The sequence below is a fragment of the Kryptolebias marmoratus genome, linkage group LG11, assembly GCF_001649575.2.
Source record: "Kryptolebias marmoratus isolate JLee-2015 linkage group LG11, ASM164957v2, whole genome shotgun sequence".
Lineage (NCBI taxonomy): Eukaryota > Metazoa > Chordata > Actinopteri > Cyprinodontiformes > Rivulidae > Kryptolebias > Kryptolebias marmoratus.
The window spans coordinates 3934976-3996296 of NC_051440.1; the positions used below are offsets into that span (position 1 = coordinate 3934976).

General features: G+C 40.9%; 2 protein-coding genes across 4 annotated transcripts in view; both read right to left on the bottom strand.

The window, feature by feature from the left end:
• The window catches only part of alx1 (ALX homeobox 1), an 8177-nt gene extending 3872 nt beyond the window's left edge, over positions 1 to 4305 (bottom strand). Inside the window, exons 1-3 of the mRNA XM_017430198.3 lie at positions 3959 to 4305; positions 3018 to 3322; positions 2036 to 2164 (exon numbers count right to left, since the gene is read on the bottom strand). Of these exons, the coding sequence (XP_017285687.1) occupies positions 2036 to 2164; positions 3018 to 3322; positions 3959 to 4124 (600 nt within the window). The 5' untranslated portion in view covers positions 4125 to 4305. The remainder of the gene's footprint in view (positions 1 to 2035; positions 2165 to 3017; positions 3323 to 3958) is intronic.
• A 4582-nt stretch (positions 4306 to 8887) lies between these two features.
• lrriq1 (leucine-rich repeats and IQ motif containing 1) lies at positions 8888 to 48587 on the bottom strand. 3 transcript variants are annotated; one of them, XM_017430202.3, is made up of 24 exons: positions 47886 to 48584; positions 47373 to 47469; positions 46753 to 46913; positions 46483 to 46557; positions 43705 to 45291; positions 42971 to 43123; positions 42739 to 42889; positions 42305 to 42498; positions 40380 to 40507; positions 40083 to 40156; positions 36527 to 36620; positions 32611 to 32790; positions 27693 to 28154; positions 27074 to 27257; positions 25503 to 25628; positions 23452 to 23541; positions 22396 to 22529; positions 21452 to 21523; positions 21252 to 21340; positions 20371 to 20472; positions 14055 to 14151; positions 12967 to 13027; positions 12702 to 12807; positions 8888 to 9887 (listed from the first exon to the last, which is right to left on the bottom strand). In XM_017430202.3, the coding sequence occupies exons 1-24, from the start codon at positions 47991 to 47993 to the stop codon at positions 9742 to 9744; spliced, it is 4671 nt and encodes a 1556-aa protein (XP_017285691.2). In that variant the 5' UTR covers positions 47994 to 48584; the 3' UTR covers positions 8888 to 9741. The 3 variants fall into 3 exon arrangements, with proteins under 3 accessions (XP_017285691.2, XP_017285693.1, XP_017285690.2); XM_017430204.3 differs by lacking the exons at positions 8888 to 9887; positions 12702 to 12807; positions 12967 to 13027; ... (2 more) ...; positions 21252 to 21340; positions 21452 to 21523 and having other exon boundaries at positions 22402 to 23087; positions 47886 to 48587; XM_017430201.3 differs by lacking the exons at positions 8888 to 9887; positions 12702 to 12807; positions 12967 to 13027; ... (3 more) ...; positions 21452 to 21523; positions 22396 to 22529 and having other exon boundaries at positions 23094 to 23538; positions 47886 to 48587.
• Between the last annotated feature and the right edge of the window lie 12734 nt (positions 48588 to 61321).

Consider the following 61321-nt stretch of genomic DNA (forward strand, 5'->3'; position numbering starts at 1 on the left):
GTGGGGGGGGGGGTGCCTGCACTGGAACATCATGCCAGCTGGACAAACTGCTGGTGAAGTTGTTGGGATAAAATAAAATTATTAGTCAAAAAAAAATCCCTTAATTAAAAGGTGATGCTGGACTGTATTAGTATTGTAAAACAGCTTAGGGTTAGAAATCAGCCAAACAGGTGGGTGAAAACACACACACACACACACACTAAGGCCAGCCTCCGCACGATTTGAGACAAGTTTTAACTTTAACATTTTTTTTTTAACTGAACAACAGTGAGCGATTTGTAGAGCAACTGCACTTTAATGCGACTTTTCCATGTTTCTGATTTGAATTTTTTAAATATATGTATCATCTGTGATAAAAAAGAATCACCAAATACTCATCATTCGCTGTTAAAGGTCTACAGCCTAATTTGTAATAAATGAGCGAAATCAACAGAGTCGTGTTTTGTAGCCAACAATTACGAGTCGTTTGTTTACACTCGAACACTGACGGATCCACTTCGGATGGTCTCGGAGCGTGACGGAAAATGAGTGGGTAAAATAATCCGCTGATGTAAACAGAGTCAGAGGGAGAGCAGTGGAGTCAGAGACGCCAAGTGGAAAGAGAAAAGGTAAAGTTCGTCTTCTCTTTCTGAAAAGAAACGGCGACTGAAAGCTGCGAGGACTAGAGTCGACAGAAGTAGAGTCATTTTGGGGGGAGGAAATAGAGCGATGGAGAGCGTTAAAGCAAAAGTTGGGGCTAAGAGTTTAGGCTCATTCTCGGATGAGAATGAGCCGTGCCGAGATATTCTGAACTACTGATCACCAGAATCTGTTGTAAACAAAGGCGAGGAATATTTGCAGTTTTCTAACCCAAATGTTTTTACAAAAACACTGATAGCTCTTAGTTAAATTAACCCCAAACAATCATTTATTGATGAGGAAATTGTGTTAGAAGCATAAAAAGCCAATTCATAAATGCTGAAAACTGTGTATTTTGACAGCTATTAATGTTTTAAGTGTTGTAAACATATAGAACTGTACCAAGAAAGAGTTCTTTTAACAGACCACATCCGCTGTGTACAATACTGCAAAGTCTGGTATCAATCAGATACAAAGTCAATACAGGGCTAGCTATATATATATATCTATATCTATATCTATATCTATATCTAGATATAGATATAGATAAATATATAGATAGACACTTTTAACTTCTAAACTTCTAACGGGAAATGAGGGAGAGCAGTGTGTGATAGTTTATCATCAATAAACTAAATTCAAATATATTGTCATGATTTTTGAATGACAGATTTTTCCTTTCCACTATCAGCTCGCTGATTATTTGCATTTTAAACCCCAGGACTGATTTATGGCACAGTTTTTAGGTAAATAAATATATATATAAATATATATATATATATATATTACTGCAATAAAATCTGAATTTGTGAAAATTAAATGCAGTACAAAGTGGAAAGTGAATGTTTTCAAATTGAGCCTTCCTGGTTTTTGTTTTTGCTCAGAAATAAAAACATAAAACATATTTTCTCCGTGCTGAAATTCAAGGAGGGAAATAGACCTGATTCCCGACCCATGTTGGGATCAATAATACTAATACTTGAACTGAGCCTCACTCCCCGAGGCCACATTAGTTGTATGGATTTGGACATTTAGGTTCAACTTTACTCTGCTTTAAATCAACAAGTTCTTTAAATATCTCCTAAATAAGTGGACACCTTGAAATCAGCTTATATATGTTCCCTGATGGACCCAAAGCAGCTCACGTAAAGAAATAATCCTCCCTGAAACAAAACAGTTACACAACTTTTAATTAAGATGAATGTTTTTGAAGTTCTAATATCTGCCTGGAGGAGTTCAATCAAGTATCCACAGTTTTACGCAACAAGAATTTTAATTGTTAAAAATAAAGCTTTTTTTTATTTTTTACCTCAAGTATTATTTTAAGGGTGGCAGTGTTTTGAAGCTGAGACGACATGTTAGGTTTTACAGTGCACGGCCGCCAGAGAATAAACAGCTTCTCTGTCACAGAGGTTACCTGCGTGTAGCTGTCGCTCCGAGGTAACACCGATAAATCGTAGGTGGCTGCGAAGTGACTCTTGGCCTGCTGGATCTGCCCGTAGCGCTCCCTCTTCCTCCACTTCGCTCGTCGGTTTTGAAACCACACCTGGTCGGAGGGAAAAGAGCAGGAAAAATAATTTTTTTAAAAAAACTACATTACTTCAGGTGGAATTGCTCAAATGACATCTGCAAACAAATTTAGAAAAAAAAAATTAGCAAAAAGCATTTAGATCATGTGTCAAACTCAAGGCCCACAGGCCAAATCTGGCCCCTTTTGGAACATTCCATCTGGTCCCTGAGATAAAAGCTTTTTTAAATGTTTCAGATCTGGCCCAACAGTTTCTGAAGCCAAGAAAAAGAAAAACAAGTTCAGGTTATGCCTTAAGCTTTGACTCTGAGGTGGAAACAAAACGTCAGACGGGGCCACTCGAGCTCATGAAGTCGCAGCCGAAAAAACGAGCCGATGTGCCTCAGACCAACAGAGATCTGATCTCAGGGTCGTTTTCTGGGTTCTCTGGATTTAGTTTCAAAGTCAAGGGTTGTTCGGTTTTTGGAGATGGACTTTTTTTTTCCTCATTGTGATAAAATGTATTTTTAGGAAATAATACATGGTTACGTATTATTTCCCCCATTCAAATGTGTCTTTAAAGTGGAGCTTTTATTTACTTTTTTATTTTTGGGTCTTTTATTACATAAAAATATCTAAGGAAAAGATTATTTGACTTCTGCATGATTTATTTGGTATCTAAAAATCAAGGTTGTTATTATTTTTTTATTTTATTCAGGAAATATGGGCTGGCTTGGACCAGGTTTATTAATTTGTGTAACTGAGTTTTAACAGCCCTGGTTTATATAATTATTTTGTTTTATGAGAATAAATTTAGATTTCTTTTTTTTACGCACAGCAGCGTCTCCGGTTTTATTTTATGTAAAATTAGGAGCCCAAAGTCGGCGCCTACCTGCACGCGGGCCTCCGTCAGCTCCGTCCTCATGGCCAGCTGTTCCCTCACGTACACATCTGGGTAGTGAGTCTTCTGAAACACCTTCTCCAGCTCCTCCAGCTGCGCGCTGGTGAAGGTCGTCCTGTGCCGCCGTTTCTTGCTGCTGGACACATTGCTGTCGCACTTGTCCCCCAGCTCGTCCAGGTCCGTCTTGTCCCCGCCGCCGGTCACCACCGGGGAGGCGCGCAGGGAGCAGCAGCTGTCCAGGGACCTGCCCAGGTCCGCGCGCACGGACTCCTCCTCGGGTTTGGGTACGCCGAAACCTTCCGTACCCGGAGGAGACAAAAGCCGGCATCGCGTCAGAGGGTAACAGGTTAAAGGAGGGGACTTTAGCTTTGAGTGGATTTTGGTTTAAAAAACAAACAAACAAGCGTCGGGATGTGTGCGTCATGACGCGACGGCTCGGCTCGGGCCTGTTTGAGAAATTCTGTTCCACACAGTAAATGGTGACATTCAGGCATCAGGGTGTTTCCTTTAGTTACAGTGGACAAAAAGAGGTCAGATATTTTTGTTCTTTAAGCTTTTTTTTTTTTAAAAAAATTAAACAACAAAATTACAATTAAAATTAAAGGGAAAGAAAAATAACAGAGCAAAGCTGCTGTGGGGATACGGATTTCGAAACAACACCGCCACCACTTTCTGCGTCACGGACTACAATTTAAAAACCTAAGAGTGCGATTTTATTCCGTTTTATTTTATTTTATATAAAAATAAAACGGAATAAAACAAGAAAGTGGGTTGGAGATTTAAAAAAAAAACAAAAACATTTTTACTCCCAAAAAAATATTTTCTGAAAAAAAAAATAAAATAAATAACATCCGATCAAAATTTTGCTCGTTTAACAAACAGACTCAAGAACTAAATGTTAGATTTTGGGTGAAGCCTAAAACGCCTCTCACCGGCGGGCTCGGCGCTCTGCAGCCCGAAGGCCGGCGCGCACTTCGGGCCCGGCTTGGAGAAGAACTGCGCGCCGTCCAGGCTCTCCATGACCTGCTCCATGTAGTAGTCGCTGGCCTTCATAGTTTGGCTCTTCAGGGCGAACTTTTCCTCCATGTACTCCATCATAATCACATCAATCCGCGCGCTCTAATCGGCATTGAATAATAATAATAATAATAATAATAATAATAATAATAATAATAATAATAATAATAATAATAATAATAATAATAAATAAAAAGGACAGAAGGCGGAGAGGTGTCCTGCGATGCAATGACGCGACGAAGGAGCTCATCTGCGCCGCCGTGAACGTCTTTATAGCCCCCAAAACTCCGATCCTGAAAGTTTCCCCCAGAACCTCCTCCCTCCTCCTCCTTTCTCCTTGGAGGATTGTCGAATGAGCCAACTCCGCCCAGAACGCGACCCAAACAGGCTGAAAAGTGAGCGCAGGGGAAGCAATCCGAAGTGACTCTAATTTACAGCCTGTTTACACAGTCCAAACGAGGCGGTGAGTCCGGGTTCGGGTCGGGGCTCAGATGGGCCTCCTCGGACACCAGGAGCTCCCCCGAGCCTCCGGGCGGGTGGAGGTGGATGAAGGCAGCCACTTACATCCAGTTCCAGCAGTTTGAAATGTCTAATTTATTGCTGAAAAGAGGCAGGAAGGTTAACAATATGTTTGAATTCCAAAGGTGTGATCTTCTGTGTATCTGTTTAATAAAGACATGTGATTTTTTTATTTTATTTTTGTTCCTACAAAAAATGGCATTTCAAAATAAGATTTTAGTTTGGGATTTTAGATTTTTTTTTTTTTTTTTTTTAGTTTTTTGAAAACTATTATTATTATTATTATTATTATTATTATTATTATTATTATTATTATTATTATTATTATTATTATTATTATTATTATGTCTGTGTGAGTAATTTTTAAATTTTTTATTTGTTAGCAAAATATCCCAGAAACCACTGCCACAAGATGCTCAGACAGCTGGATGCACTTCTACAACTGATTAACCTCTGAGGTCAAACCGAATCAAGATGGCAGCCACAATAATTCAGACAGTTTTTTCAGACAGTAGCTGAGAGTCTTTGACAGTATACACGCTGCCCCGAGAGCTACTTCTTGTGCAAGATCTTTGCTTGAAACTTCACTCACTACCGGCTGGAGTCAACCCTGTGTGTCTGTTAGCAAAATATCCAACACACTAGAAGATGGATTGTAGTGAAACTTTCAGCAAATAGTCATTGGATGTGCGTGGACAAAATTCACTTTTGGAGTCGGTACAATTCAAGATGACAGTTACAACTAATTGACATTAGGAAACATAAAAACAGCTCTAAGTCAGCCAGTTGCACAGATGTTGTGCTCAGATTGGATGTGGTAGTAGCTGAGAGTCCTTCTCAACATACGCAGGTTGTGCGTAAACGTGCTTTCAGGTTTTAATCAAATCAGCAACAAATGTGGTTACTTTGTGTGCAAATGCAAAACAATAATGACCAGTTTATAATTTAAAATAACAGCACTGTGAATGTTTGACAGTTGTACACATCTGTCCATCATTTGGGTTTCTCTTTAAAAACAAACACTGCATTTTGAGTCAAATGTCTGAAACATTAAACAGAAAGGACAACATTCGCGTCAAATTTGGGTTCGAAATCCGGTGCTGAACGAGCTCCCGTGAATAAAAGAGAGCGGAGGACGCAAAAGGTTTCCCTGCAGGAGCACGCACCCTGGGCTCTGCAGGGGTGGGGGGGGGTTCTTCGAATTGTGTTTCCACTGGCCAAAGCCCGTCTCCACCCTCGAGCTGCACCACCTGTGACGCCCCTCGGTTCGCCCTGGGGTCAGCGGCCGTTACCTGGGGCCGCACGGTGCCGCAGGAGGGAAAACCTAAATAAATAGAGGCGTTCTTAGGGGTAGCAGGAGTCAGAGGTGTGTGTGTGTGTGTGGGGGGGGGGGGGATCGTCGTTGTGTTGGGCTTCTAAGGTGACCTGGCGCGCTCGCCCATGCTGAGGAGAAAATGTGAAAAGTTCACCGTGGTTCTGGCGGGCTCGTGTGTGCAGATCCCAGCCATAATAACAGGGGTCTTCATCAGTCAGACGGCTTCTCCAACGTGTCAGGAGGGGCACCTGGACAGACACACACATGTGCTAAAAAACAACAGAAACAAGGTGACACTCACTCTGCCAGCATGTGGCATCAGTGCTTTAAATATTAGTGGGTCCTGATTATTATATTAGGCTTAATGTAACTAAACCCGACGCAAACGAAGCGAAACCCGGAGACCGACGAGGGCCCAAACCCAGCGCCTCAGCAGGCCGAAACATGACATCACAATGCCCCAAGCCACACTTCAGCTTTAATTCAATCTGCTGAAAATGTCTTTAAATTCTGGCTCCCAGGCCACAAATACACAAAGGGATCCGGAGTTTGTTTTCCCCAAAATGAGCCGAGCTTTAATGTCGCTCGAGCCCTGCAGAACATTTGGCCCTGAGAATAATGGATTTAAAAATAAATAAATTAAAAAAAAAGTGAAAGCAGCACTTTTGCTGCTTTCCGAGCTTGTTTACATTTTGTTTCTTCCAGGAATCGAGCATTCCTGAGCTCTGACGGAACTGCAACTCCCGAGTCGTTTGGGTTCGCGTTAACACGCTTGCCGCACGGGTCACAAACAACCCAAACCCGGGCAAGCCAACCCAATATACAACCAGGGTTAGGTGTTTATGGTGATTTACAGCTCCGTCTAAAACCTTTTCTTCCAGGTAACGCAGCAAATTGTGAATTTCCTCATTCAGTCTCAAAATGATGGATCGCTCTCATCTTAAATAACAGATTAGCTGCGTGTAAAGGTAAATGTTAGTGGTGCAGTTTATTATAAGATGAGCGCACGCACGCACTCTTACTGGCCTTCAGTTTCTCATCACACAAACCTTGATCTCGTTACAAACGTGTGAAAAAAAAAAAAAAAAACATGCTGCTTTTCATTTTGTGGAAATAAATTAGCTGCACTGTTTCAGTCCTCGGCCCCTCGGCAAATCGCAGGCCATGTTTCCAGGAAAGCTTGCACATTCCTCATAGTTTATGTCCTTTGTTTTGTTTTGGTCCTCCCCCCAGGCTAAAAGACGCAGCTTTTTCTGTCATAAAACACAAACGTGTAAATGTGAGAGCTGTGCTTTTTAAAGAGTTGTCCTCTTTTGAGTATCTCTGCAATGTTCGTCTATCAATGGAAAACAGCTTCATTTATAAGGTTCCTCTCCAGGATTTGTTGTTGTTTTTTAAAATTTATCTAATATATCTGTTGGTCTTTGCCTTCATTCATCCTTCAGGACTGGGGTTGTTTCACACTCAAAGGAACCCCATAAAACAAGTTGTTAAATATTACTGCTAATCGTTCCAAAGGTCACACTTTAGAGCGAAATTACCTTTTGACTCATTAAAGACAGGTTAGCATGAAGTGAGTCAGCATGCTGGACGGACGTTTGGCAGATTTGTGAAGTTTTAAAAGAGGAACAGAACAGAGAGGATTTTTTTTTTTTTTTTTTTTTACCCAAACTGAATGTGGAACATATAATGTGGAGCTAAACGCAGAACCACAATAAATAGTGTTTTAATGTGTTTACAGGCAATATGAAGGGGGAGGCTGTGGCTCAGTTGGGGGTTTGATTCCTGGCAGCAGCCCCATGTTGAAGTGTCCCTGGGCAAGATGTGTGCGATGTGCCCTGGTTGGTGTGTGAATGTGATCTAAAGCACTAATTATTCTCTGTAGAATGATTTATTCAGGTTAGCTTTGTAGAGATGTAGCGGAGTGCTGGATGATGGGAAAATGAGGGCACAGATTGGGTTGTAAAGCGCTTTGAGTGGCCTGGTTGGCTAAAAAGGCGCTGTATAAGTACACTTTACTATTTACTTTTAAGGGGCCGCCTGCATTACTCTGGGTATTTTTACATTTCCTACTGCATTTGGACCCACTGTCCCCACGCGAACAGAGCTTTTGGTGAGAAGTACAAATATTTAGCAGACTAGTTTTTCACATGCCCTTTATTAATTTGTTCCCTAGAAACACAAACACATACGAATCCAATTTTTTTTCTCTCTCTTTTTTTTCTCTTCTGCGTCTGCCTCACTTCAACTCGATCCTGTCATTAATAAAGTTTGATCGGGTGTTGAAACGGTTAATAACCGAGAGGAAACCGTAAACAGCGTCAACAATGGGAGCCACAACTCTTAAGCGAGAATCCTTAGCTGAGCTAAGACTGCTCTTTGTCTGCATTTTCAAATGTTGTTAATGTGCGAGTTCGCCACCTGGTGGCACGACATGGGTATTTTAGGGGTTTTTGCTGGAATAATGTGAAGAGATTTTTTTTTTTTTTTACTTAAAAAAAAAATCTGGAAAAAATACCAACTTAAAAAATATCTGGAGTAGCGCAGATGGAGCCTGGGAAACAGAGGAGCTTGAGCTGAGAGGAACATTCCTCTTTTAATCTACAGTAAAAACATTACAAAGAGTGGTGAGCAGTGATTTCACAATAAAACTCCAGCAACAATGTGTCAAGAAAGATGTGGATGTCATTGCCCACTTTTATGGGTCTGGTTTATTAAATAAAAACATTTTATCTGAAGTGTGATTTTAGCTCGGGAAGTCTGAAAAATGACCTTCCACCTAAAAGAAGACTCTGCTCTTAGGTTATGAAACAGGACCACCTTGACCCCGGCGTGTGCTGTTCTCCTAAACACACACAAAAAAAAATCCCCGTCGGCTCACAGTCCAAACCCACCCTCCAGACGTGAATAAGGATGGAGGAAAAATAAGCAGGCAGGAGTGCATTTCCTGCCAGGGAGCCTCTCCGACGCGGGCCCGCCGTTTGTTTTCACGTTCATTGGCGCGCGATTTTTCAGACAGCGGGTCAGCGTGCAGACCCCAGGAGCCCGAGGAAAACCGGCTCGGTTACGGGAGCGCGGGCGGGCGCCACAGCTCTCCAGATCCCAAACACAAACACACAGATGGTTCTTGTAGTCTACGGCTGCAAAAACAAAGACAACAACGTTCTAATTCTAACGTCAATCTTTGTGCTCAGTTTAGAAAAGCAAACTTAATGCTAACGTTTGGCGGGCGGAGAGCGAAACCGAACAACTGAGTCAGAACCCTGCACTTCATTCCTGAGTTTTATTAATGTTCGCTCTTACAGGACAAGCAGGGGGAAGGTGCAGTAATCTGTCCCAAGGCTCTCTATTTATAAATAACAACAGGAAGAAAATTTTTTGATATTTTGAAAAACGAGCCCACAGCGTCTACTGGTCCTGGTTCTTATTTCCTGCCATCATTGGATCTGAAGCGTGTAATTCTAAAGTTTGGGGGCCCTGTTGCACGAGCTTTGATGCTGGTCGGACGCGGTGGAGTTCAGGTGGTGGAACCTTTGGACGCGCCTCCAGTTTTACGGGTGGCGGGGGGGTACAGGTCCTTGTTTTGGTTTTAGAGTTTAGAAAGGGCTCTGTCTCTGTGCGCAGCACTGTCAACAAATAAATCAGGATTTGAACCAAAGTTACAATTTCATACCACTTTATTCTGATATTTAACTATCTTTAAACAGTTTTACAAGAAATGTTGTTAACGCCATGAAAATGAGAAGGCTTTCTTCATTTAACTGCATCCTAATGGATAATAAAATCACTTTTAAAAAACTTAAAATCTAAAAAAAAAGGAAGTCCATTGCTGAATCAGGGGTATATATATATATTTTTTTTTTTTTACTTGTGTGAGTAACTTTTACTTCTGTCCCTCTTCTTGCCTCCTCCCCAGCCGCCGCTCAGCTGGACGGGGTTGTCTCTGAAAGAGATGCGCTCCTTTTTGGATGCAGCAGACGTGACTCGCCAAGGGGATGGAGTTTCTTCATCTGGGGACAAACGGAGAAGAAACGCATTTATGTCTCACATGTAGGCTTGTGACAGCTCTTTAAATGAGAATCTATTGTTGAAGGAGATATTGAAGGATAAAAACTTGAGTTTTTTTTTTTAATTTGCTTTATTTATCTTGGCTCGTTAGAGAACATCTGCGTCAAATAATTAGATTGTATTTATAGCTAGCACTGTTAGTAATATGAAGTTTTATTAAATGACATAAGTATTTATTTATTGGTTTGAAGACGTCTTGTGTGACAACAGTGTCTGACAGCTGTGGGTTAAAGCCCAAACCTAAGACTTAATTGAACGCAGGTACGTTTTCTGTTGTTGTTCTCAGTTTCTTAAGAGCACCGTAAGCTGTACGAGAGGGGCCTTTTTTTCATTTCACTGCAGGATCAGGCAAGGCTTTTTCTCCACGCAGAACAAAAGCAGCACTTCTGCCCGGTATGATGTGTTCCACGTGTAGAGCTCAGGGCTGCCTTGTCCACACGGGGAGCCAAGCAGCAGGGGGGGTGGGGGTGGGGGTGGCCTAAAGGTGAGGGGTCTATAACGTACCACGACTAAAAGCTGAAATAATATATAGAATATCCAAGCGCTCACGAGTCAAACCCAGCCGCACCTCTTGTTTAATGATAATGCTCCCCGTGCTTTGTTTCAATAAAGTTTCAGGTTTACCCTCACATCGTGAGGGCTGAAACTTGGCAGCAACTTTGTTGATGAAACACACTTTACTGAAGACACTCTGTGTGTGAGATGACTGGTCTTATTTGCTCACAACTTAAAAAGAAACAAATCTGTGTGCACGGTGCCATTTTCGGTGCGAGTTGTTTTATGAAGGCGCATACATAAAACCAACTATTGTGAACAAAATTTAAGAAAGCTAATTTGCAATCTAACCACTTTCCTCTGCACGAGCACTGAAGAATATGTTGTGAGCTCGGAAACGCACTTTATGGTGCTGCCCGGTCAGCGTCGCGTATTAAGTTGCAGCAGGTAACAGAGTAGGTTACAGAGTATTTACTGTATGTTGACTTTGCTGCTTGGGCAAATTAAGGCCCCTTCCCAAAGGATGATGACCCCACCGTACTCTCCGTGACCGGCATGACCTGGTAGAACAGGGCTGGATTGCCTTTCGAAGGCAATCATGACGTTGCTACACTTTCTGTGCTTCCCGAATAGGTTAGCCCTGTTATTATTGACCCTGACCACGCTCCGCTCACCAAGCAGCGCGTTCCCACAACAAGACCAATCTACTGCTAGAACATTGCACCATTCTAACACAAAGCTACCGCCATGTACGTCACATCCGCGTAAGCTCCTTATCAACGCCACGAATATGCCGCCACCATGCTCCATCCAGGATACAAATGTAAAGATAAGTTGTAGCCATGATGATAAACCACCACAGCGTCACCACCTATGGAAGTTTTCTTCAACAACTGTGTTCTCAATATCTATCTGAAGACCTCACCAAGACCCTGCAAAGACCATCCAGGGTTCAGTTGATTTTTTTACATCACAGAGGAAATGTCATTCATTGTGAAGGGGCCTTAAGGGAACCTTCAAAGTTCTATCAGTCATCACGTGTTGATGCATGTATACCACTTTAGAGAAAAAAGCCATGCAACCTTTTTCTAACTTGAGCTTATTTACTTGGTTTAAGTGACTCATGTAGCTCTAATATGTTTATTCATGCTAAGGAAGCAGCATTTCTTCATTATAATGCTGTGAATTCCTTAAAATAACTCATTTCCCCAGACTTGCTACTACTGAGTCCATTAAGCCTTTTCAATGGTTGTTTAAAAAAAAACTAATTTGTTTTTTGAGAAGTGCTATTGCCTTACACATGCATTCATATTTCAGTTTACCCTGGACATTTTTAAGTTGTGTTTGCATCAGCCCAGAGACAAAGACCCTTTCTTTCCCCTGCAGGGAACAACAACCCTGCCTGCTTAGCGCAAACAAACTCAGTGACGCACCTCGTGGATATCATTCTGAAATTATCACCAGAATCCAATTTGGTTTCATTAGCGAGAACAGGAGTGCTCCTTCTCTCGAATTCCTGGGCTTGTTTAACGTGATCATCTGCTGTGTGTTTGTCAGTAGCATCTTTGTCACTCAAACTCCTGAGCTCTTGCTTGTCTCCGCAGAAACACCAGTCGTTCTTCAGTGAAAGGACTGGGTTTTTTTTCCCCCTTTCACTCTCTGTCTTTCTGCTCACTTCCTGTCAGACAGCAGCCTGTCCCCAGACCAACCCAGAGCCTCTCCCTCCTCTTTTAGAACAACCAACCAATGAGGTCAGTCGAGGCTGAAAAAGCCTGCTTCCCGGCTCTGTGCACCTCAGATCTGTGTGACCTAAGACTCAGGAGTGCAAAAATATCAAAACGAGAGAAGATTTTTAAAAGCTTAGTTTTTATTGCCTCTGTACAGATCTGACACATGGAGATTTAGAGAAATGACAACATGGCAGCCTACTTGGTGCTTGCTTTCTGGTCAGTAAACTACAACAACAATGGACCCATTTTTACTTGTTCTTACATATTTCTGTTTGTCCTGACTCTGTCAATATTAAAACTTCACATATGTGCTGAAAAAATGGTAAACTGTGTCAAAAATCAAATGAGAATATTTAGCCATGCTTCGACTGTTCCTCTTTTACATGCCCAACATATCATTAGGGGTGATGTTATCGCCCCCTAGTGGCTGGTGGAGTCTTTCAGTGTTTTCGTTGCTTGTGTGGACAGAGATTTGTTTCCAAACAGAGAAAAAAAAGCTTGAAATAATAGGAAAATATCAGATCTACTTACTTGTATGAGGCAAGGCATTTCTGTAAGGATATCTGTTCCCTTTGCAAGCCGTGCTGTCAGCACACAGTCTGGCGCTGTGAGGACGATCTATGTTCGCCGTATCAGCCTGCACGCGAACAAAAAGACACACAAATGACATGCCTTGTGCAAAAAAAAAAAACCTTTTGTAAACCATGAAACAACAACAATGCTCGGAATATGTTCAGACTGCATATCTGAAGAGGAGAAAGAGGCTGGCCTCATCTCAGGGGGCCACCATACTCACCACAAGTTGCACTCTTCCTCTACCCAGAATGGATGAGTTAATCTCCGGTAGGAAATGTTCACTGAAGGTAAAATGGAAAAAAAAAAGTGTATCAATGCTTTTATTGCTACATGGGTTTCACATTAGTCCAGTGCATTCTCTCTAGTTCCAATTGTAATCAAGTCTGATATAAAAATAAGGAGAGACATTTAACTGGTTCTCTTTCAGCCAGCTGTGTGTTTAGACTCAAATCTATGGAAGACTCTAGCAGGTTTCCCTCCACATATTTTGTGTTATTTTCAAACAGTCTGCCGTATTTTTTTCTTTAAGCAAAGTCTTTTCCACGAAGCCCAGTTCTGTGCAGCCTGCAGTGCTCCTATGGACAGATCCTCCCATCTCTGCAGAAGAGCTGCCCAGCTCCATCAGGGTTATCTTTGTCCTCTTGGGTGTTTCTCTGGTCAATGCCCTCCTTACACGGTCCATGAGTTTTAGTGAATGAGCCTCTCTTTGGGGGATTCGCTGTGACATAATCTTAAATGGTGCTTTGTAGATGTTCAAAGTTTGGGACTTTTGTTTTTCTTTCAGAACCCAACCCTGATCTGTACCTCTCCGCAACTTTTTCTCTGACCTGTGTGGAGAGTTCCTTGGCCTTCATGATGGCTCTTACATGGTGGTAGCTCTTACTACTTACTTAGAGGTGTTGACCTGCTGTTGATTCTGGGGCCTATCAGACCCTCCAGAAGCCAGTGTTCAGGGCCAATGCATGCACTACTTTTCAGTTTTATACGTTTTAGAATTAAAACAACCCTCACCCCCAATTTATTGTAATTATTATAGAGTATTTTGTTTAGGTTGCATTACTTATAAAAATAACAAAAGTCCATTGAAATTCTGGGATGTAAGGCAACAAAACAGAAACACTATCAGAGGTGAGTAACACTTTTACAACTCACTGTATAAGCCTATAGGAATCCCAAATTCAGTCGCCCGCATGTACTATACATATTTTGCTGTACATACTGTTTATGTCTCTCGATTTCTTTTATGTCATTTTGACGCAATCTTAGTCACCAAACACGTGATGTGTTGTGACAAATGAAGTGTCTCACCTTTTTGAGTGTCGGTCAGCCTGAGCAGCTCCTCCACTTTGCCAACTCATTCGCTCCGTCCTGTCTGCCTGCTGAAGACCCAGCTCAGCCTCACCAACTGCAATCAACAAAAGAAAAAAGTCACACACCACGATTTCATGTTTCTTGTTTGATTACAGTAATTCACATTCTTGAAGACAATGGTAACAAAAACAAAGCATGCGGGCTGATTGGCAGGCAGTGGAAAAAAGACGTTTAAAGATGACAGCAGGTGTAGTGAAATTGCTGAGTAAACAGTTGCTCACCGGAATACAAACTTTTACAAAACAACAGGTCGAGGGCTTAATTTGTGGACAGGTTTGTCATGTTTCACTGTAACTACACTCGACCAGGCTTCTCTGCACAGAGGCAGATCAGCGGTCAAAGCTTTCAGTGGTTGTGACGGGGTGATTTATTTAATTTGGAGAACTCAGATTCAAAGGGCTTCGCCTTTTCCAGCCGTTTTGTAAGGACTTGTGGTTCTTTGGGAAGCTGAATCAAATCAGTGTTCTACAAGTCTGTTACAAAGTGAAATCTGAAAGGCTGCTGATTTACGAGTCGTGCTTAAATCCCACAATAAGGCTGTATTTCAAAGTAAACATTTACGCTGCAGTGACAGTAAAGCTGCTGTGGATGGGTGTAAACTGATAATGAATCCTGACAGCCTAGCACTGGAACTAATGACGCATTTATTTAAGCCATTTACTTGCTTTTGCTGAGTTGTAAAAAAAAAACAAGAGAGAGAGAGAGAGAAAAGCTTTACAGCTTTCATGGCTTAATTGAAAAGCTCCACTAAAAATGTCAAGTGATGGATGTTTCCCCCCGGGGCAGCAAAGGCCAGGAAATAGCTACATGCACTTCCTAAAGCTGAGAGAGACAGTGAGAGCATGTGCAGTCTAAATACCTCCAGTGAAATATTTTTTAAACAGCTGCTTTCTCTTACGCTGTGCTACTTAAAGCACTGAATGAGCCAAACATTGGCTTTAAATTGTTTTTAAATGTGTCAGTCAGATCACAGGGACAGAAGAAAAGTTGCTAATGGTAATTTATAATCACTGCATGGCCACGGTCATTCATAATGACTTCCATTGAAAAAGACCACATTTATGACGTGTTCCGGCAACAGAAAGAGACCCCCACACCCCCACCACCACCCTTTTCTTCCTTCCCCCAGAAGCCCCAAGTATAAGCTTCTTCCTGACCTCCTTCAACCTCCTAAATCCCCCTCTAGTACTCCTCCAGGACATCAAGATGGGGCCTGTAGGAGTCACGCTTATTAAGGGGGCTCTTAAGCACATTAACTGATCTCGTCCTCACTGAAGAGCCGAGACCTCTGCATCAGAAAGCTGAGGAGGAAGAGGAAGGTAGGGATTTGGTCCCCAGCTAACTAGAGACAAACAAGAGGCCAAAGTGGGCACAGGCTCACAGCAGAAACAAACACTGGGTTGAAAAGTGGATCAAAACTAATTTACACAGCAATAAGAAACTAATGCCACAAATGACACCAAGCTGTTTCAGGTGAGGACCAAACTACTGTCGAGAACATGCTTATCATTTGGAAATAACATGAAAAGACTCAACCTCTGGAGCTGTTGATAGTCAGGAGGTCTAAAAGTGAGCAGCAGGAGAAGATGGAAGCAAAATCAGAAAACAGTCCTGCAGAAGGCTCAACCATCAGACTTACAGCATAAGCGACTGATTTTATCTCTCATAGCAATGCTCCGGCAACTGTTGGCAACAAAGTTTAGATTGTGCTGAACGCTTTTTAATTTTAAAGTAGCATAAGCGCAGCACCACAAGTCAGACAAAAAAAAATGGTTATAACTCAGTCATTGTTTTAACAAAATAATAACAATGACTGGAAGCCATTCAGGGGTTCATCCAGTAACTGGAGGGTTGCCGGTTCGAGCCCTTGCTACCTCCATCTCAGCCATTGTGTCCTGGGGCAAGACACTTCACCCGCCTTGCCTACTGGTGGTCAAAGGGCTCGGTGGCGCCGGTGTGATGGCAGCCTCACTTCTGTCAGTCTGCCCCAGGGCAGCTGTGGCTACAAGGTAGCTCACCATCATCAGTGTGTGGATGGGTGAATGACTGTAGTGTGAAGAGCTTTACAAGTGCAATCCATTTACCATTTGTAAACCCTCATTATTGTGAAGGGCCTCTTTAACACTGCCTTGGACACAGGAAGAGCAGTGATGTCATTAGGTAGCACCATGGTTTTGCTCCATTGGTTAGACCAGTGTAGTAAAACATGGATGTTAACCAGACTCTTTGTCAAGTAAAGTAATATTACAAGTTGTTTTTAGACTTTGTTTTACTCATGTATAATAAGACAGGGGGCATCCAACCAAATGTTGTAAGATTTAATATTTAATTTAATTATTTCAGGACCACGCAAACTTTTTGTCAAAAAATTCCATACATGGAAAAGAAAATCCATAGGAAATAATTCAACTATTTGATTCTTATGCTTCTAGCTAGCATGCTAGTTGTAAACATTTACCATTACTGTTTTATTGTTTTGATAATTGCAGTTTCTTATTAACACTTTCGGTCAAACATTTATTTGGCTAAGTTAAAAAATACTCTCCCAGTATAGCATCCTTTGATGGTTATTTTGTGTGTAATTTGGGTCTAATGCTGCATTTGCTGCCAAACTGTTCCAGTGACGTGCTTTTCTGGAGAGGACGGCCAAAACAAGGCTGAGAAGGGAGTTTCTCTTTGAATGACCACAATGTATAATATGCATTTTATGAAATCCAGAAATTGTGAACAACGTAAAGGGAAAAAGGGCAGCACACACGGAAAATTTGGTTCTACCAAAACTGAATTCTGAAATCAAGTAATAGGATGGGATCAAACTCATGAAAAGAACAACTTAAAAAACAGTTTAATTAAATGAGGGCTGTAAATCACACAAAAATGTTGCCCTAGTACTGGCTCTAATTGTGGTTATTGTAACGATAGAGAGCGTCTTGTTACTGATAATTCTCATTAACATACAAAAACCTGTGCTTGTGTTTTAACTCAAGAACACAGTTAAAGTGGTTGTGAAAAGCACTTCCTGTAGATGAAGTCTTTTGTCTTATCTAAGAAAATGTATTATTACTGAGGCTTAAATGAGGTTCAACATAGAGCTGCAAGACTCAGTAAGTCAACACAATCTCCACATGTCTTATTTTTCCTTTCATTTCGAATACAAGCACAGTTATAAATGTTCAATGATGTTTCTGCCAACAAGTCGCTCCAAATCTTAGACTGAAGTGGCGTTGGGTCAAAGACCTGTTTACAAAACCTCGTTTTATTTTTAGAATGACTGAAACAAACAAGTATTATGTACAGCTGTTACAGACTTTTAAAACAAGGCGTACACAAGAATTGTAGAGAAGCATCCTGACCACCATTTAAATATTGTTTTTATCGTTTTTATGGCATTCATAAACTGGAAGACGAATCAGAAGATGTCTACGTTTTGACTGATGTGTTTGTAGTTGGATGTCTGTCTTTGTTAGTGGCTATAGGCTCTGCGTGTCTCTTCAAGTGCCAGTGCTCCTCGAACGTATCCCAATAGCAGAGCGCTTTCCACTGCCTGAGATACTGTAAATAGATCAGAAATTGAAGGCACATGAGCGATGGTAAATGCTCTAAGACTGAGATATTTTGGAAGGTCTGCGATAAACACAGAGATTGTGTTTCAGTTTGACTTTGTTGATGACATGAAAGTGTGAAATCGAGTTAAGTACTCAGGAGGTAGGGGTTCCAGGGTGAAATAAAAATACATCTCCTTGTGTCCCTGTGACTTCGGCGCGGATGTTTAGTGGGGTTTGAGTTTGGATGGAAGAGTGCAAGAGTGTGTGCCTGCGGCGTTGGTGGAAGGTGCTGAAAGAAGGAGCAAAGATTCGGAGAAAACGCTTGGAGGGACGCAACATCTTCACCAGATGAAGAACTCAAACTCTAAAAGATGTAAATCCAATAACGTCGAGAAATGTGCATTTATATTTTTTTGCCTTTAAAAGAAGATTCCACATGGCTTTGGACCATTCTCTCTCTGACTCCCTCTTGGCGTATGTAAGCTGATACTCATTTCAAGTGGGTTACTCATGTCCAGCACATCCACACAAAGAGCCCGGATAAAATAAACATGCCACGTCAGATATCTTGGGAAGAATCTGTCATGGGTTTGGGGCTAATCACCTCCAGAAGGGGCTTGACTCAAAGCCTGAAACGTTAGCCCCTGTCGGGGAGCGCTGGATGGGCCAGGCTGGGGTTGGGCTGGCCAGGCCTCTGGAACCGGCGATGGATCCGGAGGAGGGGGTGCCTTCCACAGGTCAGGACCGGAGGAGCATGAGCGCAGCACCACAAGTCAGATAGAGACACGCCACCTCGAGCACCACTGTCGCCACAGCCTCACAGTCATCTTGTAAAAAGACAGCAGGAGTCGTCTCCGTCCAGAATTAGGCTGGTTAAGAGTTACACGGTTTACAGGATTCCACTGAGTAGGGTCAGACATGACCGAGGACGCAAAATTTAAAAGCAAAATGAAGGCGCCCTAATCAGAGACCGCTTGTTGAATTATCAGCTCATGTAGCTGTTTGAATTCATGGTTTGAGAACTCCAGTAGTGATAAATTAATTATTAGGATAAGTCTAGATACCAAACTGAGCTGGAAAAATCAGAGTGGCGAACACTGTTGTAATGTAACAAGTCATTCCAACAGAAACCCTGCCAAGTGGCTGTGAGCTTATCCACAGAAACACTGCGCTCAGACATGATTCCTGTGTCAGTAAAAGCAGCTGACATGACACACCTGCAGTTTCAACAAACAAAAAAGCACGATGAAGCTTTAACAGTCAAACACAAATCACATAAATGATCTGGTTTGTTTTTTTGGGGTTTTTTTGCAATTTGTTGCTTCGAAAACAGATATACATAAAGTTTGTAGTCTTTCACTTATAGGTGTAACATAAAATGCTCCAAGCTCATTTGGGGTACTTAAAGGTTATAGCAGCATTATACTTGGATGAGCTGCTTCCCAGTACTGCCAGGTGACCATAACTGGTGACCTTGACGGGTTAGATGAGCCCTCGTGATAAAAGGAGACTCGCTCTCATCCTCCCTCCTGCTCTCTCATTAGCAATCCCTTTCTTTTTAGGTCTGGTTGTGCGTGTCACGATGCCAGACCATCTTTGCTCCTCAGGGCTGGGCATCCCAACATAGAATCTGTTTGTAGACTCTTGTGACACTGCATGCTATATGTAATGGGATGAAACTGACAAGCTATTTGATTTCACAAAGATAAAATAGGTTCTCAGAAAGTTTAATCAGATTGGCTTTGTAGCGGAGAGCTGCTTGTTAAGAGTTACGTGCAGATTTGTATGGTCTGTTTTTTGGTGGTTTTTTGGTGGTTAATTAGTTTAAACTTCTTTTTTTTTAGTTAGGTATGTTGTGTTATTTCGACTCTTGAAGATTAAATGCCTTTCTGCGTTTTGAAAAGTAAACAAAGAGGGGGAGAAAGACAGAAAATAAACAATTTAACCGCCAACTTGTCTCCTTGTTTTCTGTCCAGAATGATGTTGGCCTCTTCTACCTCTGAGACTAGCCTGAGGATGTGAGAGTTTGGCTGTCTGTTAGCAGAACATTTCGTAAACCGGTGCATGGATTTTAATAAAAGTCTAAGAAAGCGATTGTTGGATGTACATCTACAACTAATTAACCTTTGAAGTCAACCTGATTCTAGGTGGCTGTCACAGCTGATCGATCTTGGTAGACAAAAAAATGGTCATAACTGAATCATATTTACAGATAATGAGCTCAAATTTGGTGTGGTAGTAGCTGAGAGTCATCCCCATCACATACTTTGGCACGTAAGGCTGTGAGCATTATGATCCTTGCCACTTTTTTTTTTTTAAACTGAGCAGTTTTGAGAAATACAATCATACTACATTGTACCTGAAGAAGATAATTTCCCAGAGAAACAAGAAAATGAGCTCCACACTGTGATCTCAAAAAAAAAGACAGCTGCAAATAGCTGCTGACAATTTCTTACCAATTGAGGAAAATGCTCCTGTAAATGAAAGGTCAATGTAAGTCCTTCAGATAAAAACACGTTGTTTTGATCTCTTTTTTTTTCTGTCTCAGAATCATCAGACTAAGAAACCATTTAATACTGTAAAGCAACTTAATGACACAGACTGGTGTGTTTAATCCTCACTTTTGCAAAGAAAGACTCAAAACTAAAACAAATCCTTCGACGTTACAGTGACAGAAACGCCGTGCTGCTGCATATCTCAGGTTTTACCTTTGAAACAGTATCTGCTGTGCTGTGCAGGCCTGTTCCTTGCCTCCACTGGGCTGAGCTGGTAACTGGAGTTTCTTACCAAGGCAGCGTGGACAGAGGGATCTAAGGGGGGAAAGAAAGAGAGCATCAAGGATGGATAAAGCTGGCTTAAAACAAGAAGTTAAAAGAAAAGATCAAACATTCGGAAAATGTTAGAGCAGAGCTCTGGTTCCACTGAGGCAGATGCCATCAGGAGTTACAGTCGACATAGACCTGTGTATTGGTGGCGCGAGATGACAGGAGTACTGCAACTGCTGTCATGCATTCGCAATCATGATCAAAAGGCTGGGCTGCCCCCTTTCACTTGAAAAAAAACCCAAAAAAAACATACATGATGGCCATGTCAGGACCTGTGCTTCTTGGAGCAGAGGTGAGGTCACCTTTCACTGCAGCTACCCTCAGCCACTACACTGTAGTGGAACGAAAGTTAGCACGAGACAAGTTGTCAAGCGGGTTTCTTGGCAATCATCGGCTCCTCCGCAGGCTTTTTAAAGAAGGCCCAATAGGAGGCGACAGGCCCTGGTTTCTGCTGTCTGTTATGGCTTGTTAACATACATGGAGTGGAAAGGTTCGCTGCTGCTAAGGCACGATTTGAAAAATAATGAGAACGAAAGAAGACAAAAATCTGCGAAGTTGTTTTAATTTTAGAAAACAGTAACGATGTTTAAACATCTCTTTCCATAGCGTGAGGACAGAATGTAAGGACGTTAGTTAACGACAGATATTTTTTTAACAAACATAATTCTATTAAATTTGAGATATTCCACAGACAAACAGAAAACAAAAGAGGAATTTAATACAGAGCTCAAACCCATATTCCATGCGGTTCTGAGCAGACTCACTTCTGTGTTTCTTCTGCTTTTGTTTAGCCGACTTCATCTTCTGGGCTCTCTTGAGCATAAGAAGAGCTGTGCGGCTGTCGGTAAAGCCCCTGGAGACAATAAGGGACACAAAAATCCAGCTGAAAATCCCTCTAAGTAAACACAAATACAAACTCAAGACACGGCGAAGGCAAAACATGTGGGACATGATGAGGAATTACCATTCCTCCAGAATCTTTTCTGATCTTTCTGACAGACCACGGAGGGCTGAGGCCGAAGCAGGAGACTGGCTTCTGAAATCAGAAAGAATGATTTTAAAAGATTTCCAATATACAAAAACAAATCAATGCTGTCGCTCCACATCCTGCTTGTATTGACCACTACATTTATGTAACCTGTGCTGAAATGAACTCTAATTCTATGGTCCAAGTGTGTTATTTTGATTTTAAGAACTAAAAATATGCACATAATACTGAAATGAGCTAAAATGATTCACTATATACTCATTTATATACTCTGTATTTATAGTATTTTGTATTCAATTGAATATAAACATTTTTTATTAAAGGTAAGTGACAATGTTTTGCCTGTGCGTGTTTGTGTGTGCACATGTCTGTCTGTTCACAAGATATCTCATGAACCAATGGACGTATTTTAATAAAATGAATGAATGGTTATTTGTCTCTGTGTGTCTCTGTGATGGACTTGTGACCTGTCCAGGGTGTCCCCCGCCTCCCGTACAGTGACTGCTGGAGATAAACACCAGCTCCCTGTGACCCAGAATGGAGAAGCGGGTAAAGAAAATGGATGGATGGATGGATGGTGCAGGACAGGTGCAAGTGTACTAAAAAAGGCTGAAATCCTCTTAAAGGAATTTGTGGACTACTTGCATGTTCTACACAAAACGTTAGTTTGCACAGGTGTAGGAGCAGATTAAAGGTTATCTGTGTTTATCCTCAATCAAATGAAAATGTCTGACTTGTGTCCAGAGTATAAATGGAAAACACTGATCTATCTTTCATTCATTTGAAACCTAATTTCATACACTTGGTGACTATTTAAATGCTGTTCTGACAGTTCTTACTACTTTATATGAGCTTTATTTGATATTTATTCTACTGTATGACTTAGAGAAAACTAATAGATGGCTGTGACTGTTTCCTACCTGTTGGACTTCAGTGCTGACATTCTTTGTAGCCCTGACTCGTCTTGTTGTTCAGCCGTCCAGGCCTGCTTTGGGCTCCAAACCAGTGGTGGCTGCAGCTCACGCTGGGAGTCAACATGAGAGGTCACGAGAGGCTGAAATACAAATATAAACCAGTGCAACAAGAGTTTTCTGCTTTTCTGGAAAAGATTTAAGAGCGATCTTTTAACGCACATGATAATAAAACAGCCACTATTTGTATTTGAAAGAAAAAAATGAATTCTCATAATATATATGCTCTTTTTTAATACATCTTCAAGCATTATTTGAGGTGTGCTCAGAAGGCTGGTATATTGGAGATTAAAATGGAAATATTAATTCTAACTTCTGTCCAGAAAACTATTCTTCTACAGATATCTTAGGGAAATGAAATATACTGTAATATCAAGTAACATTAAACTCAAAAGTATATTTATATTTTTGGCATTTGGAAGATACTTGTCACCAAAGTAAGTTTTCACACTCGTAGAATGCTCATGTCCAAATCAGTGTAACAGCTTAATTGCTCTCCAGATTCCATTTTCTCTTCGTCCAGTGCTGAATTGTTCATCCCCCACCTTTGATGTGCACCTCAGTCTCAACACGCTGGGGCCGACTACACCAGCAGCTGCCGCACATCATCTGGCCCAAACTGGCTACCATGATGTACAGTGCTGAGCCCGGTCCAAAAAAAAGATCCAGTGAGAGGTAGATGAAGCGGGAGGGAGGGAGGGAAAAAAACAGGACGACAATTCAGCCGGCGTGATAAACGACATTTGCCTGGGCCGAGAAACCTTCAGCCCTGCAGGAAATAATCTTGTTTTTCGAGTGAATACATTTGAAGATCAATCAGGGAAAGGGTTGAAGCCTGGAGGGGCGTTGAGCAAGATGTGAAAGGGACAAGGCAAGAAAATAGTTTGTGTGTTGAAAAGACATGGACCGGTAAATCGTCCCCACCAAACACACAAACATAAAAAAAAGCTGCTCACCTTTATACTGATGTTAGGTTTATTATCAAACCTTAGCTGAGGTTTTTACCTGTGCAGCTGATGGTTGCTCTGATACAACATAACGTCTCGGAGGGGAGTCCTCAGAAATAGTCACTTTCCAGTGTTTCTCCACTGCCTCCTTTGTGCAAAGAAAGCAAAAAGAAAACACCAACAAAATACACTATAGCACAGCAAATATGAAGCTCGTTGTGGTGAAAAGCAAGCTGAAAGAATGATGACACGTTTGTGATTGTGCAATTTTGTTTGTCCGTATAAATGCTAAGACAGAAAGTGTCTACCCTACGTTGTTTTGTTTCTTCGCATTGTGTGTTTCTCTGTGTGTAAACCTGAATGCTTGATGATTTCTGTGTATTTGTCACTGCACATGCACACATTTTTTGACCCTGGTGCAGATTAGCATGCGGATGGAAATGTTAGGTAAGTTTACCTAACAACCAATGTGCAGTAGGAATAGTCAAAAATATGATTTAGGGTATACAGCGGAACGACTCTCAGCCACTATGAGGCTGTAGCTCAATACTTCTAAAACCGGGTTTTATACATGCTCCCTAACCCTAACCAGCTGTGGTGGCCATCTTAAATCACGTTAAACGTACATCTAATGATTATTTTCTGTCAGTTTTATTCCACTTTTGGAGTCAGCCCCATTCAAGATGGCTGCCACCGTTAAGCATCCTCAGCAAACACAAAAAGGGCTAAAACTCACCCAATTTTACAGCTACTGAGCCAAAGTTTGGTGTTAGTAGCCGAGAGTCACGCCCAACACTTTGAGTGCAAACTAATCGCGCGTCATCTGTTTTTGAAACTTTACCATTAACTATTGGAGTCAACACTGTAAGTAAGCAAAATATCTCATCAACCACAAGAAAAATTGACTGAAACTCTCAGAAAGTAATCCATAGATGGCTGTTCATTTTTACAGCTACCGAGTTAAATTTGATGTGGTTGTCATGGATTTAAGTATTTTGAGTTTACTTTTGGCTTTGGTTCATGTTTCTGATTCATGTTTCAGTTTGGCTTTATTGTTTCTTTTATTCTATTTAGTCATCTTTATGTTTAGTTTGGTCTTAGTTCTGTTTTTGCTCCTTGTGTTTTTGTTCTGTCATCGTTCACTTCTCCTCAGTTTATCACTTGTTTGCCTGCCACGCCCATCTACACCTGTCCCAAGTTTTGTAATCACTCACCTGTGCCCACTTCCCCTGATTACCCTCTGTCTTTAAAACCTGGTCATCTTCTCCACTTCCTCGCTGGTTCATTCATTCTGGAATGCAGTTCTTCTCCTTGTCTTCTCTTTCCGTGCCACTGTTTAGCTCCATGTTTTTTTTTGCAGCCACGTCAGCCTTGATTTCTTGCTTTTGTTGTTAATGAATCAGTTTTTTATTTAAGATGAGTCTGCCACACTCAATTCTAACAGTGGTAGCATCTGCGAGTCATTCATAACAAGTTCTCAAAGTGCAAAGTGTAATGTGATATTGTGAGAGCTCAGAGTATGTGCTGTAAGTGACTCTCAGCTACTACCACATTAGATTTCAGCCCAGTGGCTGTAAAGTTGACTGAGTTAGAGCCATTTTTGTGTTGGATAATAGAAATTAGCTGTGGCAGCCATCTTGAATTGGGATGACTCCAAAACCTAATCAGTTGTAAATGAACATTCAATGATTATATTCTGGGCATTTCATTAAAATTATCCCGGTAGTTCATGAGATATTTTGCTAACAGACAAATAGGGTTGACACCAACAGTTAATGCCAAGGTTTTAAGCAAAGATCTTGCACAGCATTTAAAGTTCAGTGTATGTGGTTGGGCTGGTGATCAACTAATACCACACCTTTTGCCTTTGACAGTAGGTGATGAAGTAAAATATAATCACAACTTTTTAAAACTCCCCTAAATTACGTGAATCATTGAAACATTAAAAGACTTTCCTGGCAGACAACAAAACAGCGTATTGTGGTTTTAATTTTAGAACGGCCTAAAGGTACTGAAAAACAGATACTGTGCAGGTCTGTCTCCAGCGGGGAGTGGGATGGTGATCGACTGAACCATGAAAGCAAAGAAAACACAAACTTGAGCGCATACCTCGTCAAAGACAAATTCCTCCACATCCACCTCCTCGAAGGTGTCGTCTTCCTCAACGTCAGGGCATGTGACCGCAGCGAGAGCAGAGGCGAGCCTCCTCCTCAGAGTGAAGCCCCTCCAAAATGCCTGGAGGTACCCAAAGTAAGGAATGGTCAAAAACCCGTCCATGAATCACAGAGCACACGTAAATACTGTATGTTATCCCATTAGGGAGATAAAACATGTTAGGCCCTATTTTAATTGCTGAAAGTCTGTTGTCTGAACTCTGCTTGACTCCGGGCTGCTTTGAGACAAATGGAGCTCCAGTGTGCCTCTAAATCCTCCAATTCCCAACGGGCTGGGGGGGCACATTTCACTTCAAGTTGAGCCTCACACGAATCCTAGAACTCGTACTACTGCACGTCCCTGGGATCTGATTAATCGCTCCATCCCCGTCCAACACACACACACAAGTATTTCTCCACTGTCCAACCCCCACCATCTTCCTTGGAAGATCCTAAAGGACTCATTAAACACTTTTGTGTTGAGAGCTGATTTCAGAGAGGTGCTGAGTGGCATGTTTTTCAGAGCAGCAGCTTACACCGCCGTGCTGTGGATTTGCCAAGTAACCATCCGTGCTATGTTTGAGGCCTGCAGATTAATGTTCAGGGATGATTATGGATGGTTTGTGAAAGTGACTTTGGGAAAATTTTCATTGTGCCACTAAGGTCATTAATTACACATCCACAGCTTATGGAATGATCGCTTTCTGCTCACTTAAAAACTCAGACTCCCTGATTAGTTTAAGGAACGTTTCAGATCTTTTGAATTTGAGTTCTGCGGAGAGGTTATGAACAATTATTATCTTGTCTGTAGATAGCTCTTTGAACCAGCTCATTTTGAAGACATAAAGTTTAATTCTGACCAGAAAAACAAACTAACAGCTAGTCTTAGCAGGGCCAGAGCCAAAGTGGATTACTACCATCTTTAAAAAAACCTCTAATCTACATAAATTTAAAAAAAATCAATGTAAACACTATTCTTTAAACCTTTACATCACCAACTATTTCAGATTACATGGTTATTGCAACAGAAATATTAATAAAATTCTGCCAAAAGTGCCCGTAGGCTGCACAGGAAGTGCTGCTGTTGCTAGTTGCACTTGCAAATAACTATAGAACGCTATGCAAATAACAGTAAATATAAAAAAATGACAATAATGTAATGGTTTATGAAACAGTGTTTGTATGAACCACTTTGAGACAGTTGTTCTAAGCTAGGCGGCGCTCAGACTAGCTGTTAGCTCATCATTACAATCAGATATAAACTTTGTTTCTTCAAACTGAGGCCATCCAAAAAGCTATCCACAACAGGTATGATATCTGTTGTCCATAACCTTCCCACAGAACCTCATTTCGAAAGATATAAACTATTCCTTTAGGAAACATAGTCTGTTTGAATCAGCTATTTTAAACGACCGGCCTAGGTTGTCACTTTCCACAGATTCAGAGGGAAAGAGGTTTACAGTTTCTAAATTGTTGAGGCTTGATTCACTGGACTTTACTCTTTTGACAAACTTCCAAATGTCTTACCTGTATGACAGCTGCTGCATTGCCTTGGCTAACAACGCTCCTGTTAATGAAGGAAGGCGTGACGTCTGAGTTTTCTCCGTCCCCTCCACTTCCTCCTCCCCTCTTCGTGATGGAGGGGTCAGTAACAGCCCCACATTTTTGTCTGCGCTTCCTCCATCTCTGCTGAATCACGACTGCTGCTCTGCTGGGCCAATAAAAACACCCGCAGACAAACCCACGAGAAGTGAAGGATGTATGTGATGTCACAGCGCCTTTATCTTTCAAAGCATGAATTTATTTCTGACATCTGGAGAGCAGGACTCTGGAGAGATTAGGCTTGTCCAGAGCCACCCTTCATATAAAAGATCTATAGCCCTCCCAAAGATAGCGGAGTGTTAATGATAAAGCAGCGTGTTAAAATGAAGAAGATCGTCAACATCTTCTGCTGTAAATCACATAGAGGAGGCTCCAATGATGACAAATGCTCCGAAGCAGAAACTAATAAAAGGTTCAGCTGCTACAAAGAGAAATGTACAAAATGCAACGGCTTTCATTAAATACTTTACATCAGCTGATGGTTAGTCAGTGGTTTAGCTGTTTCATGAAATCGATTTGAAAAAGTAGACAATAATTGAATTACCTTGTGAGGTCCAAAGTGGGATGACTGGAGAGAGGTTTGTCAAAATTTAAAGTGTTTCTTTCTTCTTTTAATGAGAGAAGGGGAGCACAAGTAGTGCTAGCTTTGCTAACTGTTGTCACGGTCCTTGCACCAGTGGCGACACTGTCAAACTGGGTCAGACAACTTTCTTCAGCTGGTGTGTTCTCAAAACTCTGGTTTCTGCACCTGATGTTGCTCCTGCTCAGGATAACTGACGGTGGTTTGTTATTGAACTCAGGTTTTGGGTCAGCAGTTGCTATCTCTGAACTTCTGCGGTGCACGTCCAGGGTTTTCTCAGCCGTCGTTTCATCTGGCATCACCTGCCGATCAGCCATACTGGTGTCACCATATTCATGGGCAAACCTCTGGTTCTCTGCCAGCTGCAGAGCCATAGTAAAGTGATGGCAATGTGTCTTCATAGCGTCCAAGGGAGAAGAGGCATTGCTGCGAACAGACGAATAAAACGCTTTCAAAATCTGCTTCAAGTTTTGGTATTTCTGCCACAGACGAACTTTGAGTAGTGTTAATTGCACTGCTATAATTCACTACACACATCTCCCCAGCTGCCTTCAGCTGGTTCAGAAACAGAAGACTTCCTGTTGGTTTGTATTGACTTAAAAATCCCATATTGAGCATATATTGTTCATAAATGTGACATACACAACACATGTGAAATTTATTGGCCTTTCATGTATCCTCCCAGTCACTGAGATCTGTGGGGATCGTATGTATTTTTTATTAGACTGCATCTTCTAGAAAGTCATACCCACTGAACTCAGGTGCAATAAGGCTCAAATTCTGTGTGTGTGTGTTCGCACATGTGTGTTTCAGTAAAGTTGAGAGACTTGCCTGTCTGCTCTGTGTGTGCCCCTATATATAATGTCGCTTTCATTGAGGGGATAAACCAGACAAAGCCACCTAAATGGAAACTTAATGAATCTATTAGCAATGCTTTGCTCTGTTCCCCTCCCCTGTCCTCAACCCCGAGGGGGCAGAGACACGCTCAGTCTGTCTGCAAGGCCGATAGGAGTACAGCTTCTTTTCTACAAAGACCCAGCTCTTCTTTCTCAGTGGGACAAGAGAGAGAGAAGTCAAGGGTCAAAGAAGATTGTGACCCGCTGATCCTTCCTCCCTGTACCTGCTGGTTCACTCCAGGGTCACCATAAACATGCGTAAGAATGCTGTAAAAAAGCAGGAAATGGGTTTTATATAGTTGAAATTGCACTAAATAGCATTCATGGAAGGGACTGGATATCGCATGAAACAGACTGGTTACTAACTGTTACAACCTTAGGTGTAGAAACCAAAATCCTGACTGCTTACTTGTTTTGGGGATTCTTTCAGAGCAAATAATGAGTTTTCAATGTCCTGTACTTGCTCCCTTTGCAATATTTGGGCTAAGAAACGTAAGACCAGTTGAGATCTGGACAAAATTAGCTGCTCATTATGATTAAATATGACAAAGTTAAGCTTGTTTTGGGACACTTCTCTAAAGCAAAGGATTACAGATAAAACCTACCTGTCTACTCACAAACGTCAAGTTAAGTTGCTAGGGCTATAGACATAAGACAAAAAATTTGAAAAATATTCAAATTTGTCCTTTTTATTTAGAGAAGAGTGGATTGTTTCTTTGGAAAATGTTTCCTGAGATAAAAATCTGTGCAAATGGATCACAATTTTAGAACAAAATAACCAAATGCACTCATGAGTTACTGTATCTGACTGTTCAAACCAGAAGGACTGTGAAATTCTGATCCAGATCACTTTAGATTCATTCTTTATAGATTCTGCTATCCTAAAAATAGAAAAAGAAAACCTCTGTTAAAAAGCAGCCTTAATATTTGATTCATATGGGCTTGTAAATAAAGTTAAGGTATTGTTAAAGCCGACTTGAATCCCAAAGAAGTACATTTATAACTAATTATTTTCTACCAAAACTATTTTTAGTCAAAGGACAAAAAACTATTTGCAGCAGGTATTTAAAATACATGTTGTATTGACTAAATTGTTGCTTTGCTACATCAATCAGCAAAAGTGTTCAAAATGGAGACATTTTGTTAAGAAATTTACATCTGCACGCTGTAATAAACATTGGTAACTATACACCTAATATATGTCTCAGTTGCTCACCTTACAGTGGACAGGCATGTGGCACCCTTCTCTCCTCCCTAAACTTCAGTCTGACCCAAGGTCAGGCTAGGGGTTAAAAGTCTATGTTGGCTCTCGCAATAGCCCAAAATGGCTCATTGTTCAGGGGCCAGGGGTGCAGAGGGCACACAGTGAGAGGTGAAGCTAGAGGAGCGCCACACTATCCCCCAAGCCATAGGAGTCCTCAGTGTGACCCGCTCTTGTAGCCACTGCCACGTTTCATCTTTTGTTCCGAGCGATTTGGAGAGGTCAGGAAGATAAGCAGAAAGTTGACCACTGTTTCAAGTGCTGGTGGTCCTCTGTGCACACGTGTGCGGAGGCCAGTGACACCGAAGGACTTATGAAAATAGCTGGACCTTGTCTTTAGGCTCACTACGCCTTGTGTATGAGACATAACAAGAGGATAGCTCACATTCCTCACTGCTTGATGTCTGGTGGGTAATCAGTCTGACGTATTGAAGTGTCGTAAAACTCCCTTTACCTAGATTAGCAGTCATTTATATTCAGCAGTCAGTAATATTTTGTTTTACTATTCTGTAACATTTGTTTTCAGTGTTATAAGCCTTTTGATCATTTGCCATACAATAAATCAAGCATACAGTTCTAGCTGCTCAGTTTGGCAGTTTAGTGTAAAATTCATGTTACTTGACAAGGAAGACAATGATGAGTTAAATCAAAATAAAAGTTTATTCTGTCTGTCACAGTGTAACTAAAGAACAGTATCGTTTTTATGGTAAATGATTTACAACCAGCAGGATGGTGTTGAAGCTGGTTATTAGTGCTGTCACTTTGTAGTAAGAAGATCCTGGGAATAAAACTTGACTGGGGCCTTTCTGCGCGGAGTTCCATGCTCTTCCTGTGCATGCCTATGTACAGTTTCCTCCCACAGCCCAAACAGATGTATGTTGGGTTAACTGGCTATTTTCAATTAGACCTTGGTGTTAGTATGTTTGTAGCATGGTTGTTTCCCTTTTTGTTGGCCCTTTGATAGACTGGCAACCCTGTCCAGGGTGTAACCCCATCTCTTGGTTAATAACTGCTGAGGACCCCAAAACCCTCAACAGGGGATGGATGGGTGGATGGATGGATGGATGGATGGATGGATGGATGGATGGATGGATGGATGGATGGATGGATGGATGGATGGATGGATGGATGGATGGAAACAAAAAACTATCACACACACACGTACCTAAATCTGTCCCTACAGGAAGTTACAATCACAGCTATTCACACAAATTTAACCAATCCTGCTAATTTTGCTCAATTCNGATGGATGGATGGATGGATGGATGGATGGATGGATGGATGGATGGATGGATGGATGGATGGATGGATGGATGGATGGATGGATGGATGGATAAGATAAATCATGGTGAGGACAGTTGACCTTTTCTACACACAGTAGCATAAATTAAAAATTTTAAAAATGTTTTTTTTAATAGGTGTCAATTTATTATTAATATGGAGGTATAAAATGGGTTATCATTTATCTCTATATTTGAAAGAAAATACATTGCTGAAACAAATTAACTTATTGTTTTGTGTAGCATTTTAAAAGGGTAATGAAAAGTGTTTTGAAGCTAACATAAATCAAAAGAAAGGTGCTTGTTTTCAGAGTCTCTCATTTAAAAAAAAGTAAGCTAATTTAAAATTAACAATCAAAGATTGAAAAAATTACTAGAGTCTCTTCTGCATTTTCCAGGTGACATATTGAGAACTAATCACAGGAACGCCAACAAGGCAGTAAATAGCAACTACAGATAGTGTGGGGGTGAAATGATTGAAATTATTTGTGTAAACTGACCCAAAACTCCAACAGCTGAGTCCTTCTTCAGCTTCCCAAAGGACAAGAAGGTTTGATGGATGTGGTTAGTTTAGCTCCTGGTGAAAATTACAACCCAAAGTCTGGTGATTGACTGTGGAGTTAATGTTTTGAAGAGGACCACCTGAAATACAAACCTTCAATAGAAGAACCACCACCTGTCGGACCGACACCGGCAGCCTCTCTCTGTCCTGATGGGAAACTCCTTGAAGACGGTGTGACATCACTGTAAAGCTCTGGGTTTTTTGTGAAATGTGGGGCTGAAGTTCCCGACAGCATCACTCAAGACCAAAAAGAAACGTGTTTTCAAAGCAGTACTCTTGTTAACAAAACTTGCTTCTTCTTCTGCTTCCATTTTCTCTGATAAACACTGACAGTAACCTCCTCAGTGTCCTACAGCGGTCTACCACAGTTTCTACGTCACCAACCAAGGAGGTAACTCCGCCCACACAATCAGCCCACTTCAGGATTTTGACACAAAAACTCTAAAAACAAGTCATTAATGTTTAAATCAGAGAAATAAACCACTGGAGTGTTTTATGATAGTGTTTAACTAAAAGAAAAACATGAAAACTCATTATGTTGATATTTTATTTCATTTCCCCTTTTACCTAGTCATTTATTTGTCTGTATATTATGCCCATTTTTGCTAATTATGGCTCTTGTCACAGGGTAACGGGTGGTCAGCTTGGCAGTCAGTTCTTGCAAACTCATAATAAAAAAAGGTTCTTGTCATAACTAAATAATCATTAGAGAAGGATATGCCAGGTTCTGGCTGACCAGCTGTTATGGGAATGCAAACCTTTCACAGTCTCCTTTATTATTCAGTTGTGACTTCCAGTTTCAAAAGACTGAGAAGGTGACCACCAAACCGCGAGCTCGTTCATGAGCTGATGACCATCTGTGTTACACAGTCTGTGTTCTCACCTAAGCTCTCTGCTGAGACCCTGCTGTAAATCCTGCGTCTGTTGAAGCTGAGCCCGGCAGAAGGTGAGGAAGCAGTCCGGAGCCGTGCCGAGCTGCCGAGCAGCTACAGGAGAGACACAGGAGTCTGTCTGCTGGTTATCAATGACCCTCAGGCCAGAGACTGCTTTCTGTAGTGCTGATCTAAAGAAAAAAAAAAAGAGCAAAAAGTGTCTGCTTTAATCTTAGGGATTCAGTGTGAGAATCAACAAAAATGAAGCTTTATCCAGACCTTCTTGAACAAGAAATTTTTGCTGTGTTCCTTTTATCGTGATGATGATTTTAAAACTGACAGAATATAAACCCATCAGGTAGTCATCACTGTCTCGATAAAACCTATTAATCTAGGCCTGTAATGGAGTGGAGTGGGTGAGATTTGTTTTGATACCGAAATGTTTGAGGAGCTGTTCTCTAGAGCTTGGCAGTTCTTTAATAAAATTAGTAACAGAGCTGCTGGATTTTATCTTAAAAAATAAATAAATAAATAAATGCATCAGGTAGGTAGGTAGGTAGGTAGGTAGGTAGGTAGGTAGGTAGGTACATTTATTTATATAGGACTTTTCAGCACAAGTCGACGCAAAGTGCTTTAAACTAAAAAAACTAAACTAAAAAAGGGGAACCCTGAGTAATTGAGCGCCTTGGAAGATGAAACTGCCGCCTGGGGCTAAGGATGTGCAAGGAGAAGAATCCCAGCTATCCGCCCCAGAAACAGACTGGGAGCCTCTTCCTGCGAAGCTCAGGCCAACTGTGATCCAGTGTTCAGCGGCAAAACGACGAGCTGGAAAGTCTAGCAGGGAATAAGAACAATAAAACTTAAAAAAATAAAAAATTAGGCGTTTAAACCGTAATGCTAATTATTGACATAAAACAAAAAAACTGAACATCTTATGGTCCTAAATTTTCCTTATGACAACAGAGGAGGGGAAATATACGTTGAGGTTGCTGCACAGGTTCAGACTGTTTATTAAAGAGTGCACAAATTAGTTTTAATTATTTTACAAAGTAAAGAATGTGAGCTATCCATTTGACTGTAATTGTATATTCATCACTTCTTGCACTCGCTGGTTTCAGAACGTGCAAATCCATAAACTACAGCTGAGAATGAGCCCGCTACTTTACGCACCAGAACATTGAAATAGTGCCACTTAATTGTCCATCAATTTTAAATAAAACATCCCATTTTGCTGAGTCATTTGAATGAATGTTTTCTTTGACACAAAACACTTGAATTTATTATAACAACCCTCTGTACCACAGAAAAGTTGAAGCAGGATAATGTACATCTATATAATGGAAAAATAAGCAGAAGTTTTGCTGGATCTGGTGGATTTGGGCGCTTCAGGCGTGGACTGGACGAATCTGTGCAGAGGTCCTAAATCACTCTGTAATGTATCAGCGGTTCATGTTATGCACAGAGCGCGCAGCGTTTCTGCATCTCTGCCACCACCCTAAGAAAAAGACATGAGCGGAGCAGAGAGGGTCTGTGGACTGTCAGAGGGATCCAGTTTACGTGAGGCCCACTGGTCTCCCTAACAAAGATGAGGATTAGATTCCAGCCCTGTGGGTATGTTGTCTGGGCCCGCTGTCTTCAAATGAAGCTCCGAACCAAAACAGGACCTTCTGGTTGTTGCATGACCTCATTGAGGTGGGGAGTGTAATTTAATTTAGAAACATACTCCACTTGTGCACGTCGCAAAGACCTATGACCAGATTATTTAGACGCAGGAAGTTCTCGAAGAGATGAAGGATGAAGACTTCCTCAGAAGGTTGCTTCAAACACACGTCTTCTGAAGCATGAACTGGGTCTTTGTTAAGATGGGTGATCTTGAGCTATTTTTGCTAACGTCCTTTTTGAGGGAGTAATTAAAAAATCTAAATATTTTTAAACTAATATTATTTTTCTCCTTTTATTGAAAAATGTTAATTTAGACAGTTCTGACCATGCTGAAATAGCCGTGCCGCACCACTAGGTGGCAAAGTCATCCACGTTAATTACAGATCAAAATAAGGGGGGGAAAAACTAAAACAGCATACTTAGCTTGAGTAAAGAGTGTCCCAAAACAATTGTGGCTCTTTTTGTTTTTCTTGGCTATTGTTTACAATTTCTTCTCAGCTGTTAATCATTTCAGCCAACAATCAGAGCTCAATGGCGACCCGAGTCAGGCTGAGGTGAGACGGCCATAAAAATGGTCAAACAGCTCCAGCGTTGTTTTGGTTTCTAGGCCACAAAACAAGCTTCTATGACATTGATTCTAAATATCTGAGTTGGTTCAGATTACACAGATTCACCAGAGTTTAGTTTGTTTTGTTTTGGGTATTTTTTTAAATTCACTTTAGAAAGTATTTTGAAAATCTTCAGGGGGGGGGGCAGGGGAATCTCATCAAAACCTTTATCTGCATGTAAACAAGAGGTGCAAATGCAGCAGAAATTCTGTTTAAGAAAAAAGTCTGTAGTGGTGTAGATGGGTTTGATGATAATTGTTTGTTTTGTTTTATACAACAATACTCTTGGTCTCAAATTTTGCTAATCTTCCCCAAATTGACATAAACTTCATTCCCCTTCATGAAGCAAACGCTGTACTTGGCTCAGATTACTTCCACCTTCTTTCTCAGTGCATGTGGGCACACGGTGGGATTTCATTTAGTGAAGACTTCCTCCAGAACCCTAGTGGAACTGTTTAATCAGGCCAGTGTTTCCTTCATCTACATCTCCTGGATCAGGGGCTGCCTACAGGGGAGCCTAATTTTTGGCGTTCGGCTTTTGGTGCTTTAATTTAGCCGGTGTTATCACTGGCTTGAGATGAAAGGACCAGGGCACGGGTGTGGAAACACTGCGGGTTAATATCACTGTTGGCAGGGAAGGTTGAGTAAAGTTCAATGAAATGTTGAGGTAACGTTTCAGGTAAGTATTAGGACAGAAAAAGTCAACAACACATTTAAGATTACTCAGGACAGAGAGTGACTGACTAAAAATAATCTGCAAATAAAAAACACAATTTATTGCCTAAATTCATCAACATTAGAAAAGCCAAGGGACAGTAGCACACAAGAAATGGAATAATGACATTTCTCATGGATGACTTTGCTAGTTATAAGGAAATAGCTTTCAAGTTGGATGTCCCAGGTTCAGAAGTTTGAATGTTTGGTGAAAAAGGTCTTTTATAACGGAAATCCAACTATAGTTTCTCATATCTTCGAATTTTTAATTGTTAACAAATGGCTGTGAAGAACTCTGAAGAGCTAAGTACTATTTTAATAATCCAAGCGCCATCATCAGAACCAAAACAGGCAGGAATGAAATGGTTATATTTTTCAGGTAAACTACAAGCAAATGTCTTTACATGGGTAGAATAGTTAGGAACTGTAAATGAATGAACCAAGTGACAAGGAAAGATATGAGTAATTTGGGCTTTATCGGCACTTTGTGTGGGTGTATGTACAGCTCACACAGATGTCAGTGGAACCCCAGTAACCTAATAGGGAACGTGGATCACCCTGGTAATCCTGGGAAGTGGACACGGAGACTCGTGTTCGTCTGGAATGTTTAGATGACCTGAGCCAAAAGATGATGTTGTGTTAGATAAATATGGGATTTTTCACTGGTATGTTCCTTTGAACACCAGTCAAGATGAGCGGCGTATCTCTATAGAGAAGAGAAAACTAAACTTTTTGCCTCAAACAAGTTCATGGAAGGACTGTGGAAATTCTTTCTCTTGACTCGAAGGAGACTGTGATTCGGTGAGCAGGCATCTTGCAATATGATGTTGATTCGTAATTAGTTTAAGCACTGCCCGGAGTGTGCTAAACTCACACACACACACAATTACACAACGAGTTCAGTCCCTGAAGAGCAACAGCTGCCCAGGCGGCCCTCTCCTACCTCCAGCCGCTCTCCTGCTGAAGAGGATTCCCGGACAAGTGGACTTCTCGAAGGAAACAGCATCCCTTTAGATTTTCACACACATCCTGCAGCTCTGAAAAAAATGGTTATATGGAGAATATATGAACTAGATGAAATCTTTAAACGTTTTTCCGCACATCTGTGAACTGAGTGATAGTGTAGATCTTTTGAAGTGGGGCTCTCTGAGAAATGCCAGTCATAATTAATCTCTTACCAGTTTTAGATAGCTCTTTGAATTATCTTAGTTTAGAAAATTAGAGTTTAATTCTGACCAGACCACAAGATAATGGCTACTCCAACAGTGCAAGGACCTAAGTGGATTGTGTCAGAAGGGGGGGAGACGGAGGCGAACCCACTACGTAGACTCATAGTAAAAATGAAAGAAAACTATTTATTTACCTTAAATAAACAAACAAAAAGGCTGACGTGGCAGCAAAACTAACATTAACAAAATACAAAAACAAGTGGCATGGCATGGCAAGACGAGCAGACAAACGGAATGATCCAGTGGTGTGTGGGAGAAATGGCCGGGTTTTTAATCAGGAGGTGATTGGAAAGTGGGCACAGGTGAAGCAATTAACATGACTAGAGACAGGTGTAGATGGGCGTGGCAGGAACGCAAAAGAGTGACTGGGGAGGAGTGAATAGTGACAGCAAACATGAACAGGAAAAACTAAACTCAAACAATAACTCAAACAGAAACAAGATAATAATAACAACAACAAACTGAAAATACCAAAACTATGACAGATTGCTGCCCTTTTTAAACAGCTTCAACCTCAAAAGGCTTATAGCTTTTTATGTGAATACTATTTTTTAAACCTTTACACTGCCATCAATCTTTAATTCTCCTGTAGTTGCTACAACTGATTTACTAAAACACACACTGACAAAAGTACTGAGAAGCAGCTGATTTCTTCATCTATTATAACTTTTGACAAGTGGGCCAGCCATGATGAAGTTAGGGGTTTAGAGAGGTAAGGTTCCTGAGCTCGTTGGCTTCAAAGCATCTTACAGGTTATCATTCCATTTTGCTGCTTTTCAGGCTGAAGCTGATGACTTAGAAGAAAAAGAAAATCACATCTGGACAAGACCAGAGTGGACAACTGCCGTCCTAAAACAACCCCAATCTCAAACGTTTTATGGAGGTTCACTCAAAGACTTATTAACCTTTACACCACAAGCACAAATAGCAGCAGTGGCATCTAGCTGTAGCACATTTGGTGCCATGTAACTGTGTAATTAAACAAGAGGTGACTGTTTGTGAGCAGCAGTATAGTTTTATGCCTAGAAAGAGCACCACAGATGCCATCTTTGCTTTGAGGATGTTGATGGAGAAGTACAGAGAGGGTCAGAAAGAACTTCATACGACAGGGTGCAGTGGGAGGAGCTGTGGTGTTGTATTAGGACATCTGGAGTGGCAGAGAAGTATGTTAGACTGGTACAGGACATGTATGAGAACAGGAGGACAGTGGTGAGGTGAGTTGTAGAGTGACACATAGCTTCAATGTGGAGGGGGGAGTGCATCAAGGATCGGCTCTGAGCCCCTTCTTGTTTGCTCTGGTGATGGACAGACTAACAGATGAGGTCAGGCAGGAAGATGACATCATGATCTGTGGTGAGAACAGGGAACAGATGGAGGAGAACTTGGAGAGGTGGAGGTATGAAAGTCAGCCGTAGAAAGACAGAGTACCTGTGTTTAAATGAGAGGGAGGCAGGTGGAACAGTGAGGCTACAAGGAGCAGAGGTCACAAAGGTGCAGGACTTCAAGTACTTAGGGTCAACTGTCCAGGAAAACAGGGAGTGCTGTGAAGAGGTAAAGAAGAGAATCCAGGCAGGATGAAGTGGATGGAGAAAAGTCTCAGGAGTGATTTGTGACAAAAGGATGTCAGCAAAGATCAAAGGAAAGGTTTACAAGACACTGGTGAGAGCAGCTATGTTGTTGGTTGGAGATATCGGTAGAAGGATGTTAGAGATGCAGCTGNGAATGAGGTCATCAGAGGTACAGCACAGGTTGAACGGCTGGGAGATAAAGTTAGAGAGGCCAGACTGAGATGGTTTGGACATGTGCAGAGGAGGGACAGTGGGTATATTGGCAGAAGGATGTTAGAGATGCAGCTGCCAGGAAAAAGACAAAGAGGAGACATATGGATGCAGTTAGAGAGGACATAGAGGTAGTTGGAGTGAGGACAGAGGATGCAGAAGACGGAGGAGGATGACTTGTCAAAGTTCAAGGTCACAGATCAGCTCGTGTTCTAACTCTGTAATGTAGGAATGTCAAACTGCACAGTTGGACACCTCATGGGTCAAAGATGCTGCCTATTGATTTCAAGGTTCATGGGGTCAAAGGTCAAGGTCACAGGTAACCTGTTTGTTAAAAACTTCTCTCTGCTCCTTCGTGTGACCCTTTTGTTTCCTCCACCAAGGAAGTTCTGTTTTCAGTTGTTTGTCTGTTTGTTAGAAAAGATCAGGTAAAAACTAAAGAACAGAATTGGAGGAAATGTTCAGGAAATGTTGGGGATGTCACAAAAAACAACTGATTAAATTTTGGTGGTGATCCAGATTATGATCCGGATTGTCCTAGTTTTTAATCACGCTGTGGTCTTGGCGGAGGTTTGCGCTCTCTGAGTGCCTCTAGTTTGAATCTATAATTTAAAAGTTATACCTAAAAATGTATTTAAAATTGCAAATATTTAATACCACTTCAACACACTCAAACATTTGGTCTAATTTTCTTCCTAGTGGTTGAGCAAATGTTAAAAAAAAGGCTAAAAACTGACTTCAGCCGAAATCTTACCGTTCAACCTTTAACTGCCTTTTAATGAAATAACTAGTCCTTCAGGTCAGCACCCACATCCACACCACTAAACTGTTGAAGACACGCTGAAATTAGACCAGGTCTGGCAGCAAACCTCTTGAATCAAACGTCTGTTAAATACACAGCCACTTACAGGCCTCACCCACAACTCCTAAAGATGTTCTGCCAGCACCTCGGTTCCAGAGAAATCTTATCAAGACAAAACTGTTTTAATGAAACGAGGAGGATTTTCACAAGTCTTGATCAGGGGTTTCAAAGGCTTGTGTCATGGTTGAGGTGTGTAAGCTGTGCTTCAGCAGCCAGCGCTTCTATAAATACAGCTCCATCATATAAAAATGCAATAATAAAATGATGATTTGTACTGATGGAAAATACAGTGACACCAGTGATAGAGGGAAACATAGGGGAACTTTTTGTAGTGGTGCCTTTTCTTTTGTAAATTGTGTGTTTTCTTATTTAAGCTTTGCATTTTAACTTCACAGAAAAATAAGACTTAAAGTTAATCATGCATCCTTTTCTAATTGGTTAAATATCTTCCTTTTTTGCTTATATGTGCTCATTTATTTTTATGTGACTCCGTTTTTTTTACAATAAATTAGAGGACGTGGGTGTTTGATTCCTTTTTGTCACTGGAACCCATCTGAATATCTTTTAAATATGCACATGCTGCATGGGCAGTTTATGGACAGTTCATGCCTAATAAAGACAACATGTTACCTGACAGACAGTTGAATCGAAGATCCAGATTTTCAAGGGACACAAAATCCGTCATGGAGGGCAGCTGAGTTATTCTTGGAGACAAAAAAGAAATCACAATGCCAGAACAAAACACGGATCCTAAAATGTTAAATTGTTTGAGTGAGTGTTTAAAAAAAAAAAAGACATATGGTTGATGTTTCACAAACCTGAGCAGTATTAGACGTTACTTGAAAACGTGAATGCAAGTTGTAGCACGTGTGTTATTCTTCTTCCACGTTTATAACTGCTAAAATCATTTGAAAACACGGCCTCTACCTGTTTTGGGCCACGGAGACGCGTTGCAGGAGGGGCAGCCAGCAGGCAGCGAGGCCTCGGAGGGAGGCAATGCTGTTGTCATCCAGATGCAGCTCTCGGAGCAGAACCTGGTCGTTCAGAACGGGGGGCTGATGCAGAAACAAGCTGTCAGGTCACCCTAGTCACACTGCGAGGTTAGACTAACTTTACACTGCTGCTGCTGCTGCTGGGCGAGCAGCAGCGAGCTGACTCCATCCATCAACGTCAGCTGCTCTAGTCCTGCTGTGGTTACTGCCATCAGCGTCAGCCGCAAGTGAAGTTTATCAGTCGGTCATTATTCAGCAAACAGCGTCAAGCTGACTGGTTCTGTTAGTTTTATTAATGAGCTATTTAAGAAGCAAGTTCAAGTGTTTGATTAACATGATTTAGTTGATGTTGTTTAACCTGCAAACATGCATTGTTGAAAAAGGGTCTTATTACAGTATTTTCACAAAATACACGTGCACACTGTTAGGAAAAATGTAATATTTCTTTTGAATCCTTTCAGCAGAAAAATTGTATATTTGTATGGATATATTACCAAGTACTGTAGTTCTTTCAAAGATCATAATTAAAGTTTTAAATTGTTTTTTTTTTAGAAATTCAGAATGAATGAATTTAGTGGTCATAAAAAGTCCCTGATTTGTCTAAAACATTTGTATTTAAACAAAAACCATGAAAAAGACTTTCCACTCTGATATTATCATTATGATTAGCTTTAGATCCTAAAAGTGTTTTTTATTTTTATTTTTGTAAGGTGAATTCAGCTAAAATAGGCCATGTTTCTTGTTAATGTTTTAGTTTAAATTGGCCCCATACGAAATTCAGTAATACTTCTGCAACTTCTTGTTTGTCTTCTCAGTAATTATACAATAAATATGTTATAAAATGTAAAAATTGTTTTGAAATTCCAAACAGAGTACTAGAGAGTTCCCATCCTGAACATGACGCAACGTTCAGGTACAATGGGCCGATGTATAAAACTATTTCAGCTGAAATTCTTGTTGTTTTAGCTTTAATAATTGACACAAATGTCACATCAGAATAAACTCTTTAACGGGATAAATACATTTTGTGAGTCTTTTGTTTATTAACAAAACTTTGGCAGTAAAAAAAAGAGGAATTTGTAGCCTTGGAGATCAGTGCATCTGTGTGTTTTTGTTAAAAAGTTAAAATGTTCTGCAGACTTTGGACAGAGCCTGATCGGTCGGTCAGTCAAGCATAAAATTTAGAACAATTAGAACATTCTTGAAAATGGGATAATAGCACGAAACCATAAAAAATCTGTCTGGTAGATAGATAATGGTGAGCTTTTATTAAAGTTTGTACTCTGTTCCTCTCAAAGACAGATGAATTTAGCTCCATCTTCTCCACAGCTCACATGGTGCAGAGTTTTATCCCTTTCTGCCTTTCTTTACTCCTTTACAATACAAATTGTTTGCAGTGCATGATTATAGTTCTAAAGCATAGTTTACCATCTTTTAAATGGCTTAAAAATAAACAGAACTTCTATTTTAAATGTTAACACCTTAATTTTAGAGAGCCTATCAAAACATTTAAAGCATTTGGTTTTGTTTGTAAGCCTAATTAAAGTCTTTTCACCACCCTTGTTAGTTATGAGTTAAATTCATTGCCCTGCAACTTTTCATAAAAAAAAAACCATGTGCCACCTATATGAAAGGCTTTCAACAAATCAAAACTACTGTTAAACGTCAGCCAAGACTGTAGCAAGTGTGCAGGAACAATAAGCGTGAACAGCTATATAATTTAAAAAAAAATACAAAGATGATGTTTTATGTTGCTCCAACCTTATTTGGCCCGTTTTAGGCTGATCTCATATAGAAAGTCACACAAAAAACCCATTGTGCAACATTCGGTGTTGTTTTTGTTTCTTTGGTTCTTTTTACCTCAGTAAGACTGTTGGCTCTTAGGTCCAGTGTGTGCAGCAGAGCGCTGTTCTCCAGACCCTCCACGGTCGCCAGGTGGTTGTGTGAGCAATCCAGGTGAAGGAGTGTGTAAACATCCCTCAGCCCTTTGGTGCTGATCAGCTGGTTATGGTCAACTGAAAGCCTCTGCAGCCTCTTAACGGACTCCAGACCGGCTTAAAACGAGAAATGAGAAGTCAACTGTTAGGGCAGCAAAGTGGCCATCTTCGAGGAAAGTCTGCACACGGGCAAGAAAAGAAACTTGAAATTATTTGTGGGTTATAGTGCGGCTGCGATTCTGGGCCGAAAAGAAGAGAAATGCTGCCCTCTGGTGTGGTGCATTGTGTAATTACAAGCAGTTCAAGCTGTTGGAAAAATAACTCCTCATGTGTCCCGTGGACTTCTTTAGCTCTCACTTATGCGGGTGATGGAGTTGTGCGAAAGGTCGAGAACAGCCAAATTTTCAGCGCCACCTAAACCATGGATGGACGCCAGCTTGTTGTGGGCCAGTCGAATGACTCGCAGACAGCTCATATTCTCACAGTCCACAAATGAGATGTCGTTCTCCTGAAACGTCAAGCATCAGGACCACTATTAATGGAGGGGGGAACGGCTGAAAGGAGAGCTGTAAGTTAACCAGATATTCACCTGTAAATCAATGTACCAGAGCTCCTGTAGCTGAGCGACGCCCTCCAATGACCTGAGGCCGCAGCGCCTGAGGGTGAGGGACCGCAGCTGATCACACTGGACAAGAGTGGACAAGCTGCAGCCGGGCACGTCCTCCAAGGTCAGTGTGGTGATCTGACAAGGAGGCCGAAAAGAAGCAAATTTCTTAAAGAATGAATAATTATTCCATAGGTTGTGGATTGAGATTGGTTTGAAATTTAACACCGTTTTGCTTACAAAGAAGATTTTGTTTCAGTATTATATAAATATATATACACACAGGCTGCTCTAACTTTTCAAGTTGAGAACCGTTTCACATTCCCTAAATAAAAAGGACAAACAAAGACGTCTTTTAGGTTTTGGTATTTATTTTATCTCTAAGTTGTTCTACTTCTTGTTAACTGTTGTGATTGGCCGATTTGTTTCCTAAAAGAAAAGAAAATGTGAAAGAAAGCTTTTTAGTTTCTTGTGTGAGTGTAGGAACAGCGGCAGTGGACATTACTGCAATGGAAAGGGGGGCACCAACTAAGATCTTGCTTAGGACGCCAAATTGTTTAAGGCAGGGACTGCAATAATGCTAGTATTTCATCCTGTGACCCCATCAACTAAGACGCTTTACCCAGTTTATTCCCTCTGTAATCTGGTTTTTCACGTCTACCGGTTTCTCTCCCGCGTGCCGCAGAGATGTGTCGGTGTCATGGCGGAGAACTTGTTACCTCCTGCAGGGATTTCCAGCCCGACATCCAGAGGAGAGTGTCTGGGCTGAGGGGGGGCAGACTGTGGGCTTCGTCCGCCCTCCTCGGCCCCCTCCAACGCCGGACACAATCTTTCTGCTTCCTCCGGTTCTGGAGGGACAGCTCGGCCCAGGAGGCGCAGGTCTTCATCCAGGTCAGCCTCTTCTGCTCCGTGCGCTCTGAAAGGCCGGCAGGTGACGAGCAGGAAGGGGTCACCTGAGTGTCTTGTTGCGCCGGAGTTTTATCTGCAGATGTGTGACAGGTGTTTTTGTCTGAAGGACACTGCTGAGTCTCTTCAGAGCTGATGTGTCCCTCGTTGGATGCACGGAATGATGGAGCAGGTCTGGAGGAGTCCTGGTGCCCACTTCTCAGAGACTTTAGATTGTCATGTTCTCCTTCTTTCTTTTCTAATAAATTCTTGGTAGTCAGCAGCCCTTCTTTTTTGGTGTCCTGCTCCCCCTCTCCTTCTCCAGGCACTTCCATGAGGCTTTCGTTTTCTGCTCTCGTCTTTTCTTCTTCGTCTCCTTTCACCTGTTCCTCGCCGCGCCTCCCACCCGCCTCTGTACCTCGTGTTTCATCCACTTTTTCACACTTGTCGTCCTCCTTGTTAAATATTTTCACCTCTTCGTGCTTTGCGTCTTCATCCTCTCTTTTTTCCTTAATGTCGAGTCCTTCAGTTTGTCTCTTGTGTTGTTGACTGTTCTTCATGTCCTGCCTGAGTCCATTTTGGTCTCCTGTGTTTTTGTAGTCCTCTTCTTCTGTCAGCCTCCTTGTTTCTGCTTCCTGTTTGTTTGGGTGTATATTTAATCTGCCCTCATCTATGGTTCTTTTCTCTTCCCCTTCTTTGAGCTGCGTTTTCTTTTCCGTTGCACCCGTTCCTTCTCCCTTCCTTCCTGTCCAGGCCTTTCCTTTTTGCTCTTCCTCCTCCTTAGCTCCCATCTCCTCATTTTCCATCTTCACTTCACCATGAGTGTTTTTTCTCTCTTCTTCCTCTCTTCTTTTCTCCTTCTTGCCCTTCGTTTCACTCTCTTCCTCATCCGTCTTCTTCGGTCCATCCTTAAACTTCAGTTTTTCTTCATCTTTTCTCTTCCCACCTTCTCTCATCATATTTCCAATCGCCTGGAGAAACACCTGGGCCTCCTCCCTTTGTGCTTCTTCCTCCTTTTTCCTCTCCTGCTCTTCTTCTGATCGTCTCGTAGTTTCTCCGCTGACGGAAATTTCTTGAATTTTTCTCTCTTCCTCCATCTTTCTTTTCATTTCTTCCTCTCTCCAGTTTTTTTGCTCCTCAGATTTTTTAGTTTTGCCTTCCTCCTTTTTCTTCTGCTCTTCTTCCCTTTTCCTCCTGCCTCTTTCTGCTTTAACTCTCATTTCAACCGCTCTATGCTTTTCTTCGTCCTGCATTCGTTTCCTCTCTTCTTGCCTTTTCCTTTTGTCCTCCTCCTCTCTTTTCCTCTTATCTTCCTTCTCCTTCGTTTTCCTTTCTTCTTCCTCTGCTTTTTTGCTTTTCTTCTCCTCTTCAATCATCTTCCTCTCTTGCTCCACTCGCTTTTTTAAGTTACCGATGAGCTCCTGATGGGTAAAAATACTGCTGTTACTTAAGTTACAACAACAATTATCTAGTTTCTTTGATTAACATGATACAAACAGTAAGGAAACTACAAACGATCCTAACTGTGGTCTGTTTACCTAAAGTGTAAAATCAGTAGAAAATGTGATTGATGAAGTCAAATAACCCAAAATCAATCAATAAGTTTATGATAATACTAATTCCAAGTAGATTAAAACATTTACAGTGACCACAAAAGAACAATCAAACTCATGACTCTGTCTTCAAATGTCTTCACTTCTCTCCTGAATGATGTGTGTTTGAAAAGCAACAGTGGCTGTAAATGCAAAGTTTTGGCCAAACCCCTAGAGCTACTTTTGAGAGGTGATTCTCCGGGCTGTATGAGGCATTTTTATCTGTGTGGTTCAGTCCGACTCAGCCAGTAATCCACCAGCCAGACAGCGTTCAGCTACAACACCAGCTCCCAGCGACCCGGAAAGAAGAAGCGGGTAAAGGAAACAGATGGATGGACGAACAGTGAAATTTAGGTCTCTTTATGCTGCTTTTACAGAGACATCAACCTGGAGCTGTGTGAGCCTCAGTGAGGGTTATTTTTTGGGTTGCTGATATGTTTAAAAAAGGGGGTTAAAGATATCTAGATCTGGTTTGAAATGTCAAATACAAGTCTGCTACTATCCAATAAATAAATGAGCACACACATAAACTGTGAGTATCATCGTAGGGCTTGAACTCGTGTCTCTTAATGCAAGTGGCTCAACACACCCAGCTGAGCTGCACAACCACACAACATTACAGGCATCATTATTAGCATTATATTTGCATTATTCAGTAAATATGTCTGTGGCACAATCCAACACAAAAAGAGCAATTTAATTAATATCTTCCTGGCTAAAACTATAAACACCAGTTTAGCTGGAATTAAAGATGGAGGTGATGTCAGTTTTGTCTCACTTCCTGTCTTGACTGACTGACTCTATAATTAGCATTTTGAATTTGTTGGCGTTTGATGTATTTATTAAACATGTTAAGTTGACGTTTTGCACACTTTCCTCAAACTTTTTCAACACATTCATGCGATCACATGCAGTACATTCGCACGGTTTTCTACAGGTGACAATGTGTGGGAAAAAAAAGGTAACTGAAAGTGTTTGATTTCCAGTCACGCTGCTTGAAAAACGCCACTTTAGGCTTACCTGCTGAATAAGCAACTCCCGTTCAATTTTTTCCTGAGCTTTTCTTCCGATCAGCTCAAGTTCCATCTGGTGGAGCTGCGCACATGAGGTCATATTAAAACAATTCAAATTAAATAGAAATACAGTCAGAAAGGGTCTCACTTGAGAATATATTGTCTATGAGGCACAAACTGCTACACAGCAGGGGTTTACATGTTTTGTTTTGTCATTTTACTGAACAAGTAACCATAAACTGCTGTATTCAGCTGGTCAAGACACCGAGGAACTGACTTTCTCTGTCTCCATGATCTTCTTCAGCTCTGCCTGGAAGTTTATCTCTCTTTGTTTCCTCTGCTCTTCCTTCTGCAGCTCCTCCCGTACAGGTCTGCCTCGTTCTGCCTCAAGGCGCCCGCTTTCCCTCGCCAAGCCATTCTCATCCTCCTTACAACTGTCTGTAAAAAAAAGCACACAAAGCTTGGCACTTTTTCAGTCGTTCCGAAAGGAGAAAGGACAACAAGGGATTCTTGATCTTATTTCACAGACCTGGAAGTAAACCAAAAAAATGAGACAATGCTGCACCCTTCTGGACAAAGTTATTGCTACGTTATGTTTAAGTGAACGGTAACATATTTGTTAATTTAAAAAAAAACGTCTGTTTGGTTGGATTTGTAACTTGTAGACCATTGGTAAACAAATACAAATACAAATTTATTAACATCAGAACAGGCTTGTTCTTTATAAACTACGTGTGTTGCACAGACAGCTGTACCTTTCTGAGAATCAGAGACAAAATAAAACCAAAAAAGTAACTAGATCAGCCATCTGAGTCAATGTGATTTTTTTCTGTTAAGGGTGTTTTGCTGTTTACTGAAACAGTGGCGTTTAACGGTGCTGTCAGAAGTTTTCAGGACCTTCAAGTTCCTCGAGGATGAGTTTCTCACAGACCAATGCTCTGCTCTCTGAGGTCTGGAAGTAGCTGAGCAGAGATTGTGGAATATCTTCTGAAACCTGTAGACAAAGAGGGGGTTTTATGCTTAGCTTGGCTCCATCCTGACATGCAAATCAACTCTTAAGACAAAGGTTATGTCCCGATGGAGTGTTTCGACTCGAACATCGTCAGCGCCACGAAGAGCGAATGAAGTAAAACCTGTCTCTGTGAAATATGAAATAATATAAGAGTCTGTTTATGTAATGAAGTTATACATGTTGTGGTAACTTTTTTTCCTGCTTCTGAACAGGTCATTGCTGCCGGGCAAAACATAACACATAACATACTCAGCTTTTACCACTAACACAGTAAAGTAGATATTAGTGTGTGGTAATTTAGGCCTACAGCATTTATAGCCTACAAAGGCAGCTACAGGTGAAAATTAACAATGAAAAGGCAGGCTACATTTAGCCTTTAAGGGTTTCACCAAACTTACCTCCTCTTCCTGATATAAAAAGCTTTCCGGCTCGACTTTAACTTCGTCAATATCCGAAATTATTAAGTTATCCACGTCCAGCATAACGGACTTTTCCGCCTCCGTCATAGTTTTGTGACGGCAGCTACACTAATTAATGACTATTTATCGTGATAAAATTGTATTGTTTCAAATTGTTGTCCTCATTAGTAGTTTTTCTTTCAGCAGGTCAAGACCAACACGTTTAATTCACACGAGGAGAATGGGGAAAGGTTCTGAGTGTAATGTTCTTCAGTTGCCATGGAAACAACGCGGAGCACCTTGGTGAGAGCTACGTAGGCTCACGAAGGACATACCGTGCAAAGCACTAAGTGAAATAGTTTTTTTTATATATATCTTCTCTTTACTATGTTTATGGTTGCGACGTAATATTTTCTTTTTTAAATACATAATAATAAATTGTTCCCGCTCTAACAGAGTATTGCCATCTAGCTAATACAGCAGACAATGGGGCGACATCATCGAGCTATAGTATAACTAAACACATGACCGGAAACCGGAAGGTAAAGACGTAAAGGGCCAAGGTCAAATTGGGACATTTTCCTTACTAAAAATGAAAATATATTTCAAATAATTTGATTTGTTTATTCAGATTGTTCTTATGTAAATCATTATTTCCTTGCTGCCATATGTTCAAGTATGCATTTTTACATGTTTATTTTCACATAAATTATTTCAAAATCTCAACTAAATGACAGAAGTTTTTAGGTTTTTTTTTTTTTTTAGTTTTTTAACCAAAATTTAGAACAGCTATGTTGGCAACTCATTCAAGCTGAAGACTTGTTATCAAGATACATCTGCACTGATCAATGCAATACTATTTTAGATTGTCTGCAAATGTCACAACAGAAAAACTAAACGATGAAACTTGCTGTAACACCACAACCACTCATTTTTGCACCATAATCATTTAATTGTCGTAAGAATGCAAAGCTTACTTTCCTAAGATCATATTCTATTATCTAAAAAAAAAAACAAGCTTGTTTTTTAAGATAAAACTATATAGTCCCACATGTATTTATATATACATCTGAATAATGTTTATTGGAAATAAAGATTTAGTATAGTTTTATTTTTGGAATTTGATGAGTTCAGATGCAAAGATAAAGGGGGACCTGAGAAGTTTTGTTTCAACTGGGTGCAGTTATTATAATTTTAATACAGCTGAGCCTATTAATGCATTAAATTTATAATGTACAAACTATGTTCTTTTGTGTTTTTTTTTATCTGTTTGATGTTCATTGTTTAACATAAAACACATAGGAGCATAAGTGTAGGCTATGACAAGACCATATCTTAATTATTTTATTAGACAGGATAAAATAAATTTTAAAAAGGCATCACATTCGGTAAATGAGTACATATCACTCATCGCCTTTCATGTCAGAGTTTTAAGCTAAGCTCTTATGATGAGAAATGACAGCTTTATAGTCGTTTTGGTCAAAAGGTCAAGATTTGTAAATTGGACTAAGTGATAGACAATGTTTGTGTTTTCTAAGGTCAGTTAACCTCAATTGAATTAACTCCAAAAGTTTATCAATTGTAGTTGTACATGCAATCATCACTTCACAAAGGTTTCATTATAATCCACCCAGTGGTTCATGAGATATTTTGCTGACAAGCATGCAGGATTGACTCCAGTGGTTCATCGCAAATTTTTAAATGAAGCTATCACACAATCAGGTAATACTCAGAGTAGAAACTAATTGAGTTTTCACCATTTTGTGTGTGTGTGTTTGCTAGGTTTGATTAGCCATGGCGACCATTTTCAATCAGGTTTTAAACATATTGGCCACCTTTTGACTTCCGACAATGATGATGATAATGACAATGATGATCATTTTAAAGCTACATTTTGACTCGATAAACAATCAGAAAATATGAATGTGCTTAGCGAGGATAAAATGTGGTGTGACTGATGTGTGGGCATTTTGAGCAGGAGGGTCAGAGAGCCTGTGAGCCGCTGGAGGGATCACAGGACCTGAGGAGGCCGAGAACAATTTGCGCTGTTTTCTGTTGACAAAGACCTGTTCCTGTGCGCTGCGGTGAGAGCCCGGCGCTGCTGCTGCTGCTCTGCTCAGCTCCCTCTGTTTCAGCAGAGTCCAGAGGCCCACACAGGTTCCACCAGGCGCATTCCTTCTGGCTTTCTAAGAACAACCCACTCACCTCCCGAAGCGTTTCAAAGGAGAACAGCTCGCCCTTCTTCCCAAAACTGCTTTTGTCTGGAGACGCACAAAGCCTGTGCTCTGTTTTGGACAGAATGGCGCCAGGTCAGACTCGTTTTCCCTCTAAAGCCCGAAACCGATTTTTATCGTCTGCCACCGAAAGGCAAAGGCAGACAATAATGTTGTTTGCCGTTGTTTGGGTGCGTGCGTATGTTGGCAAAATATCTCAGGAACCATTTGAGGAATTTTATTGAAACTGACCTTGAAAACCACAAAAATTGGCTGTAACTCTGTCAGTTTTACAAATATTGACCAAAAATGTGCTGTGATAGTAGCAGAGACAGATCTCCAACACATATTCTGAGCACCTGCAGATAGTGCAGGACTTTTATTTAAAAGGTTGCCATTTACTATTTGGGGTCAACGCCGCCTGATTGTTAGCGAAACACCTCATGAACTACTGGACAGATTTTATTGAAAATTCTAGGAAATAATCATTGGGTGCATATTTACAGCTAATTATTGTTTGGAGACAACTCGATTCAAGAGCCAACTGGACATAGAAAACACTAAAATGGCTCCAATTGTGCTAAAATTTGGCATGGTAGTATTTGAGAGTCATTTCCAACACACGCAATATACTCATACCATTATTTCCAAGGTTTGATCGAAACAATTCTAACTGCAACATTTTTTAGCATAAGATGATCTTAGTCTGAAACTCTGGCATGCAAGGTGGCAGGTGATATAGATTCCTTCCAGGAACACTGGGGCCTTTAATTTTATATACAGTACCAATAAAAAGACAGTCCTACCGCTAGAGTATCAGCACCCTCAGTAGCCTCACAGGTTCGGTTCAGGCACACTGTTGTGAAAGGGCGTCATGGGTCACAGCACAGCTTCTGTCCAGAGCCTGATGGGCTCATATAGGACAGATCAGAGCTGCTCCTGTTGCCAGAGTTGAAACTCCCTGTCCCTTATGTTTCATTAGCCTCTCTAAGATGTATTCACCAAGTTAAATTGCTCAAAAAGGCTCCATCAGCAAGCCTTGTCCACTCCAATTAGAGCCGGGCCCTTTTGTCGGTGGGCAAGGTGTCCGTCGCTTTTGTCCAAGTGCACAGAGCCCAGACAGCGGCCAGACAGGGCCAAACTGCAGATTTACACAGCAGATTACACCAGTCAATGGCCTCTCCGGCCAAAACGCAGCAACAGTTTGGATAGGGGCTGCGTGTTTACTCTGCCAAGGGTTTTCTGTTACTCGTCTGTAGCCACTGACTTGGCGGCACATTGGGAATATGAAGCCTATCGGTTCCATCTCTTTGATGAAACAGGAGATTGGATGGAGAAATTATCTCAATTTATCTTCAGCTTGTAAATGTGCAAATTACACGTGTACACATGCTCGGTGAGCATTCATCAATGATCCATGAAATAAATTTGCAACGCTGGCGTCATTTTTTTTTTACCCAGTTTGATCACTTACAGTACTCAACTGAGCAATTACAAGCTGACATTTTAAACCCCAGAGTTAGCAGAATCTTAATGCACTGAGCTGCATTACAGGCTTCTAACATTTGCAGAACCTGATTGTGTTTTTTATTCACTAAGTGCACGAGGGATAAGGCTGGAAACATTTGAGCAAGCTGCAGAAATGTTATGCTTTTCTTGTAGGCCCACTGCTTTGATGCATCAGTCGATTGCCAGAGCTTTGACAGCTACACGTTGGCTCTGACTCGCTTCGCCCAGTTTATCCTCAACATCTGAACTGCGATAAACTCTCCCACAGTAGATTGACAGCAGCAGTGAACCAGGTGGACTTGAACACAGAGTTAGATTCTCTTTCATAATTACCATTAAGCCTCTGAAGTGACCTTAGAGCATCTAAATCTGCTTCGAATGACCGTGGGATTACTGTAATCAAAGGTTCTCCTGACAAGCTGGGAACGGCAGCTAATGGCAAGAGCGAACCAACTTATCTCTATTATTTGTTTTGTTAAAGGGATAGTTGAGTCATTTAGAAGTGGAGTTTTGTGGAAAAGATGTGAATGAATAATATCTTACCTGTTGTAGATAGATCTTTGAACTATATTAGATTAAAAAAATAGATTTTAGGTTTCCATCTGTACAACTCTAAGTATTGTTTTTAATTTATTTATTTTCTATTTTTTTGCTTATTTATACATTTTTCTCCATCCATATGTTCCAATAAAATGCTGAAAACCCCATGCTGCACCACTAGGTGGTGAGAACATCCACATTAATGACACATCAAAATGTAAAAAAAAATTGCTTAGCTTGACTACAGGTTCTCCTAAAATGTTTTTTTCTGTATTTAATAAAGCTTGCATTTTTTTATTGACCATTATAGAAAACAATCGAAGTTTAACGGCAACAGGATGAAGCAAGATCAACAACAACAAAATAAACTGGTAAGAATGGCTCAGTTGTTGTTTGGTTTTCTAGGGCATAAAGTAGGAATGGGCAAAATAGGCTGCTATATTATCTTTTGTAATATGAAAAAAAATAAAATTCCATCTCACCCTATTTGTTCCATAAATAGGGTGAGATGGCTCCGATGACCTCTGATCCCACTGAGGCCTAGACTCTCCATAACTTCTCTATTTCCTCTTTCAGGCCTTGGCATTTCTCTCGTGCTCCTTCTTCCTGATCTTACAGTCACTTGGGACTGCTACATCTATCACCACTGCTTTCTTCTGTATCTTATCTATCACCACAATGTTCGATTGGTTAGCCATCACCTGTTTGCCAGTCTGGATCTGGAAGTCCCACAGTATCTTAGCCCTGCCATTCTCCACCACCTTAGGTGGAGTCTCCCTCTTTGACTGTGGGACTTCCAGTCCATACTCAGTACAGATGTTCCTGTACACTATTCCAGCCACTTGGTTATGGAGTTCCATGTATGCTTATATATATATACATATACATCTTCTGTCCACACAAAGACACCACAGTTTTCATACATGTAGATTGGAAAGCAGTTTAAAAATCATCAGCTTCTATTACCAAAACTTTATTTTTGTGCAGATGAGAGGTGCAAAAGGAGCAGAAAATAGTTGGTTTTAAAAATACCTGGAGTGATTGGAATAGGGTCTAAGTCTAACAGGATTGATGAGCTAACAACTAGTCTGATTGGTACCAAGACCAAGGTGGATGCTGCTCCAATCTCCAAATTGTCATAGTAGATTTTTTGCAAATACCATTTAAAAAATTTTTACACCACTATCTGGTATTACATGATTATTTACATGTAACTTTATGGGTGCTTTAAAGCACAGATGGCAGAAACAGCAGCTAGCTGTAGCACTTCCAGTGATGAAAAATTGACAGCAGTACAAGGGTTTATAAAAGTGGATCTACTCAAATACTGATGATCTATTAATGGCTCATCCAAGCGGATCCACTCACAAATAAGCTTTTCCATCCTAAAACAAAATCATGCTACAAAATCTTGGTTCACACAAACACTATTTCATAACCCTTTATGTTGCAGTCAATTTGCATTCTACAAACTTTACTTTTGTCAAACTAAGGTCAGTAACATAACTATTAACAAAATTTAACTCAAACCTTTTTCCACAAAACCACGCTTGAAAATGACTAAACTCTCCCTGTCACTTTCAAAATGTGTTTCTTGACTATGTCTCCCGTCACACACAGAGAATAATGTTTTTCCTCCATGCCTATCAATGGTAACATTGACCGGCGGGGGCAAACTGAAATGTGGGTTCCTTTGTTTACTTCAGAAAAGCAGAGAATCCTGTGAGTTTACAAAGAACGTCCCCAGTTATACTGAGTGTTTTGTGTGGAGCCACAGCGGACAGAAATCCACTGTGCAGAGTCTGAAGAAACAGAGCGTAGAGGGAGCTCTGGCTGAACACTGAACACTTAACACAGGATTTTAATTGTGCATTAGTCTAAATAGATTAAACTTTGACTACCCGTTTAAAACAACATCACAGAAAACGTCTAAACCCGAGTAAGCCAAGAATGACCAAAGAACAAAACTATGCCCAGATTTAATTACAGGACTTCAGTTATTAAATATCTTATTAATCAGGTACTCTATTAGCAAATAATCCATATGAATAATCCATCAATTAACTGATTAATCGGACATCCCAATTTTTATCCTGGAGGCCCTGCACCTCTCTACTTTCCATCGTCAGACCCACAAGAACTCTCATGAACACACATAAATCAGCTCACCACAAAAGATCAACGCTGTTATTTATTACTTATATTACAAACCCTTTCAACAGCATGTGTCATTAAACTGCTTGGCTTAAGACAATCCATAGCATTTAGTAAAGCGTTCGTCTGAAAATAGTTCTTCAACGTTGAATCTGACCGAAGGCAGGCGAGTTCTTTATCACGGCTGAGATATTATCAGTTCTTTGTGTTGGAACAGCTCGTTACTCCCTTTATAGGTCTCCATGTCTATAAAGAAAAAAATAATAATTTCTACAAAGCAAGCTGAAAGGTCCATGCATAAAGATACACCATGCTGTAAACAATTTATCGTAAAATACCAGTATATAACTGGTAAAAAATGATCTAGTAGCAACTATTTTCCAGTGAAATTGCTGTAAAATTAAGTCCAGTAGCACACCAGCACTGTAAAACTAACTAAAGTGATATTAATCACTACTGTTGAATAAAATACTGTATAGAGCTACTATAAATAGTTACTGTTAAGCTAAAGTGACCATATTTTGATTTCCAGTAGCCTAATATTTTCCCAGAGTGTGTTGTTTTATAGTACCATTACAGTAACAGCTTATAAAGTACAGCACAGTACTGTTGGGAATACAGTCATTTTATTTTGAAAACCAACAAATCTACAGTAGCTTCCATTACACTGCTGTAAGAGTAAAAGACCTGTTGACAAAGTCGTAATTTAACCGTTAAAACAGCTAAACCATTTCCAGTGAGGCTGTTCCTCCTGCCGCGTGCGTTAGTACAGCTCTCCTTGGATATTTTTCTAAATATTAACTCCGGTCTGCACTGGACAATTTAGGATGCTCCACGTGCTTGCTGGTCTTCTTGTAAAGACTGACTGTAGAACTCTGTTTCATTGACGACGTCACACAATCGAGGCATGTAAGCTAATTCCTTTTGTATGATATTGTCTCAAAAGTGTGGCTTTTTTCTCCAGTTTGTTGTTTTTGCTCTTTTGTGGCATGTAAAATAGTGTAAAGATGTTGCTCGACAGTAATAACTGTCCCTGTGAGACGCTGTGCTCACTGAGCGGTCAAACAAAGTGATGAATCAAAGACTTTGCCTCAAGGACTTTTTGCAATTGAGGTTCTGAGCAAATGGTTTTAGCCTTAAGTTGACTGCTTCACGGGCTAAATAGTATGAGCTTGTGGGCCGAATGTGACCTTATATCACTGGAGTGGATCATCCATTTTTTGTCTTTTCTGTCTAACTTTGTGTATGTGTCTATTTATCGTACCAGTTCAAACCTTGTCACAAGCTGTAACAGCAGGCTTTCCAGTAGAGAGCGTGCTTCTCTTAGGTTAAAACGTGCAGGCAATTTATTTAATTTTACTGACTTACAGTGTGTTGTTTAGGACCCACCCAATCTGGAGCCAGAAGATGAGGGAACCTTTGGAAAGCACCTGACCCCAGCCAGGTCGTATGCCCTTTAGGTCCCATGACTTGATCTTGGCTTTGTGTCACAAAGAAGAGCCGGAGAGAAGAGGCCAGGCTTTGCTGTCAGTAATCCTCACTTTGAAAAAGCACCAACACCCAACAAGCTGTGTGTGTGTAAGTGGGTTTAGGCGCTGGTGTTCTTTGATGTCATTACCTATCAAACTACGTCTGAATGCTTGTAGCTCTGAGAAGTATTTCAGAGGAGCTGCTTCTCTTTGTCTTCTGCTCAAGAAAAGCAAAATGGCAACAAATCCTTTAGAGTGAGAGAGAGAGAGAAAAAAAGTAAAATGTCAGCAGTCCATTGTTAGATACAAGAATAATTTGAATCAGAAAAAAGCACAGCACAGTGGGAAAAAGACAACATTATTCACCAACTAGCCTTTCCATTCTTCTTATGCACCTCTGAAATCCATCCATCAGCACTTCTTGTGGCCTTGTGGTCTTCTGTTGAATACACAAACCTCCACCAAGGCTAACACGACCAACGTCACCGTTACCTCAGCACCGACTGTTTTCTTTTGTTTAATCAAATCAGGTTCGAGCTGCGCGGCGCCTTTCACAGCACACGGTGTTATCTAGTTGTCAAAGCAGGACTCACACAGCACATGCAGTGCTCCTACCCGCTGGTGAGAACGGACAATTGGGGAGAAAAAAAAAACACTAGAAATTACAAAGCACTGTATGCAACCATTGATGGGGGAAAATGCCGAATAATACATCCTGCCACGTCTTTATTTAGCTTAATGTACGAAGCAGCGTCCACTGTCCACATGTTTGGGTGATCCTCATCAGCCATCAACCTGTGTCCCCTTGACTTGGTGAAAACCAATAAGCTTTAACTTTCCACTGGATCCATGAGGGTAAACCCATGACGGCCGGATGGCTTTGTGTTACCAAAGTCGGAGTGAGTTCATGAAGTATTCATCAGCTACACAGGGTAAGCCACCATCAGTGGCCAGCTGTGTCAAAAAATCAAAATGCACAAGGGAGGATAGAGAAAGTCACGCTCGTCATCATGTAACGCCCGCCTGCTTCAAAACTAACAGATGAGTCCAGGAGATTTTGAGTCTTTTTCAAATAAACACAAGTTTCTGGAGGAATGGATGAAACTGACGGAAGAAGTAACATGTGAATGCTGAGCGCTAACTCACTTTGTTGAAACTGAGTCGCTAAAGCTAAAAGACTGGAACTGATCACCGAGCTGACCCCCGGGAATGACGAGCTAATGACTAGTCCAAATGGGGCCAACACCAAATGGGATTGCTGCCATCTTAAAACAACTACAACCTAAAATTATTCATAGCATTTCATGAAAACAGTGTTTTAGAAACATTTCCATCAGTTTAGCATTGCATGGTTATTTCCATAGTAATGTATAATTATGATGAAGACTGTAGGTTTAAGGTCTGTTATCCCTAATGATCTATGTGAAACACATTGCAAAACAGAATTTGTTAAGTTTGATATGACAGAGAATCCGATGCAAAAGTAATGTGGTGTAAAAACAACAACAATAAAAAAGCAAACACAATTTAATTGATTTTTCACTCACTTTGCCATCTCTTGCTGATTATTTTAAATGTTCTGTTTTACGATTTATGTTTTGCACAGATCAGTATTAGTAATGGACAGCAGAGCTACATGGTCTTCAGTGTATATAATCATAGATTCTATGTAAATACCAGTGTGATGTGAAATTGATGAAGGTGTAAAGTAGACATGTCCAATGACCAGCAATTGGGCCAAACACGACACATGGTCAAACTTTAGACAGCTCCCACCTTCTTTACAAAATGTATTTTTTATGCCCTACCAGTATATGTCATAAATTGTATAGTTAGATAAATCAGGCACTAGATGCAATTTTCTTTTTTTCGCAGCATGATGGCATCACTGCGCTATGCATTATGTGTTTCTGTGATCCTATCCTTTGATCCTGTTTTTTTTTGTTTTTATCAAAATGGCAACTAAAAATTAAAAAAAGAGTTGACAATGAAGGGCATTACTCCTAGGACAGATAAAAACTGAAATATTTTTTTCCCTGAAAACCATAACAACCCCTTGTTTGTTTGATTTGCTAGCAGGTCATTGCCATGCACAAGGAAGTCAACATTAAGAGACATAACCAGATGAAACATATTGACTCACGTGAAAAACTGGCAGGGAGTGGCCGCATCGAAAAAATAAAACTCACATCTTCACACCATGTTGATCACAAAGCTTGATAAGCCTTTTACAGAGGGAGAGTATGTGTGTATGTAAATAGTGGACAACATTTGCCCTGAGAGGATGCAAGAATTCGCCAATGTTTGCCTGGCACAGAGAGTGGAAGAGTTGTCATCCAACATAAAGACATGGTGGGGGCAAAAGAGTGATTTTGATGTCTTTTCATTAGCATGCAATTAAAGCACATATGCACTGGACATTGCTCAGGTCTACTTCGCATAGGCTTCGTCCTTTAAGACTATCACTAGAGGGTTAGCCCTGAAAAACTCTAGCCTACCTGCTGTAAAAAATGAGCGGGTGTTCCTGCTCCCATTTTTCTTTAGCCAGCAAGCACTGATTTCTAGTCCTGAAGAGTAAAGAAAAAACAAAAATAAAAGAAGATATCCAGCGGAAGGATGTGCTTGTGTGTGGGCTACCACATGGCATACATCATGAACTGAGAAGCACGCCACCTGTGAGGACACAGGTCTGGCTCTGACTTCGCAGCTCCTTCCTCTGTAGGAGAGGCAGCGTTGGGTGGTCATTTCTGCACTGTTACAGTTCGTAACCTTTGCCATCGCTTCTCACAGCAGTTTGGTTCAATATTTTCAGGTTTCAACCCGGTGCAGAGGTTCTTTTGTTCTTACTCTGTTGTGCAGTCTGGCTCAGGCGCACAGACTTTGTGATGCGTGATTACACATGATGACGTGAAAAGTACATTTGGATCATTGTCTTAGCAGTGTCAGCAGATGTCTATTGATTGTGGTACTGAACAGACCCAGTGAGGCATAGACTATATTAGGAGCAGGCTGCCAGTTCTTCGGCATTTGAATGTTGAACCTCGTGGTACCACCTAAGCCCTCTGAATCTCCTCGAGATTTCTTCTCTGATTGCGTCCCTGTGACTAAAATCCTCCTTGTGTTTCTTCCCTTTAAAGGAACTCCTAGAGTTACCAAGCCGTTTCCTCCTCGAGCTCCCAGAACTCCAAACTCAGACCCTTGACTTAAAATAACTTCTCTGGATCATATATCCCCGTCTGGCAACCTACACGCTCCTCATTCCACCACCCTCTGTGTGACCTCCGATGCCTTAACACACATCTCCGATCCAAAGTGCCATCCAGCCCTCCTGGTGGCTGCCTGGAACCCCCCAGATCTAGATCAACTGCTCATTTCTTTACCAGTGTTCATTAATAAACCCATTAAAACGTTCCTCCGGTCTCCTGAGAGTATTTGTGCATCTAGGTCAGACACCTAAGTCGAAATATGAGAGGAAAAGTAAGTGGTACGAAAAGGGAACAGCTGGAAGACCATTTTGCAATGATTATGTAATTGGCAACATGTCATTAAGGGGGATGGGTTTAAGAAGAGCATTTTAGAGGGGGTGAATCTCTCAGAAGTAAAGATGGGTAGAGGTTCACCAGTCTGAGAAAAACTGTCTAAACATAGCAGAACAATTTCAGAATAATGTTCCTCAATGGAAAGTTGGGAAGATCCTAAAATATCCTATCCTTTTTTGCAATGCGTAGCATTCCTTGAAGGAATTCATATCGCCTGTCAACTTTCGTGCCAGGATTTTGAATCTGAAACCATCTTGTGCGTGAGCTCCACGTCATCATAAACCTCTTCCTGAACTCTCCTACTGGTACACTGCGTATGTCTTTTGACTGCCAAAAGGACTGAAGGCAAGTCAGCCTTCTGTCCTCATAATGCATATTGTGAAATTTACCTTTGAAATAAGACTGAACTTTTGTTTATAGAGCAGATACTTTATGGTTTCTTTCTGAGCGATAACTTAGAGAGGGCTCTGTCTTTTGTAACTGATTATAAAAGCTCAGAGAGTGCAAACCAGCTAATCCTTTTTTCTTGAACTGAAAATGAATCTGTGTACAACTTCATTGTTGAGAACCTACTGCAGTGTTCTGAGTCCAAAACCACATCCTACATACTACTGGTGTTTTTTCAACAAACACTTGAAACCTCTATGCCAAACCAATTTAAGCCTTAAGGTACAATACCTAACTGGTTCCTATACCGCTGAGCTTTCTGGTAACGCTTTTATTTTTAGTAAACCTTAATTTTTTAGATTTTTTTTAAAAGTAGGAAGTTATCTTAAGATCTATTTCTGTTCATCTACAGTAATCAAAAATATAACTCATATTTTAGGCCTGAAACAATTTCACGACTCAGTTTTTTTAATTAAAAATACTGGAATCATTGTGTTCATAACTCATTCCCTTTATCTGTAAATAGTTTGTAAATATCTCCTTTTTGTAATAAAACTCTTGAAATCCAAGTACTGTGTTTTAAGTTTTGCATATGTGCTTCAGAGGTTTAAACAAAGCTAATGCTCATTTCTCACACCATGATGTTATGAACTATTAATAATTTTCTTTATTCACTAAAGATGATTGATGATTATTACCTTGAGTTGGAGGAACTGGTCGAGATATGGCCACCTCAGAGAGTGGAGCTAGATTCTGGTTCTGAGGGCCTGTATGAGGGCCATGAGTGCAGTAGAGTGGATCTGGAGTGAAGGCCCTAATGCAGTTCTGCAACAGCAGAGGATGACTCTGGTGGTACAGGAGAGACATAATTGCAAGGAAATATCCTGACAATATCCAACAACTTCACATAGCCATTGAAGAGGAGTGGACAGGCCCTAATCAATAACCTGATCCACTTGATGTGAAGGAGATGTGTTGCACTGTGTCAGGCAAATGGGGGTCACACCAGATACGGACTGGTTTTCGGACCCCACAATACAGTAAACGTTGTGTGGGACAGTGTTCATGGACTTACCTCCCCCTCACCTCACCGTCTTTGCTGGCGGTGTCTCGCAGGGACACAGCATGGGATATGATTTTTTCTTCCTCATCCACTTTTATGATTGAAATGTTTTAGCTTTCAGTTAGCCTTTTGGTACTTTTAGTGTGTCTTTTAGTGCTTTAAGTTGGCTTTTTGGTACTTTGGATTGAATAAAATGTTTTAGCTCTTAGTTGGTCTTTTGGTACTTTCAGTTAGCCTTTTGGTATTTTTAGTTGGCCTCTTTTTTGTATGTTATTGTTAGGAGTTCTTATGTTATTTTTACGACTTTTTATTTTTGTGTTTTTATGATGTAAAGCACTTTGAATTGCCTTGTTGCTGAAAAGTGCCATATAAATAAATTTGACTTGACTTAAAAGTAAACTGGACATTGTAGAGTGTCTTTTTATTTTTGTGAGGATCTGGGTTTTGGTTCCGCCCTCTGGGCGGCGCCACTAATTATTGTTCTACAGGTGTTCCTCATACCACTGATGAGACCAGCCAGGATTTAAGCAGCAGGCGGTGATCAGACCTTCGCTGGAGCATC

Excerpts from the sequence above, each read along its gene's own strand:
- lrriq1 (XM_017430202.3), bottom strand. The coding sequence starts at position 47,993 with ATGACGGAGGCGGAAAAGTCCGTTATGCTGGACGTGGATAACTTAATA. Across the intron at positions 46,558-46,752 it reads AGATCATGGAGACAGAGAAA|CTCCACCAGATGGAACTTGA; the intron begins GTCAGTTCCTCG and ends TCATGTGCGCAG. Across the intron at positions 9,888-12,701 it reads AAATGCCTTGCCTCATACAA|ATGAAGAAACTCCATCCCCT; the intron begins GTAAGTAGATCT and ends GTTTGTCCCCAG.